The 72089-nt window shown below is 45.3% G+C and overlaps 3 protein-coding genes and 1 long non-coding RNA gene across 4 annotated transcripts; 2 read left to right on the top strand and 2 right to left on the bottom strand.

The window, feature by feature from the left end:
* The first annotated feature begins 9523 nt into the window (after positions 1-9523).
* On the top strand, positions 9524-14437 carry LOC135390203 (uncharacterized). Its single transcript, XR_010421769.1, has 3 exons — positions 9524-9697; positions 9795-10157; positions 14235-14437. It is a non-coding gene; the product is annotated as an uncharacterized LOC135390203 (long non-coding RNA).
* A 23644-nt stretch (positions 14438-38081) lies between these two features.
* Positions 38082-38681, bottom strand: LOC135389288 (uncharacterized protein K02A2.6-like). Its single transcript, XM_064619351.1, has one exon. It carries the CDS (start codon positions 38679-38681, stop codon positions 38082-38084), a length of 600 nt encoding a protein of 199 aa, XP_064475421.1.
* A 4780-nt stretch (positions 38682-43461) lies between these two features.
* On the bottom strand, positions 43462-44289 carry LOC135389287 (uncharacterized). Its single transcript, XM_064619350.1, has one exon. The coding sequence runs from the start codon at positions 44287-44289 to the stop codon at positions 43462-43464; it is 828 nt and encodes a 275-aa protein (XP_064475420.1).
* A 10869-nt stretch (positions 44290-55158) lies between these two features.
* Positions 55159-57215, top strand: LOC135389286 (putative nuclease HARBI1). The gene is made up of 4 exons (XM_064619349.1): positions 55159-55380; positions 55721-56056; positions 56177-56299; positions 57180-57215. Exons 1-4 carry the CDS (start codon positions 55159-55161, stop codon positions 57213-57215), a joined length of 717 nt encoding a protein of 238 aa, XP_064475419.1.
* Positions 57216-72089: the final 14874 nt, after the last annotated feature.

The raw sequence follows: 72089 nt of genomic DNA, 5'->3' as shown, positions 1-72089 counted from the left end.
GCAGCTAACACAAGGCGGGAACCACTAGGCACACATCGCTAAACATGCGTCAACAGGTTTGGACACCGCAAAACAAGTCTAAACATGCGAGAAAAGGCTTAACACGAGCGCGGTCAAATCACTCGTTGGTCACCGCTAAACACGGCAAACATACGAGGAAAAAGGCTTACGGGGGCGATCGCTTAGGCCTAACCTCAACACTACGCAGCTAACACAAGGCGGGAACCACTGGGCACACATCGCTAAACATGCGTCAACAGGCTTGGACACCGCAAAACAAGTCTAAACATGCGAGAAAAGGCTTAACACGAGCGCGGTCACCGCTAAACACGGCAAACAGACGAGAAAAGGAGCGCGTCAAATCACTCACCTTTTCCCCCGCGGCAACTTCCAGGCAGAGACTGAGCGAGCGCGGGGAACACACGTCTGCCCTGTACGACAGCCAGCCAGAAACTGAGCGAGCGCGCGGAGCGCACGTCCGTCTTCCACGACAGCCCGAGAGAAACTGAGTGAGGCGACACGCAGCGGCAGCTATGGATGCGCGCGCGCCCTCTGCGCCACCCGTCCGCGCATGCGCTCTGCGCCGCCCGCGGGTGTTTTCGGTTTCGACTCTCTGCTGCGCGCGCTCGCGCTCCTACCGGCGACAGGTGGCTTCTGAGTTTCAGTTTCACTTTCATTTCTTCGCGCGCGCGCGCGTTTATCTCTATAAAGGCAGCGCGCACCGCGCTCGCGTCATCATTCTGACCGATACGTGGAAAACGCCGTGTGTGGTTTATTCTCCTGCGTTTCTCGTCGTCGCAAGGAAAAGACAAAAAACGAAGAACTTCGCGAATTTATTCGCGGCATCGTGGAGGAAGCCTTTCAAGTCCACCGCCTGGAATGGTTGCAAGCGCGTCAAGAAATGTGTCAGGACAAGATGAAGACGCTCGACCGCATCTTAGCGGCGGACAGACTGGCGAAAAAGAAGTCCAACTTTAGCCTGGATAATCTGTATTGGGAACGCAGTTCCGATGTAGAGGACGACGACGACGACAACGTGTAAATAAAAGCGATGCATTTCTCCTCGAGTCTCAGTCTCTTCTTTCTCTTCGTGAAACGTGTACGCACACAACATGTCTTCCCCCGAACCTTTTCGTTTCCGTCATCCTTTTCGCTGTATCTTAAGCGGCCCCTCCATGTGCGGCAAATCTACGTTCGTTGCTAACGTGCTGAGGAACCTGAACGACGTGGTGGACAAGCCTCCGTCACAAATATTCTACGTGCAGAAATATGCTTCGCCGAGTTGTACGCCTACAGGAGTATTTTGGACGTCGTGCTTCATTCCACGCCCATGGCTCAAGAAACAGTGCACGCGGCTGGACTTTATGTCGAGGACGACGAACATTTACAGGACAATAACGACGTCTCGTCTCGCGGTCCGAAACAACGTTACGAAGCGACGAAGGGTGGAAAATACTTTAACCTGGTCGGTCAGATCAATACCGACCTGTTTCAACAGCCGCGCCTGATGGTACCTGCCGTCGAAATTCGCGTCGTTTTCCTGTTAAACAACGACGAATTTAAACTCGTATCGGTCCCCAAAGACAAGAAAACGTACAATTACGAGGTGGACATAAAAGAAATGACGTTACACTTGAAAAAGGTGACGCTGGCACCTTCCCTATTTTTGGAATACGAGCGGCGGCTTCAGACCACGCCGGCCATCTACGTGTTACGCGGATTGGAAACCAAGGTGCGGAGCTTGAGTGCCGGGAGCTTGGACGCTCACTTTGAAAACGTTTACCCCGAAAGGGTGCCTTCCAAATTATGCGTCGCCCTGCTTGCCACGTCCGACTTTCTCGGCGACATCCAATCGAACCCCTACAAATTCCGTCATTACGACCTGTCTCATTCGATGCTCTCCGTGGACGGCCAGCAAGTGCGAGCCGAGTACGACTTTCAGAAGGACCTCGTCAAAATTCCCTACTTTAACTTCTTGCAAGAACTGGGAGAGAAACATTTCAAGTATAGCTACGAGCGATTTAAAACGAACGGGTTCCTTCTCTACTTCAACTTGGACGTGGACAAGTGTTCTTCTCCTTCGCATTTGAACGAGTGGCGAAAAGGAAACGTTCGCCTGCAATTACGCTTCGCTAAAGCCCTTCCACACGCGGTCACCGTCCTCCTGATTTCCGAGTGTCCCAAGCTCATGTGCGTCGACAAGGACCGTACGGTCACCTTCTCATAAGAAAAGATGTACGAGAGCGACATCTTGGAACTCGTGTCCCTGAACCCCCTCGCTTCCTCCATGCTGAGAGGCATTTGCGCTTCCGACGCAGCCTTCGTTTTACGCAAGCCCGGCTATTTAATCATCAATACCGAAGAGCGAAGAAAGCGCGGGCAGCACTGGGTGCTCTACCTGAAAAACTACGACGGGTCTGCCGTGTTTTTCGACAGCTACGGACTTCCCCCCATCGAAGCAAACCTTCGAAGGACTTTACCTGTAGTGGACGAGTATAACGACAAGTGTATTCAATCACCCTTTTCGCCTTACTGCGGGCTTTTTTGTATCTACGTAGCCACGCGCCAGTCGAAACGCTACAGCTTGAAAAGTTGTGTATCCATGTTTTCCTGTAACCTCGAAGAGAATGACGAAACAATAAAACGTCTCCTCGTGAGCGAACTCGTTTCGTAAAAATAGTCTATTTATTCACGACATACACAAGACGCTTGCGAGACGATCTTCCAACGTGCTGACCCGACGCTCACCGTCGTCGCCGGTCTGCACCGTGACGTCGAGGGATGTGTGGAGAAGCCAGTAGCGACGGACGATAGGTCGGTTGAAACCCGCGTTGATGAGACAGGGGTCGACTGTCTCTCCTCGTCTATACTTTTCCAACAGCTCAAGCTTGTAATCTACGAAACGCTTCATTTTCTTTGCAATCTTCCCACTGACGGTGAACAGACGTAAGGGTATCGTCTTGAGAATCGAGCGAAAGTCTCCCTCGCAGCTATCGCCGTGAATATAATCGCGTAATCGCAGCAAGTCCCGATACATTCGCGTTTGCACAAAGGTGGCAAACCTCTGCTCGGGCGTCATCATAACTGAGACGGAATGAGAGTAGACAACCTTTTTTTATTTCTCGTTAGGCTCCAGCTTTGGTTTCGTAGCCGGGAAGGCAGCCCAAATACGGACGAAGGCTCGAGTCTAACCAATGGCTGGGGTTTCTCGACCAGAGTCCATCGCAACGACAGGTAGTCAGTTGATCGCCGATTCGCAAAAAGAAGGTCTTCGGAGGAGGCTTGGAGGTTAGGACCAGAGGTTGATCTCCCGTCAGTAGCCATTCGTAATCTGCAATGAAAAGAGCGTGAGAAACACGTGTTTTTTTTATCTCAAACACACACGTACAATCTTGTTCAGTCACAGAGTGACACTGATGGTCCATCTTCTCCATCTTCCTTCAATAGTCGAAGTCCTTCGCAACGGACGTCGAACGGCACCGTCCGACAGCCGAGAAACGGGCGAATCAATCGGTCCGTCCAATGCTTTTGCTCTGAAAAAATGTGAACGATTATAGAACGTATTAAAAAATAACGAGGAAGCGTACCTTTGGACCACAATCCACCGCAATTGGTGCAGAAGAAGCGGGCGCTGCCAATCTCCCGAAATATGTGAGGCGGGAAAAAACCGATTTCACGCGCAGCAAAAGTGTTGTACACTGGAAACGAAACTCTTCAAACATTTCGACGATGATGATGACGTCATGGGTATGACTTACGAGGATCTACCAAGCTGATCATGATGGAATGACGATCGAACGTTCACTTCGTCATTTATAGTAAAGCTTTTCCTCTCACTCTCTATGACGTCATTGAACATGTCTGAACATGTTTGGACGTGTTTGGACGTGTTTAGACACAGGCGGCGAACCGTCGAAGTCGTCCCTGGACACACTACTTTCTCTCTCCCTCTCTATGATGTCATTGAACGTGTTTGAACATGTTGTGACGTGTGTAGACACGAACCCTGCAATACGAAAAACGTCACGCAGTACGAATTAGACTGGTGGTTAGTGTGTCGCGCCCACTGTAGGAGGTTCCTGGGTTGGAATCCCACACTGGGACGGTTACACAGGATGTGACAGCGGGTCGTCTCTCTCTCTCTCTCTCTCTCCGTCTTTGTAGTCCTTGGACGTGTCTGGTCTCGAACCCCCTGTGTCTCCCCTCCTCCTCCTCCTCGCGCACGATATTGGAGGAACAAGAGCGGCATCTTGTCACAGAAGCAAAGTGGCGGATTTACGTAATCGATGGATATGACGTGAATGGGGTTAGTGCGAGCGTGAGAACCCTGTACTATAAGATGGTCATCCCCTGTACCCCCTCTTGTCCACTATTCTCGAATCAAGAGCGCCGAGACAATGCTCATACGTTCCAGACAATTTTGGACCTTCTGGTCCACATTCGTCCGCCATTTGGTAAGTTTTTCTCTATCTCTTCTTGTTTAGAAATAGTTATTTTCTAATACCTAACGTTCCTCTGTAGGTTTCACTGTGACACACATTGTACAGCTATTTTTCCAGCTGATCCCCGGTGCGGGGGGAGATGTGCCCCGCTTGGATATGGAGACGTTTTTGCAAATGTTCGCCATCGTAGACGAAGAGGACATTGAAACGGCTACCACAGAAGTGCTCATGGCGTGCTACACCAGGGAGTGGCGAGAAATCGCTGTGCAGCGGGGACTAGAGGGAGAGCTCTTTTTCAGAGTGCCCCGAAGCTTAGAGGAGCATACTTTACCGCAAGAAGGTACTGCTCCTTTAAGCTTCGGGGAAGCGGAGCACCTCCTCTACTCCCTGGTGCACCAGTGGAACAGAGCGAGTGCAGCGGGTTGGAGAGAACTCGCTGAACGCTGGATGGCGAGTCAAATACCGTGAGTGTTTTTCGATTGTGGTTTTTGTTCGTAGAATCCTTATTCTGGTCCTTTATTACTAGATTGGATCCCTGGGTTCTTATGGAAGACCATGAAGCACCCATGTAAACACGATAGACAGACAGACAGACAGCCAATAAATGCATATCGTCTTTCGCATCACGCGACTCTCTCTCTCTCTCTCTCTGCCCCAATACAATAGAAGAATAGGAAACCACAGATCCTGCGTATAAAAGCGAGCGTGGGATAGGCCGCAGTTAAAGATGATGATGTCGACGATGTCACCACAACGTTCGATCTGCTTGCGCAGGAGGTAAGTGCATTTGTATGTGTTTAGATCGATGTTTGATTAATGCCTCCTTTTCTCTATTTGCTAGGTGCACACGGGAGAATTATTTCAAATTGGGGGGGGACTTCATGCCTAACATGAGGTCCGATTAGGCTCCACTAAGTCCAAAATTAGGGGGAGCATCACCCATACTATTCAAAATTGGGGAGGGACGTGAATTCATGGCAAATATGAATTCTGATTGGGCTTAATGGGGCATTGCGGGGCGTCCCCCGCACCAGTCAAAATTGGGAGGGACGAGAATTCATGTTGGACATGAATTCTGATTAGGCTTAATGTGGTATTGCGGTGTACCTTCCCCACCACTCAAAATTGGGAATGGGTAAGAGAATTCTGATTAGGCGTAATGGGAAGATTTGGGGGAACATTTTAATCTGGCCTTATTCAAAATTGAACTCCTTCTTTCATTTTTCGTTAGATCATTCCAAAACGGGGGGAGAATTCGTGCATAACACGAATTTCATTAGAGACCATGTTGATTATACAAAATTAAGGAGTTCTTAAAGGGAGAATTATTTCAAATTGGGGTTAAATTAAACCTTCTTTCATTTTTCGTTTGGTTGACATCGTCGGCATCCTATGCGATATTGCAATGGCGTCGAATAAGACATGGCGCGGTGTCCAAAGTACAGACGCCATCAGCGCAATGAGAGGGGGAGGAGACGCCCTGGTTCTACGACGGTTGATCGAAAGCCCACGAGGGGCATTCATCCTCGACGCGAGGCGTTTCGTGGAGCAAAATGTAAGTCGAGTGGTTCTGCTGTGAGAGTGTATTCTATGTATGGCATTGTTTTTCAGGAAGCGATGGCCGCTGTCACCGCATATCATGCAGCACGGGAAAAGCCGTCCAGCAACCTCCACGATAGGCCAAACTACCTTCCTGTATAGCAGTAGGTCCCCTCCTTGTACAGCATTGGGCAAGGAAGACCGTGAGCGCCTTTGTGAATCGAGTGACCGTGGAACAAACCCTGGTAGCACATATTGTTGCCTCGATGTTGCAGCAATGTTGCCAATGTTGTCCAATGTGGGGCAACGTAAATCAACATTTGACAACGTTCCTGCAACATTATCAGACGTGGACCAACGTTACTAAACATTCAGCAATGTTCAAGCAACATGGCAGAGCAACGTTTGAGGAACGTTGCGGCCGAACGTTCCTGCAACGCTGCTTAGAGGTGGAGCAACCTTGCTAGACATTCGGCAGTGTTCATGCAACATAGCATAGCAACATTCGCGCAACGTTGCGGACCGTACGAAAAAGTGATACAGAGACACCTGCTGTTCGGAAAATAAAACGAAAGAAGGCGTCATATCAACACAGGAATTGCACCGACAAGATTTCTAAATTATGAGTTACAAAAATGAATTATCTACCAACAATTTGGCAGTATCGAAAGTTTTGAATTAGAAACCGAAACTTTCAACACAGCGTACCATCGGCATGGCTTTCAGGCTTCGTCACGTGCTCATTCCTCGTTTTATGGCGGCGTTTGGCGTTTGTGTAGTGCGTGACTGCGTCTTTCAATTTCCATAGATGACGTCTGTGAATGATGTGGGAGACGGTGGTGAGTATTTCAGTATCTTTTCTTTTCAACAACTTTGTTTTATGCGCAGAGAAACAAAGGGCCATTGAACGCCAGCTGCGTTCGCGTTTCACGAGCCTAGGCAGCAAACGCATTGTTTTCAAATTGTTGGGAACGCATAGCGTCGTCCCATTTTCTAGACCCGGGAATCTTGATTCTTAGTGGGAAATGAAACGCTCTAGAGTTAAAAGTTGTCTGCGCGTTTTGACTCCTCGGCAGAGACGACGGCGAATTGCGGATGAGGTTTCAGGCGAGTTGGAAAGTATTGCAGGAAAATAGTGAAGGCGACGCAACCGGGGAATGGGAAGTTGTGGAAGTTGCTACGAGGACATCACCATCCACTGATGATCCTTCACAGAAAAGTGTAGGAAGTAACCTCTTCGAATGCGACCGCGGTAACCCTATCAATTCTGGTGCAGAAGCAATACCCATGGACCTAGGCAGCGCGCCAGAACATTGCACTTTGCAGACACCGAGCAGCGATGAAGGTTCCACCGCGGTTACTGCCAGTTCTGTCGACCACCGAAGCTCCGAAATAGGCAGCGTTCGTCCCAAATTGCAGCAGTGGGCACTAGAAACGAAGATACCTGCCGCATATTTGAGCTCGCTTTTGAAGGTGCTGCAGCCTTATCATCCAGAGCTGCCAGGGGACGCAAGAACACTCTTGCAGACACCGCGATCCACCGAAGTGAAGTATATGAACGGCGGCGCATACCATTACTTTGGGTTACATGTCATGCTGCTCCACCACGTTATGAGTGATTTGCCAAGTGGCTGCTCCACGCTGTCATTAATTATCAATGTTGACGGTCTTCCCATCTCGCGGAGCTCAAGGAGGCAGTTCTGGCCGATACTTGTCAAAGTAAAAGAAATCCCAAGCTGCTCACCATTCATTGCCGCCTTTTATGAGGGTGACACTAAGCCGCAGGACCTAGACGCATACCTCAAGGACTTCCTTGAAGAAATTGCTGAGCTCCTTCAGGAGGGCATCTCTCACAATGGTCGTTCTTTAAGAGTGGTGCTGCACGCATTCATATGCGATGCACCAGCCAGAGCATTCCTTAAATGCATCAAAGGGCACACTGCATATTATGGGTGTGAGAAATGCACTCAGAAAGGCACCTACTCTACCAGTGGAAACAAGGTAATCTTTCCCCTGTGTGATTGCCCTTTGCGAACTGATGAAAGCTTTAGGCCGAAGCTCCAGTTTCCTCATCATCATGGTGATTCGCCTTTGCTTGCTTCAGGCGTTGGGCTTGTAAGTCAATTTCCTCTTGATTACATGCATTTGGTGTGTTTGGGAGCAATGAAGAAGCTTCTTGTTGAGTATTGGGTGTCTGGCAAGCCGTGCTCTTCAAGAATGAGCCAGATGTCGAAGGCAACACTCTCGGATCTCCTTGTTGCTTTTGAGGCGCATGTTCCTTCTGAGATGAAACGAAGACCAAGGGCACTTCTTTTTCTTCAACAATGGAAGGCTGTCGAGTATAGAAATTTCTTACTCTATTATGGCCCTGTTGCTCTGAAGGGTATACTGAACCGCCACGCCTTCAAACACTTCATGAAACTAAACGTGGCCATGACTATCTTGGTCAGCCCGAAGTTTTCTGCTACCCATGTGGACCTCGCTGAACAGCTTCTTCAAGAGTTTGTTGCCCAAGCAGGAGAGCACTATGGAAGCGGTATTTACGTGTACAATGTGCACTCCTTGCTCCACATAGCAAATGATGTGAGAAAATTTGGTCCCGTAGACACATTCTCTGCTTTTCCTTTTGAGAATTATCTACAAGAAATCAAGACTTTGCTAAAATCACATGCTCGTGCTCTTCAGCAAGTCGTCCGCCGGCTGAGTGAGAAAAACATCCTGCCCTTGACAAAGCCTGCTTCAGTGCAGCCAGTGCACCAGCTGTCAAGGCCGCACTCGAAGGGTCCAATCCCATCTGAATTTAACGGCACACAGTACCGTGCACTGCAGCTAAAGGATGCTCTCTTTACCATCGATAAGCGGAACAACTGTGCCTTGTTAAAAGATGGCAACATCGTGTGGATAATTAACTTCCTGGCCACCACGAATGGGATCAGCTTCTGCGCACGTTTTTTTAAGAAATTGGACAAACTCTATGACAAACCTATTCCATCACCTGACCTAAGCATCTTCATGGCTAGGGGGATTTCATCGGACTTTGCTGTGTGGAGTGTAGCCGATATTCAGTGCAAATGTGTGTGCCTCCCAAATGGGCCAAGCTGCTAAGCTGTGTTCCCTCTTCTACATACGAACAGTCAAGGAACTGTACAAAATTAGAACTCCTTCCACCGCACTTGCCCTACCACAAATCATCATCAGGTCAGAATTGTGTAATGTTGTCATTAAATTTATTTAAAATAACTTATATAAATAGGAAATGACTGATGTAACAAGATGCTTGTTTCATAATCATCCATCTAGATTCTAGACTGTACTACACTCCAGTACAGTCACGGGAGAATGTACTGCTGTGTGCTCGATAGCTGCGCTCAGAACGTTGCGTCCAGCACTCCCGTTTTTCATCTTTTAAACTGCGCTGGATTCAAAAAGCTCTACTGATTGGTCTTTTGTACCACATAAAGTATCTGATGCCGTGTCTCATGCTGTTTTCTTGTGGCGATGGAACTAATGGCATCCTATCTTTTTAGGAAGGAGGGTGTACAGTGTCGTGCATTTTGAAGAGAATGACGAAGTGTCCGTCGTGCCTTCTTCATGGCTAATCGGAAACCACAAGGTTATGTGGCCTCCTTACAAGAACACAAATAAAATCACAATTGCTATTGAAAAGCCATCACATCATTGGAAGGAGCACAGATCTCGTGTGCTTTGTGAATGTGGTAAGTTGTTTTCTAGCAGATTTTCTGTATTTTTGTATTTTAATTAGCACTTGGAAATTGCGCTTCATGGAGCTCATCACGTTCTGTTTTAATACAGACACATATGAGGTGGCGAGGATCAGAGAACAAAAAGCAGCTATGACGTCAGATGTTGCTACTGAGGAAGAGGCGTGCGAGCCAAAACGAAAGCGTTGGCGACCCCAACGGTACTCAACCTCTGAAGAGGACGATGCATCGAGCGTGGGCGACTGTGCCTTTGAGGACGAAGCAAACACACCTGCTCCAGATCCACAGCGCACTCCACATTGTGTTCCCCGCCCACGCCCTCAGTATATGTCTGGTCACCAAGAGCATCGGTCACCTTCCATTCAGCAAAGTGAAGCAGAACATATACCACAATTGCCTTCCTCTATTCATGACAGGATCCAAGCAGAGGGAGCAGACAAATCGCAATCGTGCCGTAAGTAGAAATTGAAAAATAGAGCTGTTGTGCGATCCGTCCATATTTTGTGACATTGTGATTTGTTTTTGCTATTATTTACCCACATTCATTAATGAACGTGGGTGAAGCAGAACAATTATTTTGCTGAGATGGTATATATATATGTGTGTGTGTGTGAGGTCGAGGTGAAGTTTGGTGTGGATACACTGGAGGAGAAAATGTACTACAGGCAATGAAGCGTGCGAAACGGGAGAGGAACGTCTCTCAGGATTTCTCTCACCCCACTAGGCATGTCTGAGCGGCATTCAAATGAACTCTGATGTGAGCTGTACAATGGACTTTAAATGATAGAGTTGTGAGTTGCGTTAATATCTCGTGCTTCCACCAACGTTCCAGGAACATCCTGTGGACGTTCGTTCTGGGACATCTGGACATCCTAGGGATGTCCACAGAAATCCCTATGACGTCTCGTGGACGTCAAATTTACTGCCAAAGTTGCATCCATAGATGTCCCAGGTCAGTCCAGTGGATGTCCTTACTGACGCTTCAAGGATGTTGTACGGTCATCCTAGCCCACCCTCACAAATGTGATTTACAGTGACTATCAACCTATGTATGTTGCCGAATTACATGCTGGCTCCACTGAACTACACCTAGGTTATTCGAGGAAGTATGCTCTAGTGTTACACTCCTTATATACACGACCTCACTTATCCTGAAACAATGCACAATTGCCGATCGGAATACTCCCAGACAATCATGTTTCTGTGTATAATGTTGTAATGTCTGCAATACATGATTCGCAATATAACTGGTAGTACAAGTCACACCAAAAGTCTTTAACGAATGTAGTCAAATTTATTCAGCAAACACATGACATCACATTCCTCGGAATGCCGCTATAGCCTTGTGACATACTTCTATAAACTTTATGGAAGTGAGTAAATATCACAGCTTGTGCTAACATGAAGAAATAAATAAAGTTCTTAGAGATTGTAATCATAAGGAACACTTCAATGAAGTAACTGTAACATAGTGCAGAATGAACTGTAGCTTGTTTATCACAGCTCGCTAAACAAAAAAGAAGTTGAAATTATGTGAGCATATAAGAACACATTTACAGATATACACTCTTAAAAAGGATCTTCGCCGCATAGCACGTTCCTAGTCAGCCATATTCTCACATGATATCGTTATCTGCCCTGATTTGTTGAAAATGGGAGGCGTACGCCTTTTTTGTGACACCAATGATGTTCATAATTGTCACAGAAAAGGCGTACGCTTCCCGTTTTCAACAAATCAGGGCAGATAACGATATCGTTCGAGATTATGGTTGGCTAGTAGCGTGCTATGCGGTGAAGTTCATTTCCAAGAGTGTAGGAAAATCACCACCCCATGACGGTACACTGCGTCATTTGCTTCTCTAAACCTCTACAGCCCAAGATAGCATTCTCTCTTTTATTGGTACGTGTAACAATACTCCAAATCAAAAATTTCACACAAAAAAGCACAGTAGAAAGGAACACAGGGTGGACACTGTTGAGTTTCATTTTATGTTTGCCACGTCTTGGTAGACATACTCCCTTCCGCTCTCGAAAAACATCTCTTCCCCGCGTAGCACGCTCTGCGCCAACCATTGCTACGAATGATAGGGTTGTAGCTTCTGATTCGAGGACAGAGCGGTACGTACGCCTTTTTGTGTCAATTTGGATATATGATAATTGACACAAAAAGGCGTACGCCCTCCTCTCTCTTGGAATTAGAGGCTAGCCCTATCGTTCGTGGCCATGGTTGGCGCAGAGCGTGTTATGTGGTGAAGTTCTGTCTTTAGAGTGTAACAAAGGAATTTTTCAAATCAACTTTTACGGTACAAACTTCACTTGATAGCACGCTCCCTTGCCTAGAGAGGCTCCAACTGAATTTTGTCAACAATTTCAATCCGCTATTCACAGAATATCTGCTCAAAACATGATTACAATATTACATCAACAATAATTTGTCTTGAGGAGACTGAAGTAAATCTGACACAAGATTGTTACCAGCACACTCTTAAAAACGAACTTTACCTCATAGCCTGCTAATCCCGAATGACAGCGTTCCCGCCCCTGATTTTGTTGAAAACCGGAGGCGTGACCTTTTTTGTATCAATTTGCAATTGATAAGTGGTACAAAAAAGGCGTACGCCTCCCGTTCCCACCAAGTCACGAGCGAGAACGATATCATTCGGGTTGATATGGCACTGATAGCATATGCTTAATGTAAAGCATGTATGCTATACACTCAACGGCCCACTTCCTCAAAGAAGTCAAAATATGCGGTTTTTCATTTACATTTGGCGTGAACGTACCATGTACAGCCGGGCTCGATTCTCTTCTGCCTTGGAAATCACATTGAGTACTTTGTGTTTCAAACTGTTGAACAGCAAACTGTTCGGACGGCATTCATCATCTCACAATCAAGTTGTTGTTCAGCACTCTCTGACGTCGACGAGTAAGTTTCCTCAATCTCCTCGGCGACTGGAGGGACTGCTGAGAACACAATTCTCATCACTTTCAATCACCATGTACACAAAGGTCTTGATCTTGATCCCGTGAACAAGACGCACGACACTCGTGTTGCTCGCGTAGCGTATTCAGGGCGTCAGCCGAAATCGCATGGAGCCTTTTTTTTTCAGCCCGTATAGTGCCTTCATGTACACACACCTTTTACCCTTAACTTTCGGCATCACGGCAACCTCGTGCACATTTAATAAGACCACCTTCAAACTTGGAACAGCACAACGGAAAGAGCTACTGGAGAAAGCACGCCGGCACAGGCGAGCGGATGATGATGATGAATGTCGGCGCTATTGTCGATATCCATGGCGCTTTCTGCCTTGGTCGCGGCGGTGCAGTTAGTATAGCAGACGACGCTCAGCAGTGGACAGCAGGCAACATTTCTTGCTCTTTGATTCCAGCGAACCTAGCGTGTATTCCGATTTGATACTGTCGCAGTTATATGCACATTCATTTATGGAGGTATTGAATAAATGAAGCTGCAGTAATATTTCTCACACGACGCCAATCCAAACTGAACATAGCTGCTAATATGGGCAACAAAATGTTACATTATGTAATCTCAGGCATGTAGTTAATATTAGCTGTGACCAGAATGCACCACTGTTAACTGTTAGCATACATAACATAAAACTGTTAGCCTCGTTGTCAATTTCAGGACACGTCCAAAATATATATCTACAGGACATCCAGGGGACGTCCCTCTTGCAACGTCACCCCTGGATGAATGTAGGAAATTTATGGATATTTTTGGATGTCCATGGAATGTCACATGGACATCCATCATGGATCTGGACATTATGACAAAACATGGATGTCCTCGGGACGTTGATGGTTGTCTGGGATAGTGCCTCAAGACAGAACATTTAAGATTTTGAGAAGGATCAAGAAGCAGCGTGCAGCGCAAGGAGCAGTGTTGGAGAGGTTGGAGAAGTTCATGTTGTCGAATAGCCGTACAGAGGCACCAGGCCCTGTCCAGAGTGAGATCTTAGATCTGCTGCCGCTGTCATCACAAGAACAGCTCGACAAACTAGAGGACAACTTGCATACTCCACAGAACAGAGCTGACCTTGTAAAGTATTCTCTCCATTGCATATGCTATCCTTGCTTTCTTTTCTTTGTTTAGTTTCCCTGCGGGCAATCGATTTTTCATCTACAGGTTGAACAGCACAATTTCAATAGCAATCCAAAAATGGAAAATTGTGCAACGTTTACAGAGTGATAGCCATTTCCCTAAGTTCTATTGCAGTTTTTCTCAAACATTATTTCACACAGAAACAGATTTTAATGACATATTCTCATTGCATGCATTTATACATGCACTATGGGCTGTACCACTTGAAACCTCCCTAGCAGTTTTCATTGTGTTTCCTATACAGTCTTTCTAACTGTGCTGTGCTAACTTAAACTGTGCAACTTGCCCGATGTGGCCCTTGTTCTTGTGTCGCGTCTTGTGGTCGCACTACATGTCCTTCATATGCCTGTGAATGTCTCAGTTCATCAACGAGTCAAGTCATGTATTCGCAATGTCTATTGCTAGGTGCACTACCTTTCAAGAATAGGGGGTGCTTCCCCGAAAGACTGTTTAAGGCATGTCATGCGGCGGTGCATGAAGGATGACCTTGCGCAGCACTTCTGCCTCACTGGAAGAAAAGGCAAGCTCCCATTTCTGGGGCTACGACTCCTGGAAGTGATCACTGGTATGTTTGATTCATGTGGTAACACTAGACTGCATGCAATACAATGCTCATTCCTCTGAGGTTCATACAGCAAGTGCACCTCAGACTATGCAAGCTGTTGCGGCCCCTTTTGTCGTATGCCAATTACGCTGAAACCTTAATGAAATTTAGGTAATTAGTCATCTTGTAGCTACATACTCTTTTTCAGAGGATGTCCATCTGGGCATATAACTCAATTACAAATTGATGGTGATTTCATGAAGAAAAAAATTGAAAAATGGCACATATCTGCTCTCATACTTTTTTATGTGAGTCGAAATGTCTGTTACTAAATGTTATTTTGTGTTGTGTCGAGCATCCTAACTAATATTATCATAAAGCAATAACAGATGGACTCCACTGCAAACACAGTTGTCGAACTCGAATGTCAAAGCAAATGAATGGTGTTAAGAATCGTATGTTTCTGATTATACCACCTCGTTCATTAGGATTACGGGGCTAACTTTTTATGTACTGCTTGGAGAGCCAGTGTGAGTCAAAAAGATTTGAAGATTTTGGAGAGTGCAATTTTCGAGGTTCGCTTCTGGAGAGACGATCTGGAGGAAGCGAAGCCGTGGCTTGACGTGTGGCCTTACTCCCGAACCGGCGGCAGACGACACACGCATATATGACTCTTTTGACTGCTTGACGTCCACGTATGATCCAAAACCTCTCACGCAGTTGAGCGAGGGTGCCTTGAACCCCGGTGTGCATCTGGTTTACGTGGGTGTACGTGATCATGAGCCACGTGAAATAACGCTTGCCGGGAAGAATTATAGGGTTGATCGTGGAGGAATTCAGCCCACTGAAAACTAGCCGAGTCGTAAGCCGGAGGATACCTTCGGTATCGATGAAGACTGAGAGGTCTCGCAGATTTTCGTGAACGGCAGGATTTGGTCCGAATACCTCTTGCTGTACAGTCTTGATCCAATATTGCTCGGCTCTGTGCAAGTCGTCGGCTGACAGATGAGCGTTGCCTTGCTGTGGAGCAGCATTAGTTGATCTTCTAGCACGTTGAATAAAGCGAAAAATCCATGCCGTTACTGCGAGTGGACGGGTAAAGGTACTGAAGTTGTTTATAGAGAGCACAGCCTCAGTCGGAGGTCCGGGAACAAGTAGTAGGGAGACATCTTCGTCAAGCTGTGCATTGAGTTCGATGGCATCTGGCGTTGATTCAACCGGGTTTGGTGTTGGGGGCCAGAATGTCGTTGCCTGCTGGAGCCAGGGAGGGCCGGATACCCATAGAGAGCTCTGTGTTTTCGTAAACATATTTTGCATTGAAAAAGAAAGCCAATAGAACACACAAGTCTACTAGGGGATATGTAGTAACCTCCGACAACAATAGGCTGAAACAACAGGTGAGCGACAAAATTGATGTTGGAAGAACAAAACCACATTAACTGCGCGAGCAGCGTCGATCTGAAACATGCATGCGAGGTCTGTCAAAGCCCTGAATATGCTTGCACCATGTGGCACATTTTACTTTTGCATGCTGTAGACTTTCGTTTCTTATCAGAAACAATGCATGCAATAATTATACGCACTACCAAAAATACCAGAAATGGGGATTTCGCTAGGCTCAACTAGTTTGTCATTTTGGCCCTGGGTTTTAGAGCTCCAGATAACACTAAGCCAGCGATACTAATTGATTAGCTCAGCAAGCACCGCAAAAATGTACTGTCCACAGAGACACATAACTGTCGATGGCATTCATTCATTTACGTATACACTTGCACAGCACTTTTTTCGAATTCTTTGTGAATTTTACTTCGCACGCTCTGCAAATCGTAGCATGTAGGACATATTTGTAACAAGCTTCCACGTGACATCATGTCTGCTATTAAATCAATCTAACGAAGTAAAGGTGCCAGGCTGAGTTGACTGCATATGTTTCTTGAACATTATCAGATGCCATGCTCAGAACTTTCCCAGACATCACAGAAGCGGCTTTCAAGTCCCAGGTGTCTGACTGGTTGAGGTATGCACCATCGAGGTTGAAGAAACGGTATGTTATCAAACATGTTTTGTACTTGTGTTGTGTGTTTAGCAGAGATGTGACACACAAAAAGATGCATTTTGTGCTACGTGTGGCTGGCCTTTTCTTTTGAATTCTTGGTTTTCCGATTTAAGAGGTTGTACTTTTTGCAGCATATCGTGTAAGGAATTCTCGCTTCAGGAGGCTAGAATTTACTTTCTAAGGGTATATGTGTTTGACATAAGTATTGAAAGAGAATGAGACATTTATTTTATTGCAAAAAATAAGCTTTCGGACGAAGTCAATCCTTCACCAGCTGATGAAGGACCCGACTCCGTCCGAACGCTTGTTTTTTCAGTAAAATAAATGTGTAAAAATTATAAAAAAATTTAAAAATTCAATGCTAGACTTCTTCCATTTTTTGTCCTGTATATGTTTGCACAGAAACTGGATTCTCAGAGTGGGTGTTTTTCGCCCAGGGTTCCGTGTGTAGTTACCCAGTGCTTGGGACTACACGTTTCAATCTGCGGTAAACCCATAGACCTACTTGACTGGCATTTGGTTTAATAACCATTTTGCTCGTGGAATTTTCCTAATACTTCTGTGTGGTCAGATGAGTTCGGCTGCACAGCATTCCCGCTGTGACCTCAGATAAGTTTGGTTACAACCGGTCAGGGGAGGAGGGGGTTCTGCGGTAATTTCTAGCGAACCCAGAAAGCTTGAGAACTTATGATACAGAAGATAAAAACATTGCATATATTAACAGTTCACATTTGCCTTGCAGCACTGCCACAACATGACCGCAACGACTGCCAGTGCCTCGCCCCTCATTACCTGCAGCTAACGACTGCCAGTGTAAATAAAGACGACTGCCAGTGTGCCAATAAAGGCTATTTGCTTATAATCAAGTGGTCTTGCATGTTCCTTTCTTGCATGTTTTAGTTCATGTTCCTGAATGTCATTGGGTAAGACCCGTGGGAAATGCCAGAAAAATAACAGCTGCGTACCACCTGAAAAGCGCCACAGGCGACCTTTTAACAACATTGCCTAAACGTTGCGTGAATGTGGAAACGTTACATTTGTAACATGGCGGCAACGTTGCAAAACGTTGTCTAGCAACGTTACCAGAATGTGGCCTAAAGAGGACATTAGCGACGTTTACGCAACGTTCCCAGAAAACATTGCGGCAACGTTTTGGCAACATAGTGTGCTACCAGGGAAGCGCAGGCATCTATCGACCAAATCTTTTGTTTGTATTCAATAAAGATGTTTCAGTGAAAGAACACACAGAGTCTCGTCAACGTTATTCGGACTGTTTAATGCGTTGCATGTCGATAACCAATCGGTATTTCAATAAATCAGTGACAAGGTTGGCGATGTAGACTGCTTGCAAATGTCGCTGCTTCCGCAGGGCGTGCTTAATATGAGCGATGGCACGAGCGAGAAGGTCCACGATGTCTGCAGCGATGTAGTTGAATTCTGCGTTGGACAAGCTCACAAATTCGCTCATCAGTCCCAGGGGTCCGTCTGGAACCGTTATGCAGACATTCTTGTAACGGGCGTAAATTCGACGCACCATCTCCTGCAGCGGCCCCGGCGAGATCTCTCCTATATTGCCAAAGCCTACCATGTCTATCACGTAGCGAAAAGCAGTGATGACGAGCTCGTTGCGGGGGCTTTCGCTGTCGAAACATTCCTTCTCCACTTCTTCCCAAGAAGCGTGGGTGCGGGAACAATTTTGTAAAGAGTGGTAGCTGAACATCTTCACGTAGTGATGACGCGAGCGCGGTGCGCGCTGCCTTTATACAGATAAGCGCGCGCGCGCAAAGAACGGAGAGTGAAACTGAAACTCAAAAGCCACCCGTCGCCGCTAGGAGCGCGCTCAGTTTCTGGCTGGCTCTCGTAGAGAGCAGACGTGTGTTCTCCGCGCTCGCTCAGTTTCCGCCTGGAAGTTGCCGTGGGGGAAAAGGTGAGTGATTTGACGTGCTCCTTTTCTCGTATGTTTGCCGTGTTTAGCGGTGATCAACGAGTGATTTGACCGCGCTCGTGTTAAGCCTTTTCTCGCATGTTTAGACTTGTTTTGTGGTGTCCAATCCTGTTGACGCATGTTTAGCGATGTGTGCCCGGTGGTTCCCGCCTTGTGTTAGGTGCGTAGTGTTGAGGTTAGGCCTAAGCGATCGCCCCCCCGTAAGCCTTCTTCCCCGATGTGTACTGTTTTCTCCGTGCTGTTTTAGCAGTAGCGGTTAGACCTTTTCTCTCGCATGCCTAGACTTGTTTAGCAGTGCTGCAATTTTTACCTGCCGCTAGTATCTTGTTCTCTGTCTTTCTCCTCTAGAGCTATGATGGTGGCGCCATCTGGTGTGATGCCTTGCAACTAAGTGGCCACCTGTCGTCAATCTCTGCAACTACCCGACTTCAACAAGCGCTGGTCACCCCGGAGCCGTTTCTTCGCCGCGGCATCGTTGATTTTCGAATAAATTGTTTCTCTCCACTCTATTTCTATTTTTTTATTTTATTTTCTACCTATTTTTTTATTTTTTATCAGCTCAAGTAGCCGGCAACTCACACAGTGGTCTGGACGTGTCTTAGATGGTCCCCAATTAGTGTAACGACTCTCTGGAGGGTGCTGATTAATGTGGGGGGTCCCAATTAGCTCTAATTGCTAATTAATGGCGTCCAGGCGACTGTGTGACTTGCCGGCTTCTTGAGGTGATCCCATACTACTGTCTGACTGATTCTTTCAACAATCTCGTCACAAATGCTCGATGAATGATAGTTCATGTAACCACTGCTCTGTTTGCATGGCACAGGATATGCACCTTGAAGATGATGATGTGCACAGGAACGACGTGTAACAGGACGAGGAAGTTTAGATCATGTGGTGAACCTATGAGTTTGTTATTGCCTTGAATGGGCAACCATTTCACGAAGGTAAAACTTATTTATGTTGACTACTGCCTTCAAAGTTAAACTACACATTTTTTCATGCCCTGCACTTGTCTTTGTATACCAGAGTTCACCCAAATTACTTTCTTAAGCCCGTTTGCAAGAGCAGCCATCTCGGAAGAAATAGGCCACAAAATCTCAAATTGGAACTCTGACCTTACCGAGCAGTGTTTGTTGGCTATTGGGGTTGTACAATGTACAGCTTGAGACAAAAGTTTAAATAACACCATGGTGTTACACTGCTCCATTGGAGTTACATCCTAGCATCAAACAAGAGCGGACACATATACTGAGAGATAGATAGTCACAAGTTTCTTATTCGATCTTTTGTTGGTAGTTGGCAGGGGACTGCTCCGATGAAGAAAAGCGCCAGTGCCGTGAACGTTTGTCTCAGACTCAGGGGTTGTAGTCATACAAATTCTGAACTGCATGCCACTTCTTGAAGAGTCTTTGGAAATTTTAAAATCTTATGCCTTAATTGTCGGCTCTGATCATGACCGAGGTGGTGGGGCCCCCGGAGCCCACGTCTCGTTATGTCCAATAACATTGTCAGTCTGGAACGTTGCAGACGAATCATCAATGCAGGTTGCCTCACGCGTGACGGAACCTTGTGAACCTTTCACCTTTGATGTTCTTCTCTGTAATAGCACCGGATCAGTTACAAATATAATAACACTTTAAACACCTACCTTTCAATATTTTTGCTCCTGTGCCTTTTGTAAAATGGCTCATTGCTGCCTTCTGCATTTCTTCTCTCCATGCATGAAGATCTGAAATCTGTAATAATAAAATCTCAATATTAACACAATTCTCATGTGTTTGATTTTTTTGTTCACATTTTAGAATACAGCATGGGAATTCTGAGTAAAAACGCAAGAATAACAAAGACGGTTAAGAGTATCAACTGTTTACTATATACATAAAAACAAGACTTTCGTGCAGTAGGCTGCACTTTTTCAGGTTTGAGGACCTGTTACAAGTTGTGAAGCATATATCAAAAACCAAGTCACATGGTACAAGAGAAAAGGGTAAGGGTGAAGAGAACTACAAACGCAATACAAATATCAACAAAAATGAAAAACAAAACGCAATCAATAGGATCTTCTGTCCCAAGCTGTACAAATATTGATGCACAGACAGTGTGAAGAAAGTAATAACAGCAGGGCAGTTTTAAGAAGCAGCTTTGCACCCAGGTTCTAAGTGCAGAAAACACAAGTACAGAATAATAGGAATAATTAAGCACAGCTAAAGATTACCGATAACTCTCGGAACTACGATATTTGTTACATATTTACCGACTTATGTGTTGACATAGAACAGGTGATACAATTAGACAGTCGGAACACGCCACTCGAATTAGTCGAAGATGATAGGAACTGACGTTCTGAGTCGGGGATACTGTGACTTCCTTCTTTCAGAATTAGTCGAACTCGACAGTATGGGTGTACATTACGTACCAGACTGCCGTTTTGTGCAAGGGCATCATTTGCTGCAACGCCTCCAAAATAAGTGCATTGAGCGCGAATGGCATGTGTGTGTTATAGTGTAACAGAGCATGAGATGTACCTACCAGCTTCAGAATTGCACCCGTGCTTCTTAATTCACTCGGAAGATGTGTACATTCATCTGGTGCTGCTGTTGCCTGGGCTGAGAGAGTGCAGCTTAGAAAAAGTGTACTTGTACTTGTTGCATATCTGTTCCGTGGGCCGCTTTGTTACTACAATTTTGTACAGACGCCCTCATCTTTTCAACCGACCATGCAACTCGCAGGCGTTACTGCGACGTTCCCTCACCTCGTGAACATCGACGGGCCTCTAGTGGGGAACTTGAACGGAATATTCAGCAAATTTGCTTCACCACTACCACAAATCGCATGCTCAAGCAAACCACTGCTGACTGCTAGCGCATGCGCACGCGAAGCGAGCAGACGGCAAGGCGGCGGCAGCGGGAGCAAAGAACTACACGTGACGTCACTGCTGGTGCATGCGCAGCGCAATTGATTGTCCTCTCCCAAAGGCCAAGTGACGAAGAGAACTAACTAACTAACCGTGCCGTGCTAATTTTGTGAGCTTTACCTCGACTACTTTCCCTCTTAGCATTTCTACATATTTTTCGTGCGCCGAAAAATGCTTCAAAGCTTTAAAATAAAAAACTGGATGGTTTTGACAACTGAAGCCCGCTAATAGCAAAGTCGCTATTGTGGGTCGTTTCTTGTAATGTGTTTTGCATGTAGCTGGTAAAATGCCAAATATGAAAGGATAGAAGCAGTATCGTTATGATGGTGTTTGTACTGTACCGATCCGAACAAAACACAGACTACAAACTCACGAAACAACTAAAGATTCGTTGTGAATGCCGACATACAAGACTTGCGAGAGTGACAGAAGTGTTGGCGAATCCGACAAAGATGAGGATATGTTCGAGCTTCCATGTTCGACGGAGAAACGAAGACTTACTTTCCTGCGACTTTTCTACGCGTCATGAGGCTTGTGACTTAGTTGGCAGTGACACTATGTTGTCGGATTACCCGAGGGCTCAGTGCCAGTCGAAGTTTGATAACGGCTGACTAATTTTAGTTCGGGTGAATGGTTAACGGAGCACTATGGAGGCCATTATTTTGTTTTTGACCGCAGTGAATTCTGCATCAAACAAGGGTTGCTATCTGCTAGATCCAAATGCGTATGGCGCGCACAGCTCGTGTACTCAGCTAAGAACAGAAAAGAAAAAGGTATTGCAGCAGCCCGTGAGCGTAGCTTCTATCTTAGACTGTTCTTACAAATTTTAGTAGCACAGTGAGCTAGCCAAGGTCGGACCCAGAGACTGGCTTCATATATCTTCTTTCTCATTTCTTTTTTTTAGGGGTATGTGGGATGGTTTCTTTGTCGGAGCACGTAGTGGGGAAGGGGACAGAGGAAAATCCCATGTATAAACTGACGTTATCGCCCCCCCCCCCGGTATCTACGACTGGTTTAAGACATGGTAAATGTCACTGCAATGCTCCGTTATTAGCATAAAAACATATCAACGGTTAGTTCAAGCATACATGCCATGAACAGCACGAGTGGTATGTCCTGATGATTTGATACATTAAAAGCTCTGCAGAAAAAAAAAAATGTGGAAATTTTCCATGAGAAAAATTAATGTCACAGCTCCATGGAGTTCCTGATAGGAACGTAATGTGGAATCACATTACACGTTGAGTTTCTGATGCGTTTCTGTTGACTCATTAAAAACACATCAAGATCATACCAGAAATTCAATATCGATTTTTGTAAGGCGCGCGCGCGTGACCGCTTTTTCCAACCCTGCTTTAGCTTTTACAGCCAAGTGCAACAAGTGCAATAGCCGTTGCTGATGGAAGCTTCTACAAACCTGGTGTAGAGGTCTACAACAACGCTCGTGTGTTCACCAGTAGAACACAACCACACCACGTTCAACCACAGGGTCTCGCACCTGTGGTTCACACCTGTAGTTAAATTGCAGTTAAAGCGTTGGAACTGCAAAGTAGTTTTAGCTACAGCTGAGAACAAGGGATTTGAACAATTTCGTTAAGTTTTTAATTAAACCAGAAAAGAAGTAGTTATTCATATTTCTGATTTGTAGAATGCAGATGGCAGTGTGATCAATCCTACTATTAGAAATCGCTAGTAATTTTCTCCCTGTTCCCTAGCAGTCCTGCGATCCTGGACTGACATTTCGGGTTTCGAATAAAACGCACGGTTCAGCTAAGTATTCTGCAGCAAGCAAGCGGTTGTTGATACCTGTCCACCATATATGTCCACCTAGCGCAAAATTCGAAATTCAAGTTGTTGAACTTGAGTGCCTGACAGTTCGAAAAGTAATCGTGAACTAAGTTACTAAGCTGAGGGTAACTTTATCTGTAACTTGGTTGCTTTCTTCGTGTAGTAATTAATGTTTTACAACATTTCCAAAGACTGCCTCGATCAGCGATCAGCAGCAACACAGCCTTCAAGCACTCCAAAGTTTCCAGTATCAGTTTTGTGTGCGTGTATGCCTTCTCGTCGCTCTGCTCTACACGTCAATAAAAAAACCATTCGTCATCAGTGAATGCTTTCAATTGTCTTTTAAGATGTGGCGCTTCTTATAGAGAAATCGACAGATGCTTTTAATGGTTTTCTCAAATAAGACGCTTAGTTAGCTCCGCATAGCCCACATCGATTGATTTCACATGACACCAATGCCGAAACCAGGCTGGCAAGTAACAAGAAGCGAATTCCCCGGGTTTCCTAGTGTCGGTGATGGGACTGTCCTACGACACTTTATATGGTATCTTTGAGAAACGAGTGGTTGATGTTGCGTTGAAGGAGGACATCACCTGTCTTCTGCGGGAAGTGGCTATACTATACGTTTGTCTGCTCATCGTAGAAATTAAACCGACCCCTCTGATTACCAGCCTTTCCTTCTTTCTCTTTGCGTTTTTTCTTCTTCCTGTTGTTTACGAGCACGGTGCCACACAGTTGGTTCGAAGATGTCGACACTACTTGAACTAGCAAATAAATCTCGGAGCTCCGGCGATTGCGTCATATAGGTGTCAACAATTGAAGCTGGCTCGCCGGTAACACTCAGGCATACCGGCAAGACTTGGCTTACATCTCCAAAAACCTATGGCAAACGAAACTAAGGAAATATATATCGCTAACGGATGGCTCCCTCACTCCCTAACTCCCACCACAAGTCATTCGTTTTGTTTTTACTTGTTTTTGCTATTTTTCACATGCACGGCCCTAGACGGTCGGTTCTACGCCGCAGAAACACATCAAAAGAGCATGGAGCTCCCGCGCTCACAGGCCCTCTAACTGGCAGAGTAGAAGGTAGGAAGTATGCGCACGATATCAGGGTGTTTGTCAGGCAGTTAATGACAAACCAGCGGCATGGCAGAGCGGGTTAAGGTGCCCCGCTCGTTTGTGGCAGCCAAGGTCGTGCTGAAGACTGGGAAGTGGTGGTTTCGAATCCTACCACCTCTCAAATACCTGTGGGCTCTCCGTGACTATCCATATACGCCACCACCATACAGCCAAATACAAGCTACGAAACTCCGAAAATATACGAGCGTTACAGTCTTTTCGTAGATGGGGCAGAAGACAAGCTTCCCATCCATGGTGGAGTCTCTATGTATATCTATGTACGTATATTTGTCGTCGATCTTTTCAAGAGACACACATTTGTAGGTTTTGGCCTCGGCATTCTAACAAACGCTGTACTCGTAGTGACGCCCAGACGCGACGCACTTGCAAAGCAGCCCAGGTGACGCAGACGGGGAGAAAGCGCACGTCCTAGCTTTTGCCCGATGTTTCTCACATTCTTTCCTCGCAATCATAGCGCGTGCCGAAATATCCATTTAGGTGTTGAATATGCATTCATGTGCGCTTAAAAATCATTCTAAATTTGTTTGAGATAGCGGCAAACGTGGTTTTACGATGTCTACACGCAAAGGCAAATATGCATTTGCATGTACAGGGTGTTACCCTATATAAGTCTACCCGCGCCGGCATGCCGTGCTCGCCACTTACTCAATGCAGGCGGTACAATGTATTGCCTACGTATAAAACTCTTAAGGACATCCCATCATGGTAAATATCGAAGTGATTGAGCACCGTATCGCGAAGTTATAGCGCAAAGCGTGAGGTTCCCGTAGTCAAAACAGCCAAGGTGGCGCCTCTCAGTAAGCAGACGACGTCCTTTTTGGGTGTCGCCTGCTGAGTATGTCTGCATTTTTCGTTCCTCACGTTACTTACTTCTGAGCAAAATACGACAGTTACACGAAAGCGAAATGAAAACTGCAGTTCCAATCGGCTGGCAGGATATGCGACACGTCGTCGTCTGGGGAGGAGCATGTCAAGTGGTCTTCTCAACGCCGGCATCTTGATTGTCTTGACTACAGGAATTGCACGTTTTGAGTTATAACTTCGTGCTGCGGCGTTCAATCGCTTTGAAATTTACCAAGATTAAATGTCCTTATGAGCTTTATACGAAGATCGCACAATGTGCCACCTGCATTGAGTAATTGGCGAGTACGGGTAGACTTTTATGGGGTAACACCCTGTATACTCGGACTCTAGTAGTCACACATTTAGTGAAAGCTGAGAGACGACCAACAAACAAACTTTCAGCTTACCCCTTACGGCGAGAAATCACATCCTCTTTGGTTCTTTTATTGGTGGGCGAGCCATCCGAGCGAGCACCGGTGGAAGGCCTGTTGCAACTTGCAACACGCATTGCATATCTTTCGGTTGATATCGGTGGCGATGGCTGTTTCGTGGCGAGGCACCGAATACCGAGTTTCCCGTCGTATGCGCCTGAAGCGTGGCTGAACTTTGAACCATATTTTCCAAACCCGTGAAAAATGTAGTTAGTTTGATATAGGTGCTATACTATATAGTGCGCATACCGAAAATGTGACAGTCTTTCTCAAATAACTAATTATATCATCGACAGTCATCACGCGTTCCTTGCGTGGGGAACCAAACCGACCCCGTTTTTAGTTCACACTTGCCCTATTCATAAAAATTATGTGTAAAAGTAATTAAGAAGTATGCACGAACTGGGTAATGCGGCACGGCATATACAGGATGTCCAAAATTAAGCTTTCACGAGCGCTACGCAAACACAGCGATGACAGGAAGCCGGATGATAACTTTACGCTACTTGTGTAAGAAACAGGTGCTGCTAATTATGTAGCACCTGTTTCTTACTCAAGGAACAGAAAAAGTAGCACCAGTTTTCTTTTGTTCGCCTATTTATAAAGTGCTAGTGAAAGCTTAATTTTGAACACCCAGTATACTTGAAGGTATGAGGTTCAAGCCGTGTTCATACGGCACAGCGTGCCGTTCCTGCTGTGTACCACACTAATCTCCAGCTCCTTCGTTCCGGAACGGTTGTGTACCCGCTGTCTAACGGCTTTCGCTTCGGTGTAACGCTTGTGTACCTCATTCCACGGATCCTCGCTTCGTCAGAGAGGTACACAAGAGTTACTCAACGGGCATCAGATTGAGAGTGTACACAGGAATGGTCTTGTTCCGCCCAACATGTATGACCCTTTTCACATCGGTACACCGGTACATCGGTAGTTCAGTCTATTACAAAACAGGAGTGGGTATGTACGAGGGGTGTTCAAGTCAAACCGGGACTTTTCATTTTTCGCAAAAGTAAAATGAACTTACAGGCGAGAAATTAGTTTTATTTTTCAACCTAATCTCCAGCTGCACTAATGCACTTGTCCCAGCGTTTCACGAGGGCTTCGATGCCAGCAGCGTAGAAATTCTTACCGACGCGTAGCAGCCATGATCGGACCGCATTCTTGACCTCGTCGTCGCAGCTCAAGTGGCGGCCCCCAACGAACGCCTTCAGTGGCCCGAAGAGATGGAAATCGCTGGGGGCGAGGTCTGGACTGTAAGGGGGATGTGGCAGCAACTCCCAGCCAAGTTCCTGTAAGGTGCGTGTCGTGAGATGCGCGGTATGCGGGCGTGCATTGTCCTGTAGGAGGAGGACTCATTTGGTGATGAGGCCCGGCCGCTTTTGCTTCAGCGCTTTATGAACATCCCTGAGAACCTGGCAGTAACATGCACTATTGATTGCACTATATGCACTATTCATATCGAGACATGTTATCTGTCGGTCCTTACGGATCAGGCGCTCCACAAGTTGGATGTTCTCAGGAACTCTGACACTGGGCTCTGAGCCGCCCGGGCCGGGATCGTCCTGTATTGATGTACGGCCGTCTCGGGACCGTTTGCACCACTCGAACGCTTCGCTGCGGCTAAGTGTATCGTGGCCATACCGAGCCTGAAGTCTTCTGTGAATTTCAGATGACGTTACGCCTTCATTCACGAGATACTTTATGACAATTCGCTGTTGGATGTGGCACTCACCTTGTTGTCGGCCATCTTGTCCAGCACGTGTCTTCTGTTTTGCACAAACTTTGGACCACCACGTGGTGAACGCGGAGGCCTGTCGCGTGTGAAAATGACGAAAAAGAAGTAGCGCGAGCCATTTGTACACTCATGAGACAGAAAGTCCCAGTTAGTTTGCTCGATATTATAATACATGCCGATTCCTGTTTTACTGTAGTACTTTTAGTGTAGTTTATATACTGTCATACGTTTTGTACTAGTATTACGTATTATAATACGAGCTTAAAAAGATTGGTATTACTATTATAATACAAAGAAAAGGTTGGTTGTTGCTTGGTACAAAAAAATGTGTATTACTGGTATTAGCGTATTACTCATACGGCAGTAATACTTCTTGGCCTTCACACTGACCATTACCCCTGTATGACTCGGCACTATGCCTTGATAAGATAGATAACCTGTGCCTTCAAACCACACCCATGCCATTACATATTTGTAGTGTTCCGATTTTTTTCAACTGGATTTGTCACTATTATACCTGGTGATCGACTAAGAAGTCACAAGGACTACTTTATTTAAATGATGATGAGTGGGAGTTTCATCGCCAGGAGCGATACCCTACCCCATTGCTAGAGGTAACGTGATGAAATGCAACAATTGAGTTACCTCACAGTCAGGATCGAAGTCCAATAATGTCCAAAAACTTTGGAAGTGCTTTGAGAACAGAGCGGGTGGGCTAGATTTGGCCATGGATCAAGCGATTTGGAAAATGCGAGAGGGCGAGAGTCCAGCGGATTTAGATACACTGAAAATGTGTATGGGAAAGGATGGTAGTGCATGCAATGAAGAAGGTTGTGTTCTAGGTTGAGTCCATTTTTAGGGCCGAAGAAGGCTGTATGTTTTTTCTGTGTTTGTTTTGTTGTTGTTGTAGTTGACGTGTATATCTAACCTGTAAGTATAAAAACATAAAATGGAGGCGGAAGGCTTCACTCCTCCCACTATACAAAGGTGCACTATCCTAAACAGTAAATGTTTCGTAGGTGTTGACAGTGTAATCTGTATATTTTAAGGTTAAACAGCAACTTGTGTTTACCTACTGTGGTGGAACTGGTTACCTTTGGAAACGAAGTGATCAGACCAAACAGACGAGCATTTGAAGACTCATTTTTGAAAAAAAGAAGAAAAAAACATGCTGTGAAAGACAAATTGTGTATAGACGCCTATTGTCTAACAGCAAAGGAAATTTACGTACCGAAAGAAATGTTCGATGAGCGTTGGTGTTTCACATTCACGCATTCACCGTATTACCAGTGTATTATAATACGCAGCTTCGAAAGTATTACTCCATTATGAAGGATGGAAGTCACGGAATAGGTTAGTAATGGTCATTACTCTATTGATATTATAATACGCGGTTTCGAAAGTATTACTGTATAATACGCATTTTTATCGAGTATTATTATTATTATACAAAATATAGTATTACTGCCCACCCTTGCTATGAAATCACAAATGCATCTTATGTATATACACAGGTACATAAACACACTTTACAGTGCTTTGCAGGTGCCTCGAGCGAGACACTAGTATACATGCCCTTCAGGAGTTACGGAAGGGACCCCTACTACGGCGACGAATGCTACAGATCACAAAAGTCAAACTCCTCAGGCGGCGTCGATACAACCTACCTCAAGAAAGGAAAGCTGTAAGTATAGCGTTTATGTAAGTGGAATATGCTGTACGGATCACAACATACAATGAAAACAAGGCCTATTATTTGAGTACGCCAAGCCGCCAGCTAGCGTCATCCTACTTTATTCATGAGTGCGCTCGCCAAGATGTTCCCGAGCAGCGGCCGCTGGACTATATTTCGAACCGATGATTTGACAAACCCCTGTGGACTCTACCAAAACTAAAAAGAAAGAAAGAAAGGAAACAAAATCCACTACACAAAGTGTTTTGGCGTGAAAGGAAACGCATTAAATTTTGCATATGGCAGGTACGCGAAATGAGGTGAATGACCTTAAATCTCAGGTGAACGTTACTTTCCCACTTTCAGTGACTTCAATTTAAGTTCACTTAATTCGTACCCAGCCGCGTCAATGCACTAAAACAGAGCAGATAAAATTATATAAATAAAACATACATATATAAAAATAAAAATGCATAGTGACGTTCTTGCGTAAATACAGGTAGTACCCATTCTCTCTACGCTATCTCATTGCGGCGATTGTCGCCGCCGCCGGCGAGCTTTTCCTTTCTTCTTTCATTGTTTTTCTTTTTTCTTTTTTTTTAAATTGGAATGTAGCGCCGTGAATTCCTGTATATAACGACAGTGGGCAAGCATGGCGGCCCTATAACATTCCCCACGTGATTAGGGTACTCGATCCGTGCAACTACGCCTACTCGGCACAGATGCTCTGTCCGTACTGCAGATCACCCATGCATCTCGGCCCATCAAGTATGCGGAATAGCTGCAGAACGTCTCTTAGTATTGAGTTTTAGTATAACGTATACGTTGTTGCCTTTCTGTACGTAAGGGATAGCGTGGTGGTTCTGTGCAATGCGCAAAGCTGTGCTCGTGTCTTGCGCGTGCGCTGATCCAGCAACGCTATCTTTTACTTACGCAAATGTGACAGCGTCGATATTCTAAGAGTTACTATTATGTACTGGAGTGTACGTAAACTCCTACGCTTCCACACGCAATGTCGGGTGTATTTTTGATGCGGACGCCATGGGGAGATCGATCACTCGATCATTTCTGCTTCTCTTGTCATATCACACTAGAGATATCACAAGCACAGCTTCTCCACCTGCCATTTCGAATTCAACTCCGGGGAAACCTTTGCGACGAACGCCACGTCACACGTTTCGAGGTGTTCAAAGGAAAGCACTGCAGGAAGCCTTTGCAGAACAAATGAGGAGCCAGTTGCGGTGCATTTAACACGCGGCCATGTCACCATTAATTAAATGTTGCATCCTTGCACCATATTCACTGCTGTGGCAGAAGAAAAAGAAAGAAAGAAGAAACAAAAATTTGTGAGCTGTCTGTTTCTTTGGTGATCAACCTGTTCAACGACAAAGACGCAACCATTCTGTAGGAGGCATTGCGTGGCACACAAACTGAACACACGTGTTGTATCGTTTTGATGATTGGTGACCAGGCTATCCCTCGAACAGTAGCGGGAAAATTGTTGGATTGCAGCGAGTGTTGCTGCGTGGCCCTCCGTTTTATTGTTATAGGGATAGTGCGACACCTAAAGGGGGCGCGCTGCTCCGTCGCGACAGCGTCGCCAGTGGGGGTCTTGGACGTATCCGACATGATACCACGCCGCCGGTTCTATGCATTCTCAAGTGGAGCCGTAGCTTGCGTGGCGACCGCCGTAATTAGAAGGGCTAAGTCTTTAGCCTCGAAGTGCAAATAATGTGGAACCTTTCTGGGGCGCGAACGAAGTGAATGGAGACAAACTGCACAGAAGCAACCACCGTATTTATAATGCATCTAACAGTACGGAAGGAGAACAGCCTCTCGCGTCTGTCCGGTCAAAACACCTGTAAGTGATACGTCGAGAGGATGGTTATTTGACTCCTCACAAAATCCTGGCTTGCTAGCGAAGGCTATATACGTGTATTCCTCTGACTCCAGCCATTTGTAATATCATGTTTTTGACTGAGTCTTGTTCTTGTATTCCTTTCGTCGTCTTTGCACACACATAGCTTCGTCACTGAAATTTACATCGTGCGTCCGTTTTATCCATACAAATAAACACGTGGGGTCACAACTTATTGCCTGAACTTGTACTGCAGTTTTTCCATTATCTTCAGATACAATAACGCTAAAGAGATCCTCAAAGAAGAAAGTATATGAGTTTTTACCTCGGCTACCGCCGTAGGCTTGCGGGACGACAGCTGTGAAATGGTCGGTCAGTAAATACTAAACTTTTTGGGCAACGTAGAACTTCTGTTCTCACTGTGAGACTCGTCATACAGGGAGCAATATCGGCTCTGGGCACCTGCGATGAAACACATCAATCATTATCTGGAAATAGGTTGCCGTTTGGTCGTTGCATTTGGCGGTGATATCCAGCGGCGTTTCACCGTCACGAAAGTGGCAACTGTAAATCATTTGATCATTTTGCAGGTCCTCATTCAGTTTCATTGAAACTAGAACACATCTCATGCAATGGCCGAACGCGCGTCAAAAACGCTATTCGCTGCGAGTCCTCGGTGGTATTGGAAGCGTAGAAATCACGATAAATTAAGCATCTGGTCCCTAATGAAGAGTTATTTTAGGTGCAGGCACAGTTAGCGATTCTGTGGCAAGAAAAGATGCCCGCACTTCGCATATAAACAAAGCTGGCTACCCGGCGGCTATCACGCAAGGTACTTTCTCCGGAGGCCGCATCGCGGCGCCACCAGTTTGTCGCACAGTCCTTATTGACTAAATGGTCGCTGCAGATGAGCGAATCCTTCGTTGGCTACCAGTCTCGTTTATCATCGGCACTTCAAAGCCACACAAAATTTACCTAGTAAGTTGCTCATTGCATAGTCAGAGCCCTGTGTAACGTTAAGCAGACTGACACTCATCCAGCTTTTCTTCCGGTGCTATCCACGAATTTCGCTTCACGCTCGCATGGTTTTTGTGTTTGCATGTGTTTTGTAGCACGCAGTGCTGGATTTAGAGTGCTTAGTGCAGCTTGCTTGGTGGGGGCCCCTCTGCCCTCTGCCTGCTAGAGACGAATCGTAGGCTTTATAAGTAAACGTGACAATGCCCACAGAAGTGCTTGTGGTCGCAGTTGAAGACTTAGGGCTCCAACCATGCAAACGCCCCGCTTTCGCCTTGCAGAAACACCGCGCTTCTTCTGTAGACAACGCGACGCTGCGTCTGGAGGCGGCGGTTACTCGGAATGCCGTAATCAGACGAGCGTCTAACTTGAACACCACAAGCATTGCTGTAATTTCAGCCTGTCGTCAGGATGGTCGGCGGAGGAGTGGAAATTGTGATAAAATACTCAAATCTGGTTTTATCAGGCCATGCTACAAAATGTTTGGCGCACGGCAGTTCTTACTGCAAGCGTAACATTGGCTATAACCTACACAGTGGCCTACCATTTACACAAAAAAGTAATAATTACACGACAAGAGCACTGGTGGGGGCCCCCTCTTGGTGGGGGCCCCTATTTACTATTCATCCATTATTATTAACTATTTATACCTACTTACATACATGTCCCGGACAGCACGTAAGAAACTCAACAGAATATAAATGTCATCATGACGTTGGTAGACAGACTGAAACCGAAACAAATCGGAAGGGGAGGGCTGGGTCCCACGAATGGGCACTTGTTCGCTGCCTCCGCCTGAAAGAAAAGTAGGACCGAAAGTCGCGTGCCCTTTCAGAGACCACTGTAATCCCCTCAAGACTGTGCCTTTTAGGCGCGACCTTGTCCGTCCCTAGATTTGAGCGTAGCTCAACTGCACCAAATTGGTGGCGCTGTTGAACAGTATGCCGTGATTTGTTTAAAAACCCGAAGAGATCTATTAATACAGCAGGATATAAAGTCCACATACTTCTGTGCAGTTCTGTCCGTTTTATTAAGCTCTCTGTGTTTCCTGTGCTACTTCTGCAGCTGTCCTGGGGGAGACTCAATCCACAATTTGGGAAACAGTACTCATTTCGCGCCCATTCACCATACCCAAACCACAATATGACAATATGTGTTGCCTGTTTGTTCAGCCTTTTACAAACTTATTTATACATACTGCACCCATTGGCTATGACAGGAACAAGCAGTCTGCAAAGGTTTGTTCAAAGTATGTTCCCTGTTTCCACCACCAATAGCATTCTGTTTGGCAATTGTAGAAGGCAAAAAGCTGTACTTAAAAACATTGATACCTGAACAGAGGGCACAATATTCAGATGATGTGCACAGCCTGGTGAAGAGGATCCTGGGAGGACAAAGTATGAATCCTCTAAGCCGATCCTCAGCATACTGTTTAGTGATAAACCTGACAGCTTTCAGCTGAACCATTTCCAAACCGTTTCCAAGGCACTTTGTACAAGGGTTTTGTATGCCAGCAGCGTAGTGTCTGCGAAAGGTAGTTTTCGTGTGCACTTCAAGAAGACGATTTTTTAAGAGCCTTAGAAGACACGTAACTAATGTGTGATTTCCACTAAAGATCGGAAGAGAGGTGCACACCTAAGTACCAGAAACCCTAACCTCAATTAATACTAGGGCCAAAATTACAAGGGAATATATTGAGGTTTGTCTTGTTCACAACAGAAATCACTGCACACTCTGCAAAGTTCATCTGTAGTTTCCATGGCCTACATCAATCATAAACACTGCAAACGACTCATTGAGCATAGCCGGTCCGCGGTACGCAAAGTGAAACGCATCATTGCCCATTGTGAACATGGTCATGCAACAGTGCTTGCGGCTTTGCATTTCTCACTAGTTTCTTTTATCACTTTGTTATGAGATGACTAATGCTTTGTCAATTCAACACGAACATAATTATACTTTAGTACAACTTGTTTGCCAAGCATATGTACTCGTATGCACTTCCTTTAATCGCTCCAGGAGTCTTTCTCTCCCGTAACATATCTCAGCAGGTGCAGCATATCATATAGGTAACACAATTTTGGCACGGTATTTGCTTGATATATCCAACAAGCAGAGGTCTCCAATCTTTGTGCCAAAATGGTGTGCCACGTGTCCGTGTAAAGACGAGTCGCTTAGATGGAATAGGTATAGCATCTTGATGTTGAATGCAAGAAGTTACAATGTTTGACAACATATATGTCATGGGTTAAATACAGAAGTACAGTATATCATACACATCAGAAGAATGCCAACACTTCAGTGCTTCACATTTACCTGTTATTCTAATGTTGACTCTCCCTTCTATTGGAATTATGTATTTCAGCCTAATTTTTGTATTATTAAATTTTAATTTGGCAATCCTTTCACATGTCTTGTGATAGACAGGTTAGCAATGTAAGCAGTGTTTATGTTCCTCTCACTTACTTTACTTGTTGCTCTTGGTTTTCTTCAGTTCCGCCATTTGATAATCAGAATTTGCACTGTATATCCACGAGAATAACAAAAATGCAAAAATTTCTGTGAGAAAATTTCATGGTTTTTAGACCTTGAAAACGGCATTCTTAGGTTCCAGGGTACTCAAAGACCAGTGAAAACAAAGCGTTTGAAGTATTATGTCTAGATACATCTCTTGCAGCTTTTGCATGGCAAATCGTTGTCTAGAAAGGTGCGCGAATCAATGTGGATGTTCCTGAAATTAGAATCTTATTTCGTTACACTTTGATATGACCGTATGCTGGTTACAAAAAATGAAGGCACCTCTGCTGACTTAAGTTATTCATCCGAGAGAAAATAGTTTTTACTTGCAAGCAAACAAACAGTTTCTTCACATTCATATGCAGCTTATTTGCAGAAAAGGCATTTCGAGTACCTGTTCCCTGCATTTATCAGAACGTAGGCTCACAAGGAAAACCACAGGCAAGAATGTACACAGGCAGGTTCCGATTTCACGATTCTGCGGTTCTGAGGCATCCACAAGGTATCGGGTTTTTTCGTCGATCGTGACTTTTCAACTCTACGATTTCACAACCAAGGCAGCCCTGCAGGACAATGGCGATGTTCGCGACAATGTTCATAATATAGCAGGTGTCCACCATAGCTGGAACCAACACGGGGAACTCATTTGGTGAGTTACGACGCGAATTCAGAGTTCGACATACTCAAATTTGACAGGCGAGCAGCAGAACAAAGCATTAACTGCAGTGTCAACAGAATCCTGATGGCCGACGAAAAATACAGTAAACGATTCGTCCAGACTCGGTACTCTCGTTCCCAGCCCACCGCAAAAAGCCACACCCGGCGGTGAACTATTTTGAGACGCAGGAGCCAAAAGCCTTCGCTGCTCTGAGGCTGTCGTGCCTGTCGACCAATCAGAGACGATTTATTTTGAAAGTTTGAATCTGAAGCGTTTGTATCGCAAAAGTTGATTTTTACGACTTTATCTTTACACCGTGGATTATTTCGTGATTTATTTTGGGGATTTTATTCTCGAAGTTTATTTTGCGAAGTGTAAACGAGAGTGATCCCAACCTGGCAAGTCGTTGCGACAATTATTGGCTGTTGCTTGGTGAGTGGTTTCGATGTCGACTAAATTCCGTGAGAAAACCTAGCTAGGCATGGGACAGTCCTACAGCTGGCTAACCTTTTCAGCGACTTCATCTCTCATTCCTAGCTAGGCGTTCCGATTGTTCTTGGTTGTTGCTTGCTGTCGGTTTCGGTGTCAACTGAATTCCGTGATAACACCTGGTGATAGACATCCCAAAGCGCGTACTCTTTTCAGGTGTTTCAGGCTGTGGACTGGCATTAAACAATGCCCCCTGCAACTGCTCAATCTCGATATATATATATAATAACGCTTAATCACAAAATTGATTAATTACTTTTATGTAATACTTCTTTCTAAGTTACATACTGTCTTGCATAGCATGTCCGCTCCGCCGTGTAACCCAATTTAAAAAATGGTGCTTCAAGACTCTGTATACCGAACACCCTTGTCAAGCAATACCATACGTATACACCCAAAAATGCCGTGTACGTGTACACCTACTTCGTGATTAATGCAAAAGTACAGTACTTTACAGCGACACCAGAACTGCGCGCCAGAAGATACCCTTCGAAAACCAACCAACTGCAGCAACATACGCTCGTGTCTAAGTTCCGCTGTCTCAGTCAGCATATCTTTTATATCTATGTATCTATTCTATCTTCTATAATAACTTCTTCCGTTATCAGCACAGCTTACGCAAAGGACTACTCTGCGAAACTCAGTTAGCATGATTTCTCTTCGATATGACATCTCACATGGATCATTCTATCCAAACTGACTTTTCCTGGACTTTAGAAAAGCATTGGATTCTGTGTCTCATCCGGGTCTTCTTCATGAGCTCTCTCTGCTTAATCTTCACCTTAATGTTCTCCGTTGGATCCTGAGTTTCCTTTCCGATCGAACGCAGGCTACACTCATTAACAACGTTCTTTCTCTACCATGTTTCTTCCGGTGTACGGCAAGGTTCCGTTTTCGGACCTCAGCTTTTCTTTATCTTCATTAACGATCTCCCTAGTTCTTTAACATCTGACCAGTTGGCCCTCCAGCAGGACCTCAACTCTATTTTTGCTTGGTGTTCTTTATGGCTGCTACCGCTGGACACTCCAAAGTGTCTGCACCTCCCCTTTTCCCGGTCCGGGTGTACCTTGGCGCATCAATACTACATTGGCCCTCCTCCCGTCTCTTTGTCCAACTCTTACAAATACTTTGGCCTTAACTTATCTTGTAGCCCCACTTGATCTGACCATATCCAAGCTATTGTTAATGACGCAAATCGGACCGTACGATTTCTTCGTCGCACTTTAAAATCAGCACCAGTCGCTGTCAGATGTCTTGCGTATCAGACATTGGTTCGGCCCAAACTAGAATACGTATCTTGTCTTGTGTCTTGTAGAATCTGTTCAACGCACCCCCACAGGGTTCATCCTTTCCAATTACTCTTACCCTTCTAGCATCACTTCGCTTAAGTCAACCCTTGGCCTCTCATCACGTAGGAAGTGTTCCCGCTTATGTCCCTTTCGCAAACTGTACTATGATTCTTCCATTCGCCGTCATTTCATACGTCCTGCTAAGTACACGTCATCGAGGCGAGATCATTCGTGTAAAGGAGAGCCCATCCGTTGTCACAACTTCTACTTCATGCGCTCGTTTTTTCCCAAAACTATATCTGACTGGATCGACCTGCCGCAGCCACTGGTATCTATCACTAATTTTGCCTCATTTCGTCGCAAACTTGTCGAATTGATTGAATGCTGGAGTAAGCATGCATTAAGTTTATATGTATATATATGCATCCCCCCTCATGTATCGCCCCAGGAGGGCATTTGAGGTGTTTCTCACATAGAAATAACTAAATAAATATATGCGTTCTTTATGCAACCATGCCACTACTTAATGTATGCGATGTTGTGCACTGATATTTTTTCTCGGACTCCCACAAAACTTGTAATTCATTATCGTGTCCGCGATCAAGAAGAATACATCTAATGTGCAGTTATCATGCGGCTTCCTGTTACAGCTCTGTCGTAAGTGTGTTGTGCTCTGTCATAAAAACACTTCATACTTCTCCCAGACATTTTCGATACATGGCATGGCATATGACAGCAACATGCCTCCAGTATTTGGAATATTAGCGACTGACCTAATTGGTTTCTCAAGATGAAAAGTGTCATTAGACCCCGTGTATTGTACTCAGATGCCTCCTTTAACATGCAGCGTCCATGTAGAGAAGCAGCTTATCTTCTCTCCACCTCCAGGGTCTAACACCAGGAGCCAGGTGCGGTCCAAAATTGGCGATGGTAAGAGCTTTTGTTGTATTCATATGGCTTAACAGAACATGACGCGATAAAACCCAGTACAGATAGAGGTGACGTCCCAGAAAACAAAACGTTTAATCAACCTAAGTATGTACATGCGTGGTTCCCAGAACGGCTCCAGTTTCCGAATGACGGTATTCGGGCTAATCAGCTGTCACGTGCCCTAGCATGGCTGCGTATCTTCAGCTGACGCCACTACACTCCTCCCGTCTACGTTGAGCCGAACCACTGGAGAGCACGACGATCCCTGACAGAGTATAGCTTCGGGGCTGAGGTACGTCGTCGGAATGAGCATCCTCATCAAGGGCGGAATTGTCAGGAAGCACACTGTCGGGTGACATACCGAAGTCTAGTAGATCCGGCAGGTGAATCTTGATATCATCCGCATGCACCTTGTGCTCCTTCTTCTCCTCAGTGGTAACACGATAGGTTGGGCCCCCTAACGAGCGGATGACAGTGCCCGAAGCCAGTGATTGCTTCGTGTCTTCTCCTTCGTGTCTCCTCCTCGTCACGATCTACAATGCTTCGGTCCCTGGTGTGAGCATCGTAATTACGCTTTTGCCGTTCCCTCGCTGTAGTTGAAGTATATTGATGGTTTGGGCGGAGGAGGTCGAGTTCTTTGCGGAAGTGTCTTTTGTTGAGCAGCTCGCATGGCGTTTGTTCCGTTGTGGCGTACGGTGTTACCCTGTACTTCAGTAAGAAGTGGTTAACTCCCGTTGCCTGGTTCCTCCCTCCCTTCTGCCGACGAAGAAGCTGCTTAAACGAACGCACAAGATTTTCTGCTTGCCCGTTAGATTTGGGGTGATAAGGCGGCGTTAGGATATGCTTGATGCCAAGGCGATTCAAGAATCCTGTGAAAACGGACGAGGTAAACTGCGGACCGTTGTCGGTGACGAGTTGAACCGCAAGTCCCTGGGCAGCGAAGATATCACTGAGTGCTTCCATAGTAGCAGCAGATTTGGTCGACGCCATAAGCTTCACCTCGTGCCGCTTGCTGTATCCACTACACATGATACTATGAACACATGATACTCGACACCCAGAGTAACTCTGTTTGACCCTATGACACATCAGTGACCGGATTGCTGCAAAATTATGATCAGTAAACTGTAGATTCTCTAGCAGATTCGTCGTCGAATTTGCCAAAAGTCCAGAACAGAAAATTTTAGAAAACAAACGAAACTGAATTTGAGTTCAACGTCCACAAAATGCGGTAGTGGTCTAGCTCAACGAAATTGGCTGCTAATTCGAAGAAGCTTATCCTAAGAGGCTGCAGGGGTCCTATCTCGCTGAGTCATAATAATAACTTGGAATATAGCTACAGGAAAAGTATTCATGAGTGGTCGCCCAGTCCAGACCCGCAGTGACTAGATACAGGCTAATGCTCACCGTTCCCCTCTACGGAGAGCGCAAGATGTCTACGGTGCATTACATATTTGAGCGAGGATGACCGGGGAGGGGACGCGTAAATAAGAACCAACACCGTTGTTAACTATGACGCCATGGACCGCTACTTTCCATCAACCCCTGTTGTGTTCCAGAAGCACGTGCAAAGTTTCGCTCATGCAATGTGCGTGTTTGCTTAGATACCTTTCTACTGCATTGAGGGATGACAGGCACGGCCGGCGAGAGAAATTACGGACCCCGGGGATGACTCCGGATGTGTCCTGCCCAGAGCTCGCGCCTCACTTTTGCTTGTGCTAGCAACTGTCGGCCCTTGAGTCGGGCGGGCCCCTGAAGAGGATCGGGCCCAGGGCTCCATCCCCGAGCTCACGTACACTCTCAGGAGACGCCCGCTAAATGAAATTTATCAGCTTTGTTTGATCCACGCAGTTTCGTCTGTAAGCGTGCACTTTTCCAAAATCATAGCCATGCGCGTTGCGCTCTTCATCCTATAAGTTCCTAAAACAGACGCACGTTCAGCATTCTATATAGCCTGTAGCCCTGTGTACAGGACGCCAGCACGTATTGGGGTACAAGAACGACGGGCACCCCCTTCTCCCACCCACACACGCACCCTTTCAGATATAAAAATGATGTATGAGGATATAGTAATATTGGTGTTGTGTCCTTGAAAGTACCACTAAGTACTGCTCATTACAATTAATGTGTTATCCGCTTTTATTGCAGCCTATGTGGAGCAACAAACTCTGTATGGCGAATGCGATCGCTGTATCATTGGCAAACCGCTTTACATCCCAGGTACGTTCTGAAATTCTGGGTTTTCCTGTATAGAATTGATTCAACCGCGTGTGAAAATACAAGAGGTTGCGAACTAGCGTTGCCGTTGCGTTGTTCGTTTATTTTTTCTTTCTTTCTTTTGTGCGGGTGGGAATATGAGGATATACTTGAACACTCGGGGTACTATCTAAATCTAAGACGTTCTTAAGAATGTCAGGCAGAACATTTTGACCTGTATGCACTCGGCCAAGCACGGAGTTGTGTCGCGTCATATAACAAAAACCACAACAGATAAATGGTTAAAATGATGGCAGTTGAAGAAAAGGCACTAGCAGTGAGATTCTAACCCACACCCTCTGATTGCCGCTCAGAGATGCTACCAGATACACAATGCTAGCTACCCTCTCTTCAACCTACCAAGCCACGCAACGAAGTAAGAGGACACGCACTCACCCACAACACATCCTCTCTCACAAGAGGCTTGCATTCATGCTAGCTACGACATGGGGAGCTGTACGCCAGGGATGGGCAGTATTTAAATACATTGTAATTAAAATACTATTTAAAATATAAATACATGTATTTATATTTTGTATTTAAATACAGACTTGAAAAATGTATTTATAATTATATTTAAATACCAATTTTCGGGTATTTATTCTTGTAAATACTTTATAAATACTCTTAAATACAGAATATACTGACTGATATCTTAAAGTTGCCCTGCATTTGACCTTTCGGGAAGAAGGGCGAGTTTGGGGCGCAATTATGCCGGGTTTGCGCTAGCATGCGCATGCGACAAACCATTTTAGATGGCGAGTTTTTCACTGTTGTTGCGGACAACGGTCGTGACTACCCGATTACATTGTTCTACGAAGCATCTTCGTCAAATTTAATACAAGCATTTGTTCATCGGCACCTGTGGAGATGCTGTTCTCCTTTGCGAATCTGATTGTACGGCCGAACAGAAGATGCCTAAAAGAAGCAGTCTTCGAGAAATTTCTAATATTAAAATCGCCATGATAATCTAACAAATAAATGCTATTCTTTCTTGCTGATTTGTCCTTATGATCATAATTATTTCTATAATTCCAGATGACATCTTCCTCACAGTATTTATGGTAGTAGTTACGGTATTTAAATACAGTATTTATATTTTGTATTTAAATACTCATGTTGAAAACTATTTATGAAGAGTATTTAAATACCCCTGTCAACAAAGTATTTTGTATTTATATTTAAATACTCAAAAAATGTATTTATGCCCATCCCTGCTGTACGCTCCCCATTATATGTGTTATGACACAGTGACATAAGACAAGTGGAAGTCGTTCACGAAAGATTAAGGCGTCCCCGTTTGGCTCTGCTATGGTGAAGGAATGGAGAATGGAAGAAAAACAGGAAACCGAAAGGAGCGCCGAAGAGGAATCGGAAAACCGCTAGTCACCAGTAATTCCCAACACAATTTCATAAGCATTCCAAGACCTCGACGGTGTTGCACAAGGTTCTGTCGAACACCTGTTACCGCACCCAGGTTGAATGGCTTCCTGCTTACACTAGACTGAGTGCGGAATAGCCGCCTCTGCGTTGCGTTGAGCTCCAATCATATGAGTACAGGCTCATTGTCCGCCACAATGGTTCTTGTTGTTGTTAGAGCACAAGCTGGTTTCAAAATATTACATCCGATAATTGAAATATACTTCGGCACGTGTCGACACTTACTACACTTAGTATCGTGGGGTTATTCCTATGGTTCATAGGTCATGGGTGATGGTTTATGCGTTAGAATTGTTTCCTCCTTCCATCAGCGTAATTTAGCGGTGAATTTTCAGAGAAAATTTCCAGTCCCTGTTTTTGATTGGAGCTTTGAAACTGTACAATGCGCGTGCTCGTCCAGTACCATTTCCTCTTCCCCAGTTTGCGCGCTGTCCGGTAACATTCTTTAAAGGGACTGTCAAGTGAAATGCAACCACCATATTCTGATGTATCACGACTTACAACTTAATTTTATGATGACGTACACACGTCATCACGTCTCGATCCTTCATATTTTTTATACGAACGAAATTCAGAGACTGATAATTTTGCGATCGCAGCGTCCGCCACGAGAAACATTGGAGGCCGCTTCGGGATTCGCGGGCAGGTATCACGTGATATTGAGTTACTACGTAGCGCATTTGAGGCAGGCTACTAATTCCTATTAGACCTGTTTTGTCTGTACATAGTCACAACACCAGAGGTACGTTGCCAACTTACCGTAGGTTCGAAGAGACAGCACTCCAGGTCACCGTTGTGACCGCACCCCAAGGTCCGTAATGAGCTCGATACTATACACACAGTACGTCGTATGGACCGCCGTCTTGTTCTCTGGGGTATCAGCACCAAATAACAGTCACCGTAAAGTCTCAGTACACGATAATCTTTCTAGCAATGCTTTAGTAGGGCAGCTAAGGTGGGTAGAGGTGGTGTAGATATACCGAGCGTCCAATTTTAGTTTACGATATATCTAAGGACTATGCCGCGCGAGTAGCGACCAACAGGTTTAGAAACCCCTCTGGCACGAATAGCCCGTCCGCTTAACGCGTTACTTGTACACTTGCCTCCTCGAAGAGCAGTTTAGGTGTTGCTTCAGTAGCCAGAACAGGCCCTGCCTTCGGAACTTCAGTGCCACTCTTCTGCATAGGGGGTGTACTCCTTGGAATGACAGCATAAGTCGCTGAGTTCTCAAAAGCAGGAAATTGAGGAAGGGGTTAATGACACATCAGATACAGCCACCACTTCGACTACCGCATCTACCCCTGTAACGGACTGTGAACTAGTCTTTAATCGATCACCAGTGGGGGGTAACCTTGCCCCCAGCTGGTTAGGGACAAATTCAGGCCCAACCGCAGTGCTCCAGTCTTATCCATGATCAGCATCAGCCAGATCATCATCAGATCAGCCAACAAATCAGCATGGAGCAATACCATTATTTGCTAGAGCATCAAAGCGAATTTGATACTAGAAGTTTCCCGAAGATTTCTTCACGTAGGCGTCTTCTGCCGGGCCGTAGAATTTGTTTCGCAAAGAACTGCCTCTCCGTAGGTGCCAATGAACAAAGGCTTGCATTAAATCTGATGAAGATGCTACGTTCAACTCGTTAAGCGGAGTAGTCATGTAGTACGGCTACATCTGTTCGGGGGCCTTCGAAAAACTTGAGCACACTCTAGGTGAACACTGTTGTCATTTCCAGTTGGCTTTGCGAGTGTGCTTTCGAAGTGCGAGAAATCATCATCGGCAGCCGTGGGCTTCTCCAACTTTCGTACCAGCCTATTGATGGAGGGGGGGGGGATATGTATAATAGAGTGAAAAAAAATGAAGAAAGACAAAGGACGCCTCCTGCTCTGCGGCTCGCAGTACCTTGGTTGACTGCTGGCCTTTGGTGGACTGCTTGCAAGTTGTGGTTGGATCTTCCGTGGCGCTTATCGATTGGAGTCGGTGGAATGACGCTGACGTCGGCGCCGGTGTCAACAAGGAAGCAACAACCTGACACGCGGTCGGTGATGCGGAAAAGTCGGCTGTTGGCACCCCAAGCCACTCCAGCCGTTAATGGGGGGAGGGGGGGTCCTGGTCAGGAGCAAGGAGCGTGGCAGTTACGCGCGGCTTTGCCGAACATGTGATGGTACAGGAACAGGATGGAACAGTGCGTATCCTGGGTTGACGACTGGAGACGATGCCTGCCTCGTGTAGGTGTGCGTTGTGGGCGAAGGTCACGTCGAGGGGACGGGGAGCCATGACGTGCCAAAGAAGCTACCTCGCCCACGAGGGCTGAGACCACATTTTGCAACTGGTGTAGTGATGCAATGACGGAGGAAATGTCCGTGTCAGTGGAAAGTGACGGAGTCTGACGAGAAACGAGTGTGGCGACGGCTCCCAGGGTAGGAATACCAGCGAAGTACAAAATTCTGTCAGCCATTTTGGCCAAGTCGTCTAGGCTGGTCTTTTCCGCGGCGGCAATCATCATTTGGACGTTGTGGGGTAACCGCTGACGAAACAGTTCACGCAGAATGGAATCATATGCTTGTCGGTTACCGACAAGGTCACGCATGCGGCGAAGAAGCTGTGTGGGTCGACGATCGCCGAGCTCTTCACTGGTACGCAGCTGCTGTAACTGACGTTCCTCAGATGGGGATGTTCGACGGATAAGTTCGTCTTTCAAAACGTCATACTGCTTTGTATCCGGGTGAATGATGAGGTCGCGCACTTCACCGGCTGCTTCAGGAGACAGGTTGGCGATAACGTAGCCGAACTTCGTTGTCTGGGATGTGATACGTTGTGTCGAGAAAAGCACTTCAGCTTGTGCGAACCAGAGCTGAGTGTCCGAAATACAGTACGGTGGCAAACGAAACGGTACCAGGGAAACCTCGACGGGCGGTGAAGTTTCCTGACCGGTTTTCATGCCGTGGGTTCCAGGTTTGCCGTTCGGGTCACCACTTTTGTACGTAAGTAGGAGTGAGACTCATTGAAACAGCTCTGTTTGAGACACGTTTTGGGGGAGATCGCCCCCCCCTCCCTCCCCACTGGTTCCACACTGGTGTCCCGCACTACCTACAAGTACACGGTACAAGTATGGGCACACCTGTTGCACCCACATACGCAAATATCTTCATGGGGTTCTTAGAAAACAAAGTTATCAGCGCCCTCTCATTGAAACCCACGGTGTACCTTCGATACATCGATGATATACTGATAATATGGGAACACGGGGAACATGAATTTCAAAAGTTCATAGATCTACTGAACACCGCGCATAGCAACATAAAGTTCACATCACAACAGTCAACTCACTTAATTAACTTCCTCGACACCACAATATCACTAGACAACGGCAACCTCATCACAACCCTGTACAAAAAGCCAACTGACAAACAACAGTACCTTCACTTCAAGAGTCACCACCCGCGTCACTGTAAGGTTGGAATTCCTAATGGGCAGAGTGTAAGACTACGCAGAATTTGTTCAAACGACACAGATTACGCTGATAAGCTTGACGAACTCTGCAGTACACTTGCCCAAAGGGACTATCCAGACTCCCTCCTAACCGAATTCCGTCGCAAGGCACTCACACTCGATCGAGACGAGGTTCTGGAAAACCGAAAAAATCCTGACGCGTGCCAAATAAGCTTCATCACAAGATATTCCAACGCACTTCCAAACATCAAAGCCATTCTACAGAAGCACGAGCCCCTCCTCCAAAGCAGTGACCGACTTAGCAATATATTCACAAATCCCATACAGGTGACATACCGACGCGCAAAAAACCTGGCAGACTCTTTGGTCAATGCCAAAATCAGCAAAACAAGCACCCCGTACACAGGAACACGACCCTGCAACCTCCCGCGCTGCAAAACATGCAAGCACGTTCAACACGCTAACTCCATCAAAAGCACTGCGAGCAATTACACCCACCCCGTTAACCACGCATTCACATGCACAAGTTCCAATGTGATATACTGCATTGAATGCGGCGACTGCTCTATGCAATACATTGGTGAAACCGGCCAACAAATGAACAACCGCCTTACCGGACACAGAACCGACACGTCCAACAAACTCCCCAAAGCAGTCGCCGAACACTTTAACGTTCCTGGTCACAATTTTGATAACATTAAACTATATATTCTAGAAACCGGGTTTAGATCCACACGTGACAGACGTGATAGGGAGTCTTATCTCATATACAAGTTCAACGCTCTTCACCCGTCCGGTATCAACAAATCACACGGCACCCTAGAAACACTTCACAAATAAAATATGCTTTTCCCTTCTACCTCCATTATCATCTGTTATGTTCTGCATGGCCACTGCTTTCTACTTTCTTTATTGCATGCCACAACTTTGCATTACAAATAAAAAAAAAAAAATCCTTTGCTGGTTCTGAAATTTTCCCTACGTAACCACTAACCTCCTTATCTTTCGCTATGCTTGCCAATTCTTGCCTTTTGTCCCGTTTCGTCCACGTGTTCGTGAACCTTCCATTTTTCTGTAACCGGTCTGTAGCCTAGATCACTACGTTCACATAATCCCCTCCACACTCTAACAAAGCAGCCATTCACTCCGGCCGTAAAAACCCGTACGGAACCTTTCTTCCCTCCGGGCTGTTGACCCACAATTCGCATGAACCTTTAAACACGTCACACCTAACCCTTTAAATACCATGCCAATGATGAGGACGGTGCCCAGAAGAAGAACAGTCTCTGTTCGAAATATCGGCGGCTTCTGTCCTGAGGCAACTCCCTTCCTGGTGTCCCGCAATGTTCGCCACTGTATTGTAACGTGGTACTGCTGCAATTGTTTAAAAAATGGAAACTTGTTACTGTCATGCCGGCTGTAGAGGAGATTGTCTTCCTCCAGACGGGTCCCGACCGGCGGTGATTGAATGTCCCAGACGGCAGATGTTCGTGGCCCCACGCTAGGACGGTGGCGATGGAACTGAAGCTTCATCTGTTGGCTCGTGTCCGTAGCTTCGTGACTTCGTCGGTCCTCCGCGGGCCGCCACGTCGGCTTCTCGAACAGTCCACCGCTGCTTCTATCTCTTCCCGCAGCATGACCTTCAAATGTACACTTTTGTAGTCAGAACGCCGCATGTCCCACAAAATGAATCTGTTCTGCATCTCAGAAATTGTTTTCTCGTTTACCCGCGTCTTCTGCAGCTTTTTCGTAAGTCGTGGTACTGCCAAAAAAGATTTGTGGACACCTCTTCTGCTTCTGTTTCTTCTAGGGCAGTAGACCGGAGGCAGAAATGTCTTTCTGAACTCTGATTGGTTGCTATGGGCGCCCGTGAACTGACCGCTGCGTGAAATATCAAATCTGCTCTCATGCATTGAATCACGCGCTATACGAGCAGCTGCGACGTAAAGAATTTTGCGCTGCGCGTAAAAACGTAGCTTTCGCGCAAGAAGGAAGCACCTTGCGGACCGGCCTCTAACGTAATTGAATAAAGCCTTCGGAGGGGAAAATGCACTCCTTCTCTGGTCAACGGCACGTGCAGCAGCGGACACTATAATGGCGGCGAGCAGTCTCTTTTGGGACAGCGATGCATTATAAAGTTGACAATGAAGGAAAACGACAAACCAGCTGAGATTTTGCAAATACTGCAGGCACAGTAGGGGGAACAAACGCTGTCAAGGGGAAGAGTGCACGCATGGTGCAGACAGTTTGCGGAAGGACGGGATATGGTGATAACTGAACCACATGGACATGTTCGTCCGACTGCCGTCACGCCAGTGAACATCGCAGTCATTGAGCAAGTCATCCTCGAGAACCGGCGTATAACAGTTCGGGATATTGCAGCCCAGCGTAATATTGATTAGTGATTAAGTGGGCCTGTTGGTACGTAGCTATACGAAGAAATTGGAGCTGCAAGGACAAGGGACATAACGAACACACGTACACGGGAACGGCTGCTCCACTACAACGAGTTCGTGCAGGTGTGTTCGCGATGTCCCTTTTCCTTACAGCTCCAATTTCTTCGTATAGCGTAATATTAGTGTCGGCAGTGTGGAGACAATCATTCACGAGCGCTTACTGTTCCGTATAGTGTGTACAAGATGGGTTTCCCGGCAGCTCAGTTGTGACCAGAAGGGGTACGCATGGGTGTTTCTAAGCAGCGGTTCAACCGCTTTCAGTACGAAAGGGACGAATTTTTGTAATCTATCATCACATGCGATGAACCCAGTGTTGTACATAGCGCCGCTACGAAAAGCGCCGCCACCGTATTCGCTAGTTTTTTTCAGTAGCGGAGCAGCGATTCCACTGAAATTTAAATTGCTAACCGAAGAGGTATTTCCACTACAAATACGGGTAGTGCCGGGGTCTTTCTCCGGCGACCACTATTTTTTATAATGTGGAGGACTACGAACCCAGAGGATCTTCCTCAATAGGAATATAATTCGTGTTATTCAATGTATATCTTTTTTATTCATCAGGCAGGTAGGTATGTAAGCGAAACACAAGCAGGTGTGTATAACATACTAAATAATGTGGGCTACAAATACGGAGGCAGTTTACGTTATACAATGCGTTGTAAAACGTAAAATTGTGAACGTGTTAATAGCAAACTGCAAACTGTGTTTTGAAACTATTATTCGGAACAGATAAACAATGCCCCGTGTATTTTGGAACACGAATACGAAAATATATCTGAAACCCAACGAGATATCGCTATATAGTCATTCACTCCAAGCGTACCACTGGTTTTGCTTTAAAGTGTTCGTGCCGCATGTAAATGATTTCTGGCAAGGTAGAATTAGCTTCGGTTACCCAGGTTGCCCAACAAGTTATTTCCTCACGTTAAATACGTTGCACTCTAGGCACTGCTTTCGACACGGTTGTCTGAAATCAGTACCCCGTGGTTTATCCACCTCAATCCTTGAGGAGTTGCAAGATGATTAATTTCGAGTAAGAAACACAAGCACCACATAGTCTACCTGTAAATACATTATTCAAAACGAAATGTTCGATGGCAACGAATGCAATATGGGGAGCAGAACTACTGACAGGCGATTTCAGACAACCGTGTCGCGAGCAGTACATGAGCCACACAAAATGAAGAAATAATATTATGATTAATATCATTCGGGCGTCACTGTACGCCAACATGTTCACTAATTCTCTTTGCACACTTGCTTGGTGACAGTGGAGCAATTGATTGTTTACAGCGTTTGACATGTTTGACATGTCGACGTTCACCGTGTTTTGTCTGTCTTTCTTTTTGCCTCACCATCGCTACGTTGCTTCAGTTATGCACCAACCGGCCCCTTTTGTTGACTTATTTAGAAGCCTTAGACATGTCTAGGGAAAAATTACATGATCATTTTTTGTTCTGCTAATACTTCAATAACTAGGTAATCTCACACGGGTGCAGTCTTCCTGAGGAACTCATAGTCCCAGGAAAAGCGTAGGGAAACGTAGTTTTTCGTATACGATCAAACGCTTTGTAAGAGAAGCCCTCGTGTGGCTGGAAGAATGGAAGCAGGGGGTAGGCAAGAACATTGATTCCAAATTCCAATGAGACCTAAGCCATGGTACAGGTATGCCAACAGCACTCAGAAGGTTGTCTATTTTTGTTAGGGATGTTGGCCCTGGCAAAAGCATGAGCAAACGTTATGCCACTCGGTTGATCTTTGTTACCGCCTGCTAGCTATTTACTGACGACTCGGTGAGCGGCCGTTTTTCATGGCAGTTGCACCACTTGACCCCAGGAAAAACTGTTCAATCCGTCTACAGTAAGCAGACGGAAAAGTTTGAGGTTGGAATTCGCGTATGTCCCAAGCAAAATCCTGTTATTGTATAAAAATTCGAAACAACCTGACTAAAAGTGGTGAAATGCAGATGCACATCGCTACGTACATTAAAATATATAATAAAATGCGCATCATCCCAATGTGAAGCTCGAAGTGGAATAGTACATATTGGCTTAATATAATGGGATATACTTTATGCTACATGCAATCTATATGTGAAGAAACATAAATATTACACCGAGTTTAGACACATTCGTCAACAAGAGGCATAAGATAAGGTAATGCCTAGAGGAAGTTACGGTAGCAGCAAGGTAGCGACATTTACGTTATTTACGTTACTTTTACTGGGTAACGGCAGCGGGAGCGTTACCTTTTAAAATTCGTAGTGACGTTAGCATTGCGCTACTTTTTTATGGAGTAGCGAGTAGTGGCATTACGTTACTTCGTTTTCGCAGCGGCTACAACACTGGATGAAACTCGGATGCATCATTTCACCCCAGAGACAAAAAGAAACAGCATGGAGTGGCGAAATAAGGCTTTCCCGCCGCCAAAGAAAAGCCAGATACAGCCGTCTGCTAGGAAGCACATGGGAACTGCCTTCTGCGACGTGTAGGACGTCGTCCGGGGTAACGGGAGCAACGGGCCACGATTTCTTTAAGGGTCACGATTAATGCCCAGTACTACTCCATGTCGATAAAGGGTACCGTGCGAAACGCAATTTGCAAGAAAAGACCTGGTGTATTGTCCAGATGGGTCATTCCCCTTCATGACCTCACACGGCTAATTCGACGGTAGCAAACCTCTGGCCGAAATGCGCTGGGAGGTTCCCTCATGCCTCTTACAGACGATATTTAGCCTAAGCCATTACCATTTGTTTGGACTCCTTAGAGAGCGCCTTGGAGGAAAGACGTTTCACGCAGATAGAGCCATCCAGAGAGATGTCCTGCAGTGGCTGCAGCAGCTCTGCAGCAACAATTCTTTCTATGCCCAAGGCATCAAAGAATTGTCATAGCAATGGCAGCGGTGTCTAGATGCGCGCGGTGAATGCTTTAAAATCTGATATATATATATATATATATATAGTTTGATGCTTCCCGAGTTATACATTGTATTTGCCGGTATGCCAGTCTCGGTCAACCTTAAACGACCCTTGTACTTAATTAATTATTGACCGAGCTGCGATAGCAGTGTCATGCATATTCTAGCATGTCATTTGGCAAGCAGCATGTCGTAAGCTTGGATTTCATTGCGTTTTGCCTTGCATTTCGCTGTCATTTATTGCGAATCTTTTATATATAGTAGGAAATTATTTTCAGGTAACGCATGTTTCCTGCTGGTGAAGGGTTCTCCACAAGTGCCTTCGTGCTGCGAGTATGTGTACACCTTATTATGCGGAGATAAGAAGTTCATCAACTACGACCCGGAGAAATGCGACGAAGCTTATGAAACATCAACAGAAACGTTTTGAATGTCAACCAACCACGGTGTTCCGTATAATCCCATGTCGTCAAATTTAGTAGCTTCACGTAGCTTTTGCGCAAGCCATGTATTATCTCTTTGTGACGTGCCAGAACCCTCCTCAACTACCATCATTCAATTGGAGTGTCAGAGTCCTCAAAAGTAGAATTTGTTGCACCTTCATTACGATGCTGGGATGAATGATTGTTGAATATGATAGGTTGGCATATCACCGTCATGAATTATACTGCAACAATATTTCAGTTACAGTAACCCACGTTCTGGTCAAATAGTTTACCGTACCCAAAGTAGGCGCGCACTGGTTGACGCAAAGCTCTACATGGAATTGTGTTTCATATAGTAGTTCCTAAATTTTGTGGACTTTCCTAGTCCTTGCTAGACCTTCCAAATCGCAGTGTATGGAAGCCTTCAATTGAACTCCTTGCGCATACCTAAAGTTAAGGTTCCGGGCAGTGAATTATTCAGACCTCCCCCTACCCTCCCCAAACAGTCCCTAAATGTTTAGCGACACACCCTGCCTTTCTTCCTTTCTTTCCTATCGATCCCTACAGCAAGATCCTAGCTCTCCCACCTGTGTTCTTAGATGCATGTCAGAAGCGACCCATTGAGCTGCTGCGATGCAGCAGCTACACTTTCGCAAGAGGTCCCCCGTCCCCACCGTGATTGCGACCAGGGTTGTTAACGTTACTTTTTAAAAGTAACTAAGTTACAGTTACAGATACTCAGCTTCAAAAGTAATTAAGTTACAGTTAGAATTACTGACAGGAAAAAAATACTGAGATACAGTTACAACTACACTCTAAATCGTTTTACACCTTAAAGGGTGTAAATCAAAATGTTCATGGCGCACACCTTTTAAGGTGTATTTTAACACCCTCATGACAATGGGGGTGTAAAGGGTGCAACGCCGAATAAAACTGCTGGGTTTGTGGAAATAAGCTGGTAACTGTGTATTCACAATTACCAGCATATTGCCTATAATCACATTGAGGTCCATATATGTGTGCACATCAAGGTGATTAAATATGTGTGTAAACATGCACAGCCGACATACAGACAATCATGTATGGCGTGGCAGCTGTGCATGGCAATGAAGCATGGCAGCTGTATATAGCTTTTCGTGAAACTGTAGACCTTCTCATGAGCAGGCACCTCCCCCATATGCATGTTCATTACTTCGAACGCTGCATTTATTCGTTTCTTCAAGGCTTTGCAGTGTTGTACCCACAAATATCTAACCACTGTAAAATGCATTACGTTGTTCATTATCCGCGACTCATCATGATGTTTGGTCCTTTCCTATCTGTATAGTTGTACGCGTTTTGGAGGGAAACACCGGCATTTTAAAGGTGTTGCTAGAAAAACTCGACATTTTAAGAACATAACCCTTTCATTAGCGAGAAGACATCATTTTTTTTTTTCAAATGTATGTGTGGTCGCAGCCCTTCATCAGAAATGCCACATCTACTGATGGTTCCAAGGAGATTCAAGCAGAATCTATAGTCTATGTGAAAAGTGCAGTTGATAATGATAACACATTTGCTGTTGACTGTTGTTGCCAAAGAATCTTCAGAGTAGGACTTACCCGTGTTTATTGAGATTGCAGGCATACATGTTATGAGCTCTGATACCATTTTTCTCATACAAACATTAACTACTGTTGAGTATGATGAGCACTATCATGTATTTGTTCTGTCTTGCAATGAGGAGCAAAGTGTTTTAAGAAATTTAAGCACTATCTCAACATACCTTCTAAATCCGCATGCATTACCAGATGGTAGACTTGTTGTAAATCCAGGCCATGCACTGTTGTAATGTAACTTCCTGTTCCCTGTTGTTGTATATATTTACTTTTGTTCATGTGAACGAAAACAAACATACTCCCTTTCTATACCCAGGCGACACACTATCACCATATTTCACCTGAGGGTGGAGTACACTGACGTTACACCCTCAGGAACTTCCAAAACAAAGTTGTAGGGTGTGAAAGGGGTGTGATCTTTGTTAATACACCTATTTTACACCTTTAAAGGCGTGAAACGATTTAGAGTGTACCTCGGAAAAGTATCCTAATATGGATGGAGTTACTTTTTGCAATTCTGTACGCAGACTATACCTTTCGCCTTTGGCTCATAATAGGTGTCACTCTAGAGCCACAGATACATCTCTTCTTGGGTAATCATACGTAATTGCAGGCAAAACATTGAAAGGAACGCCTAAACTGGGGGTAACCGAGACAGGTGAGGCGCTTAGAAACCCGGTTTTCGGCTCACAGCGGAGACATTTCAGCTCAAGATTCCCGTTCTCCTTCGTTCCGAGGACTTTTAAAGTGCTCTCGATATTGTGGCCACGGTACCTCTGACAGAACGGAGGCAACTTTGCTCGGGCTGCTCGTAGTTACAGCCTCACAGACGGCGTCCTCGCATGAGGTGGCGTCGACGCCTTCAAATTCGGCCATTCTCTTCGCTACAGCCAAGGCCGCCAAGAGAGTGGCGAGGAACAAGGAATGTCACGTGCGAGTGCGAGGACGTGAGCACTTCCAGTAAGTGCGAGGAGGAGTGGAGTTCGTGACTGGTGTCGGCTAGGGAGCCTCGACGGATTGCTGCAGCCAGGTCTCCCAAGGTCGCCATTTTCCCATGTATTAGTTCCTATCCCGATGCGTGCAATGCCGGAGGCCGCCCTTAGATACCCCATTGTTACCAGACGTTGGCTTGAGTTTGATTGTAGCGCGCTAAAGATCCAGTTGAAGCACAATCCAAGCCAGGCCAAGTCACCGAAGGAGAAATGGACGACTGCGCCTGCGGCGCCTGGTACGACAGGTACGTTATGTGATGCACGCAGCCGTGCACTAGATCCTTCCGATCGCTCAAAAAGTGAAACACGACACAGAAAGTTGTTATACGCGTTTTATTTGGACATATAAAGACTAGATTCATTCGCAGAAACAACAAAAACATTTTGCCGCTAAACTTAGCGCGCTGAAGTGGTCCGGAACGGCAACAGTGGGGTATCTAGTGGCGGCCTTCTTCGTTGCACGCTTTTCCGAGGTGAGTTTGGGGAACCTGGCTGCAGCTTCTCACGCGCATGGAGGATCCCTAGGGTCGGCGCACCCTTCGCGCCACCTCCTGCTCGGCGTCGGTGTTTCGTCGTTTTTACTAAAAAATACTCAAAAAGACAGATACAAGTTACTGCGAAAAGTAATTAAGTTGCAGTTAGAAGTGCGTGCTTGAAAATGTATCTGATATTTCCTCAAGATACACAAAAAGTAAGTACACGTGCTCAGATACTTTTACTAAGTTACTTAACAACCCTGATTACGACTAAATTTGCCGATGGATCAAACTGTGTTGTGACTGCAGTTTCATATTTTTTAGTAGGACTCAGGGCTTTCCGATATCCGGTTATCCGTGATAAAGTGATAATTTTCGGAAGCTGACTGCCCGGAGTTGAACGCGGATTCATCTCGCATGGTCTCCCATGTGGACACACCTGGTCCTTAGCAGATTCCTCGAACTCCTACAGTGTAGAGTATAGGGCGAGGGCCTGAAAGCCAAATCAAGTCGCGGGCCGCATTGACCTCAGTCATGGAGGGCCGCACACAGAGTCGAAACGACCGCAATTAACAATAGGTAATATAGACGGTGATGAATACATAGGACGGTACGCACTGGAAAACTGCACGTGACCCAGCAACGGAAAGCTGTGTTTCCAAACGGCTGGGATACGAGAAAAATGCGTACATCTCTGGACGGCATCATTTCCCTGAGCTTGAGGAGGCGGTACAGGGACAGAGGCACAAAGCACAAGTAGACAGGCTTGCATCCCTCTGTCCTTACCATCTCGATCCTCAAGCTGAAGGAAATGATACCATCCACATCGATGTACCAGCTTGCTAGCATTTTAATGCTCTGCTGATCACATAAATCCCCACAAACGATTATAACAATGCCCTTAGGACGATTTAAATAAATCATCTCCCGTTTACACACTGTGTTTATTTATTTATTTGAACATATTGCAGCCCCGTTCGAGGCTGCTGCAGGAGTGAATTTAAAAAAAAAAGTGCTGCTGTCGTTACTCATCGTTTCAGCTTGGGAAGAGGAAATCGAAGTAGTAGGAAGAAAAAGGACGATAATTTTTATTGGCACTGTATGGTTTCAGGCTTGCTACTTTGATGGGACCTATAACAAAGTGAAATACAATGACCCTTGCACATAATTGTTCGGTCGCAATATTTTCTTCTCTCTCTCTCTCTCTCTGTTCTTTTCTGTCTTGGGGACGACGTCCAGATAGCCTGCTGCTTATAGGCTTATAAGAGCTTATAATGGTAAGTTTACAAGGTTGTAAACTTACCCCTAGGGCCCGATGTTGAACTGAACATACCGTTCGTTATCGTTATTATTTGAAGCTCCCGCGCTTCTCGTCATCAAACTATAGCATCAAACCCCGCCCACTGCGGCGGGTTAGAGATAGCTTTCGGTATGGGCGTAACGATCGGTATACTTTATCGCACCGTGAAGTTTGAAACGCGGAGAACCAGAATCATGGCTCACGTGTGCAGCGTGCTAGCTGCTGTTGTTGCTGTGCGTAGTTTGGGGAAGCAGCTGGTGTTTCGCTCGCACGAGGATGCATTTTGTTATAGCGAGCAGCGGTTCCGCGTACTTTTCAGACTTCCCAAAGAGGGACCATATGCACTCTGCGAAGAGCTCAGGGACGTCCTCAGACCTCGAACGTCACGGCGAACAGCATTCACCGTCGAGACCAAGGTAATTGGCACTTTGCGTTATTGCTTTGCTTGCAGTGCTAATGCTGGTTAACGGCACGTGGTCAATACACGAAAATACTGCAGTTGAGGGAAGTTGGGGAGCAAAGGAAATCGCCCCCTCTGCACACACACACACGGTATATATGGTGTAACACTACACAGATAATGAAGCAACAATGTGGGAAAACCTGGGGTTCACCCCTCTTTGCCTTCTGCACACGAAAGACCAGACCACAGAAACATGAAACCTCCACCCTCCCAACCACATTTTCCCCAACCAACAGCAAATACAAAACATGCATTATAGATAAGAATTCTGATGGATATTTCATGCTACTTAGGTGCTTGCTGCCCTCCGGTTTTACGCCACTGGTATCTACCAGCGGAGCATTGCTCAGGATATGGCTGTTGCCATTTATCAGTCTGCAGTCAGCCGGTGCATATCAGCTGTCAGCAAGCCCATAGCTGCAAAGCTACTACAAGGATACTGCGCCTTTCCCCGGACAGAAGAGGAGCTGGTACACATAAAAAAGAGGTTTGCCGCAATGAGTGGAATGCCAGGCTGTATCGGGGCCATTGACTGCACACATATTGCAATCATTGCACCGTCTGCACCAACATATAGGGAAGCGGTGTATGTCAACCGTAAGGGGTACCACTCCCTGAATGTGCAGATGGTGAGAAAAAAGATAAACAGCTTATTGCATGAAAATAGCAATAATAAATATCAATTAGTTGTAACTGGTAATGAACACTGATCATATGTTAAAACATGGTGTTTCTTTATCTGCTCGTAGGTGTGTGATGCAGACCTTTTCATAACCATTGTCAATGCTAGGTACCCTGGTTCCACATATGACTCTTTCATCTGGCGCAAATCTACACTTCACGATCTACTCCAGGGGGACACGTGTCCCTTGGTGAAGGTGGATGGCTTGTTAAGTTTAATGACTCCATAGCGAAGAAGCGATAGCACGTGGAAAAAACAGAGAAGACACGAACAGAACAGCTCAAGAGAGTTCCTCCTCCAGCTGGCCTGTACCTACTTGATCTTATAAGTTTAACAACTCCAACAAGGGCAGTTTGCTTTAACAATGGCGGTAAGAATGCAGTTTGTTGCCTTTATACACATGAAATATTAACTTTATTACTGAGTGTGCTATACTACTTGAAATATTGCAGGTGACATAAATTTGTGAATGCAAAGTATGTACAGATATCTGCAAAAGACATGGACAAAAGTTTATCTATGGGATGTACATGATATTGGTTGTGTGCAGGGAGTTCACCTAAAGTGTGACAAAATTACATGGACAAATCTAGTTGCCCCAAAATTATAGGATCAATGGCATGTATCTTTGCGAAGCATTTCGCTTATGAACGTTTCGAGGTATGAACACTTGGAACGACAGGAATAATAATAATAATAATTCGTGGCTTTACATAAGGAGACATATGCGACCACGAGCGACGCCATATAGTGCCAAGAAAAGGAGGAGAATAAAGCTACATAAATCATTTCTTTAAGGGGCACAGATTGTTATTGCCCTTTCAGATTCTGACATAAAACAATGCTTTGACTAGGCTAACTAGGCTCAGAGTTAAATAAGAAAAATTAGTTTCTAGCAACTAAAAGTTGTCTAGAACATTTGTATGTGCTGGAAAAAGTCCCACAAACTTACATGCCGCTGACTCCATAAGCCTTGGAAAAGTTTTTTTTAATAGTCCTTTCTGACATATTAGGTGGAAAAGACTGCACATGTACACATGCTAATACACGTCATGCTGCTTGTATTTCAGGGGACAGTGGTTATCCTCTGGAACCTTGGATTTTGACACCAATCCTGGGTGATGAACCAGAACTGGAAGCAGAATGGGTCGACCTGTACAACAGAGTGCATGCACTAGCAAGAAGCACAATTGAAAGATGTTTTGGTGTCTTAAAATCAAGATTTCGGTGCCTTCTCCGCCTCCGAGTAACCCAACGGCAGCAGCGAATATTATATATGCGTGTGCTGTGCTACACAATATCTGCAAACTGTACAGCCTCCCAGATCCTGACGTATTATCATTAACAACAGAGGAAGACTCCTCAGAACTCTACAGGGCACCTAGCAGGCATCCCCAAGTGGCCAGAACGGATCCTAGAGCAAATGGTGCAATGATAAGGCAATCAATTCTTCTACATTTGGTTGAACAGCGTCTCCAATAATTGTCCAAACAAAATGCCACTCTCATTAAAAAAGAAAAATAGACAACTTTAACCAAGTATGGGCAATGTGCTTGGCATCATTGGTACTTTAAATATGCTATAAAATACTTCACTGCAAAAGTGATAGCTATGGAGTGCTCACCTTTATTGCATGTCCATGTTCTCATCTTGCCGAAGGAATGCAGAGACAATTATAAAGAGGCTGTTTGAGATATCTGTGAGGGCCCTTGCCATCTGCCACATAACGTTTACAGTTTCACCTTGTTCCTGGTGAATTGCTGCCACTAGTGCAGTCAACTCATCACGGGCTGGCGGCGGCGGATGTCTAGCACGGCGTCGAACTGCAAGATGAATCAAACTTGATTAATCATCAAACTTGCTACATTGGCTACAAATGGTAACAGAGAAATATGTCAGAGCAGCTTCTCGATTCTATATGTTTATGCTATGTAGCTTACCTTCACAATACTGATAAAAATAACATAACTGTACTTTTGCTGTGTGTTTTGTAACGTCACCACTAGCAGAACACTTTACTGCAAATGTAAAAACCCACATAGGTTTCAGTCTGATACATATCCTTTCCTTTTTTTTATCAGCGTTCAACATACCCCGCCCACCCCGCCCACCACCACCACCAGCACGCCCACCACTCATAAGTCAAAGTGCTTTCCTGCAATTTATAGATCGCTCTGGAGCACGAGACGTTTTAGTGTTCTGTTACATGTGTGAGAAAAAAAAAGACCTTGTTTTACCACCCTGTAAGTTTTCAGTGCACTGAAGTATGCATGAGGACCCCCCCCCCCCCCCCCACACACACACAAAGCAGCATACCTACCTCGCGGTAATCTCATCTGCATCACAGGGAGGGAGGTCCGCTGCTGGTGGTGTGCAACACCGGCTTCTTGTGCAGTGTCATCATGTTGTACATCCTGGATGCCTTCAAAACTTTCTGATGGTTGCGTGTGTGCCTCAAAACCGATATCTTCAGCTCTGTTGGGGACAGCCTGTGACTCGACTGATGTATCACAGAGTCCCTTCAGTTTAAAGGGGAGATTGTGTTACATTTCGTATTCAGTTAGAAATACAAAGCCACTTGCCACATCCAGTAAAATAGATCTTGCTTACGTCACTTTCCCCAACAAGAGGGTCGCCATGGATGACATGCGCACCCAACAGTGCAGCCACTCTGTTTTCAAGAGGCATCAACTGTGGTGACGCCTGTTCACCTCCCCCTGTCTTCTGCCTTTCTCGTCTATGTCCCGATGCCTTCTCTTTTACACTGCTCTTCCAGTCTGCCCACACCTAGTAAAGTAACTCTCTTTTGAAGGCATTCAACAACTACAACATGCTCATATCACAGGCGATACACCTACCTTCTTGCACTTGTCAATAGTTTTTTCAGGTCCAGCTGCATTCAAGGTGGCAGTTATTGTTTTCCAATGATAGTCCCTGTCAAGTTGTGTGAATTTTGGTGTAAGTTTGTTCTGATGAACTTCAGGGTTGTTTTGCATATAGGTAACAAGTATGTCATATTGCTCTTTGCTTGTTTTTCGCACTCTGATCCGATTTTCCATTTGCGAGGGTAGGGCTACATTAAGCAGACGGCATACAAGAGAAGAGGCGAGATTGAAGAGCAGACGAAATTTATTCCCGAAAGATAATTCAATACAGCTATTACACCATGCATTCAAACGTATAAAAAAAGGCGACCCTGCTGTCGTTGTGTTCATGATTGCATTGAAAGCCGAATATTATGTTACACAAAATGCGAGTACAACGCAGACGACACGCAGTACGCATGCAGTATGTGGTTATCGATGTCCGTACCTTGCTCCCGGCGGATTTTACATTACGGAATGCACAGTTATGCATCTGTCAATATCACAGGGCCGTCCATTGCTTCCTTGTGTCCTATTACGCCACAGTACGCAGTCATTGGAAAGGGAGTTCGTGGGTGCGGGTTCACCTTTGGAAGTTTGCGAAGCACACGGAAGTTGCGCCGGTGATGAACCTTCGCCGAAGTTCGGTTAACGTTGATCATCCTCGAACCATAAGTATAAGATAACCTTATCTAGGGACTCTACTTCTGCTGTATCACACAAGATCACTCACAGCACACGCAACGTAGTCCCATCTGCACACGTCAGCTGAAATGGAATTCACGACACACTGAAAGACACCAAATGCAAATACCGGCACTAGGTAGTATTCATCTTCCTAGATACAGTATAACAGCGAAAACAACCACAAATATGACACTGAGTTCTTCTTGCTCTCTGCTTCAAGCGGTCTTTATCAAGTCTGATCGAGCAATACGTCATCGCTGCCCTTAAGCCTTTTCGAAGCTGGAGCTACCGCCGCTTCCATTTTGGTCGGCTAGGGAATTAAACAAGTGCGGTCATTCGCCACGTTTGCTGCTACGCTCTTGGCGATGGGAGGCGCTACGGTTAAGGTAACTATCGGTATTGAGTAGCGTAACGAACTTTACGTATGTCATCAAAGGAAACAATAACGAACGATATATATGGGCGGAGCATCCATATAACGAAAAGTTCAGCATCGGGCTCCTGAATTCATAATGTGGCTTGACTAGGACATTCTACGGCCGCCAGCGCGTTTCAGAGATCCTCCTCCACTTGGAACGCTGACTCGCAATGAAGTGGACTTCATGAAGATCCTTCAAATTTCAAGTAGAGGCTGGGGCTACCTTGAACGCGACTTGAGAAGCATTTCAAGATGGCGGGTTCGACAACCGAGAGAATATCTGCGTTTTAATTTGCTTCTTGCGGGTGTGTCCTCGTCTTCGGTGTTGTGTACTGCACGCGGAGTGTTCCAGGGCGGTGGGTAGCTGACCACGAGAACCGAGTCGAGGCGTACAGCGCTCCGTACCGCTTTAGGAAACAGACCTTACGACAGCTATAGGTTACATTGTCCTTCCAAGAGAGCACCGATAACAGGGGCCTGCCGCTCACTCCGATATTAGAGCTACTTGTGACATTCATTTTTTACGGAGCAGGGACTTTTCAGGTCTTTGCCTGCGACCGGGTAAAAGTGTCCCACCCAGAGGTGAGCATCCTCTCGAGGGCAGATAAGTGTGAGTTCTTCCTCAACCTCACCTAACGCGTATTGACGTGAGGGGAGGAATGATTCCCGAAAAGTAGATCGCGATGAGGTGAAGAAAATTTTCCAAAAAGAAGATGCACATTGAGGTGAGGAATGACTTCGCAAAACAACGTCGAGGTCGTGTGAAGTGAGGAAAATTTTAACACTCGGAGGTGAGACGAGGAATGATTTTGCAAAAGAAGCTTGTTGTGAGGTGATGAGAGGAAAATTTTCAATAAGAAAACTGCGGTGAGGCATGATTCCCCAAAAGGTAGTTGAGCTAACGTCAGACAAGGTGACGGTGAGGGGCTGACGTATGATGTGTGGTGAGGTGGGAAAGAAGACAACGGCGAGGGCATCCCATGGGAGGGAAGGGAAGGGATATCACTTTCAACACTCTCAAGCTACACTAAAGTTATTCTTATGATATCATGACATGGTGTGTTAAATCACAACAGAAAGTGCAGTGCAGTGTGTAGCCTGCTAGATTTTGTGACGTTACTTGGTTGGAGAAGAATCGGTGGGATGGACACGGGACATCCAATGCACAAAGTGGCACGAGGACTATACCAAATTTCCTTTTGTTTCAGCTCATATGAAGTCGCCCTGATATAAACCGTGGTTAGCGCAAACCACTTTCGTCAACTTTGTTAGTGGAATAGCGAATGCACTTTTTTCCTGCAACATGACGTCTTGTACCAGGCCAGAAAGCGTATTGTCGTAGGACGTTGGAAGTCATTATAGCTTGTAATTTTAGAGAGCCGATTTTAACGCCACATGAATGAATCGTCAAGATGCATAAAAAATTCATTTTTCAAGCAGCAAGACATCCGATCTTTTCATCCTGTTCTCCTTCAGCAATCAATTTGTTTCAACTCAGATCTCCCAAAACTTCTGAATGACGAGTGAAGGTAGAGAAACGTTGGGTGCTTTACTCTCTGGGTTAGTTTGGCCAATTCTGGCTGCCAATTGGGAACCATGAACGCGGATGGGCGATCTTCGCGAGCGGGGTTTCTACCGGTGTCATTTAGGAGGGTCATTGCCGCAGCACGGACAGCGATGGTCCCTACCAGTTCCGTAGCCATGAAATTTCTTTTCTTTTCAACACCTGAACACTAAAAACTAAACAGAACACTGACACTCTGTGCTGACCCCTGGTGACTGATTATCACTCTCGTGAGTGATTGAGGGCAGGTTTCGGTAATGTGGAGAATCCTAGATATTCGTATACAATGCATTATTCGCAAATGTAAAAAGGCTGGTAATTCTGGTTTAAGTGAAGTTTTCAAGACCTGGTACTTTCTTTTTTTTCGTACGGAAGTAAATATTTACCCATATGAGAATCAAGTCAATAAAGGTGACATTTCTGGGACGCGTGATGAAAAGTAATTGTTCTGAGGCTGGAAAATAGAAATACAGTCGGACCTCGTTTTATGAACCCTCGATATACGAATTTCCTCAACTTACGAACGGCTCCACAGGGAACCAAACTTTTTCTGTGTATTTTGACCTCGTTTTACGAACCCTCAATATCCGAACTATGAACGGATTATTAGGGAACGGACCCAAAGTAGCCAAGCCATTCTGACCTCGATATACGAACGGGCGTTATGAACGTACAAAGGACAGGCCAATTGATCGGAGGATAATGAAAGTTCCTCAGTACATGCTGCCAAGGTCAAACATACAATGTCCCAACGCCACTAAGTTCCACAAACATGATTCACCATTTCCTGAAAGAATAATTCGAGCGTTTACAGCCGAAGGGTTGTGAGTTTGGACCAGGTCTCCAAGATGGAAACATCTTGCCGTTCCAAGAGAAGGCGTTCAGTCCTGACAGCCGGTGACAAGCGTGATATTTGCCGTTGGAAACAGTCTCATCTACGCGCGATACGGTACTTTGAGGACCGGGTGGATGAGTCAAGTGTCAGACTTCTGTCATCTAAACAGGATAGACCCTGCATAAAGTATGGTGCAAAGTACAATGACGCAGTATTTGCAAAAATAAAACTTATTCAAATCAATTTCCCGTGGTTTTGTGAGGTATTTGTGCACTGCACACCTCGGACCTCGATTTACGAATACCTCGATTTACGAACGATTTTCTGAGAAACGAAGGGTGTTCGTAAAGCGAGGTTTGACTGTAGACAAACACAACAGAAGCCTCAAGCTGCCTGGGAGCAGAACTGTTGAAAAATGGCAATCATCGAAAAAGCCAGACAACAGCGGGATTTGAACCACCCATCTCTCGATTGCCAGTCCAGCGCGATGATCAATTCGACCACGCTGGCAACGGCTTTCCGATGACTTCCCAAAGGGCAGCCGCCGGAAGCTCTTATAGCGCTCGTTTCGCGACGCCAGGGTGCGCCAACGCGCGACAGGTGGATGTGCGTCCCGTTGGTCTTCCGGTTACAGCTGTTGTTTGCAGAGACTCTTTTGACAGCTCCAGGCCGCCAGGTAGCGCCAGCGTACGTTAACCGGTTTTGTTCCCCGTATGTCTTCCGGTTTGCGCCGTTTGTTTGCAACAGTGAAATGGTCTATATACGCAACGGTCCAGGGAAAATGGCAGGCTCCCAAATCACGCGATGTCCGGACGCCACTCACAGTGCTCCCGAGTGACCACCGCGGGAACAAAAAAGCTTCGGCGAAGTGCGCATGAGCATACCTTACGTGATATGGTCCACCTTCTCTCCTCCAACGAGACAGAGAGGGAAATAGAGAGATAAACCGGCAGCCATATTTAAAGCCACTCTTGATGGCGCCACGTTGACCTCACCCTGCCTTGTTTGCAAATGGCGGACATTAGGGACTCATGCGGTTTTGCACGTGTACGCTTCGAAATTTTGTACGAACGGGTTCCCATTTGAACCCTACTGAAACCGGCCCCTTACAGTGATCACATGAAGATAGTGCATAATCCGCCATCTCTTTGTAGCGAAACAAAAGATAAGCAAGAATCCGCTACAGAGTGTACCTATTACCTCTAGACGTAGAAACGCATATGCATTTTTTACCTCTACTAGAAGCGACCGTTTTAACAGTGCTAGTGTGAGGCCTAGTAAAAACAGCGATCGCAAGCAAATAACAAGAAAATCGCTGCGGGTGCCTAAAAATTACATTGCATGGCGGACTCTTGTTGATATACACACAATTGCCCGTTCTTCATTGCATCTTCTCGCGTTACATAATTAAAATAGAATAGCGGCAGTTCGTTCCAACGAGCTCTTCTTCTGCTGGTTAATCCTCATCTAGCAATCAGTTCTGCTCTTATGCGTCTTCGTGATATGCCCTTTTCAATCCAGAGGGAGTCAATAAAAGTGGAAGTAAAATCCATTACATTGGTGGGCCGCCAGGGGATATCATATTCAATCCAATTCAGTTTCCCGAAAACGGCGGCATCCAGTCAATGCATGTGGAATGCTAAATATAACTTGCATAGCATCAGATTAAGAATGAACTAGACATTCGCACCTAACGCATTCTAGGCATGTGTCGTCGAGTTCCTCGTTCCTGTTAGTTTCTTGGAATTCAGTTCACTTCTATGGGATATGGGATGGGATGTGTGTCACGTACAGTCATGTGCACGTACAGTTCGGTCACTTGGAGGGGTGATGTATTTCTATTTTTACCTTTTCATCTTTGTAGTTATATTTCTTCTTTCATTCATTTCATTTCCAAAATGGAAGATATTGAATTCATCCGGTGACGAATTCAGTATCTTCTGTTTTTTTTTTCTATAATCAAACTCAAACTCAAGAACGAACTGTAATTGTCCAGAGAGATCAAAATGTGACCAGCCTTCCTTTTGATACACGGCTCTGCTCAATGGAGCATGAGACGGAGATGGCCTATGTATAGGTGACATCCAGCGTCTTCTGTGTCATCGAACAATATCGTATGCTAGACATGGTAGCGGCTAAAGCATACCTGGTTCTCGTTATGCCACTCCCATGATATGAGAAAAAATAACACGACGGATGTGACGCGTTTTCACAGAGGATCTGCATGTGAAGCATTATGGGATCAACTATATTCTCTTATGTTGCGGGTCCCATATAACCTCGTACAAATCAAATTTCATGTATGCCACGTACGGGCACAAATATTGATTGATATTTGATTTTGCAGTATGAACGACCAACCAATGCTGTTGGCAATATTGACAGCGCTCACGCTCTGCTGAGTAAGCTGGGTGACTAAAGGCATAATTCTGCCCCTTGTGTAAATCGTATGGTAAACAAGAGTATTATTGTGTTCAGCAGCTGTCACACGGCGATTCTTTTTGTTTTCTTCAGTGTTGTATATCGAACGGCTCTGAGTTGGACCTCAAGGCAGATTTCGTTGAAAGGGCTTTTGCTTTGTGGGCGTGATAGGGTTCTAGCGCCGTATTGATCTAACGCAGGTGTACGGAGGGCGTTACTGAACAGATTTGTTTTCCTCAGCAACTGCACATTCGACGCCATACCTGTTCAGATTCCAACTGACATCCTTATGGCACGCATCCTGTAATTTCGTAGAAAGCCAGTAAAGGTACGTTATTCGTTTTCTTACGAATACTTGTATTGCTGGATAGTACGTAATTCTTGAATTTGACGCCACTACAGACAACATTGCAACACTGCGAAATTCATATTGTTTTTGTTTATATTGTTGTTTAATGGACTATGTCGAAATTTTAGTAGATCAGTATTTCTTAATCGAAAGTCGCTTTATGTATACATACAGGGTGTCCACGCTAAGTGTGAACAGATTTTTTAAAAATATATATAACACTTTTTCCAAGATGAAATCAATTGCAATATAGCATATGCTGAAGAGCACTCCCTAGCAGGGCATTAGCAAAGTCCAAAGGCAATGTCTTAATTAACTTTCATTAATTAACTTTTTAATTATAAAAGCTACAATGTTGTCCCAATGAGAACATCTGTTCCTTTCGGGCACCTGATATCGTAGCCGTTTTCAGAACAAAAATCCGTTCGATAGATCGCCCGCAAAAAATTCGTGAAGGAAATCCTTTTTTTTCTTTATTTTGTTCATTGCGCTTCTTAGAAGACGGGTATTTCCTTCATCCCCAACGGGAGAGGGGAAAGGAGCACAGTGCCGCCTCATGCGTCGAAGATGAGCTTTAACTTGCGGAAACAAAACAAAAACAAATGTATCGGGTGACTCTATCGGAACTGGTCTTATCTTGGGTTGCATTTTCTGTTTCCTTTTAATCTTTTTCCAGGACGCGAGAGGCGATAGTGTGCTCTTTCTCCCTCTCACATTGGGGGTGAAAGAAAGACGCGTCTTCTAAGAAGCGCAATGAACAAAATAAAGAAAAAATGGCGTTCCTTCACGATTTTTTTGCGGGCGATCTATCGAACGGATTTTTGTTCTGAAAACGGCTACGATATCAGGGGACCGAAAGGAACAGATGTTCTCATTGGGACAACTTTGTAGCTTTTATAATTAAAAAGTTAATTAATGAAAGTTAATTAAGACATTGCCTTTGGACTTTGCTAATGCCCTGCTAGGGAGTGCCCTTTAGCATATGCTATATTGCAACTGATTTCATCTTGGAAAAGTGTTATATATATTTTTAAAAAATCTGTTCACACTTAGCGTGGACACCCTATATATGCGCAGGGCTAAGCAAAAGGGATACGGGTTCGATTGGTACGTAAAAGGTAGGACACTTGCAAATTTAGAACCCATCGACCCCTTCGAAAAGATCGTGCAGAACTATTTCCAGTCCGAAACATTTTTGGAAGATTTCTCTGGAAGCAGCAATTTGCTGTCACGTGGTTCATTTCAATCTCACGAATATTGTCATACCTTTTTCCATTTCAATTTCATTTTGATTTTTGGAAAATAGAGAACGTAACAAAGGCACAAAAACAAGACGGTCACAGTTGTTAATTTTGACCACCTCAGGGTTCTTTACCTTGCGTTGGAATGTCATGATACGGCACACCGTATTTAAAGTCTCTCGAGGTAGACGGCGTGCGTAAGCGAGTTGTACCCTAGCATTGTGGTGTCATTGTGGTGACGCAAAAAATTCCATTAAACATCAAAATGCACCTGAAACAAAAATATTTTGAGGATTTTCGCGAAACTGAAGCGAAATTGACCAAACCGCTCTTTCCTGTTTCTAAAGAAGGCAACCAAAACATTTCGAAGAGTGAAAACAGACCTAGGAAAAAAAAATGTGAAGAATGTGGTGGTGGTGGTGGTGGTGGTGATGGTGAAAGGGCTTGCCGTTGTCGGCCTCACGTATGTGGGCAACGTCACGACTGACGCCCTGGGGAAATGTGCGTCCTGGGAGAATGTGGAACGGTGCGGAAAGCGTGTAATATACGAATCTCGGTACTCGAATGTGATTAATTTAATTAATGGAATTTGATTATTTGAATGTGATGAAGCTTCAAATTTGTGGAGTAATTCATTTTTTAATAAATAATTCAATTGTGGAGTAATTCAATTCCACATTAAAAATGTGGGTAATTCATTTTTTAAATAAATCAATTTGTTATGCTGTTTGATCGGTGCTATGCACGCGACAGGCAGGCGTAAAGCTAAGAAATAAAAGAAACACTGCCGGGACGAAATACTGAAATGTAGCACTTCATGTAGCACGAAATCGACTGCTGAATTCTTGTACCAACACTCATCTATCGACAAGGGAGGAAAGGACAATGCGAAGGATTTAGAGTTCTTCGTTTTCGGGTTTTATTATTTTTCAAATTCGGGAGGGAAAAATCGGGTGCTATTTACACACAAGAATTCAGGGAGAAATCCGGCGCTACGATTTCTGTTTGATATGTCACCGGATAATTTTCGGGTGAAACGAAAGGCATATGAAACAAGCTACAGCTGTGACACTGGGACGAGGAACAATAAGCTTTATATTTCTGCTCGGAACTGGGATGATAGCGAATGACTGCGGTATTCAAACAACTAACCGAGCTCCACAAGGGCTCGTCTTTGGCTCCTACAAAGGGGGATCATAAACGGAGGGCAAATAGGTTGTCACAAATAGCCCTCTTAGCTGATATTATGATTTACTTTTCCTACGGCTTACCGAGAACGACAAGTAAACGGACCAGAAGGACTTCGGGTAGATGTCGGGTTTTACCCGAATTCTTGAAAATTTGTTCGCGGGGGAGCTATTCTGAAAAATCGGGTTCAACCCGAAAACTAAGAACCCTAATCAACGATGAAAGATGAAAGTCACTGAAAAGGTTAGCCAGCTGTAGGGATCGAACCCACATCTTCTGGATTGCCGGTCCAGGGATCTACCAATTGAGCTAAGCTAACACGCCTCTCCAGCGACTTTCGGGGTGCGTCATCTTGTATCTGTCCCCTCTATGTTGTTCCAGCCTCAGAACATCAGTTTATCTCTTGTTCAACAGGTGCCGCTTGCGTCGATTTCCGTCGTATGAATGTGTGTATGAGTGAGCAAAAATGTAAGAGTGAAAGGAGGGTGAGTGAGAGTGAGTGACTGGTTTGTCGTCCCTTCAGATGACGCACCCCGAAAGTCGCTGGAGAGGCGTGTTAGCTTAGCTCAATTGGTAGAGCCCTGGACCGGCAATCCAGAAGATGTGGGTTCGATCCCTACAGCTGGCTAACCTTTTCAGTGACTTTCATCTTTCATCGTTGATTTCTTAGGCAATTTGAGGCTTTGTTTGTATCTGTCCCCTCTATGTTGTTCCAGCCTCAGAACATCAGTTTATCTCTTGTAAGAACCCTAAGTCTGGATGCTTCATAACTCGTGCTTCACGTTGTGAGGCAACTATGATCATTAGCGAAGACACAGTGGTTAATTTTTGGCCACCTCAAGGTTTCTTAGCGTGCGTTGGACTCTCAGGGTACGGCACACCGTATTTAAAGTCTCTCGCGATAGACGGCGTGCGTATGCGGGTTGTACCCTAACACCAAGTTGCTGAAGAAGGCGGACACCCTAACAATTGATTGGTAGAGGCCGGTGAATGCGAAAGAAACGAGAAAGAAACATATCTTCGAGTTGGGGGGGGGGGGAGGGGGCATGAAGATTTATTATGGTGTAGAAATTATGAACAGGTGTAGGAATGGTAGGTAAGCGTAGATGGGAGAAAACGACAACAAACAACGCAGACGGCAGAGAAGAGAAATACGTCTTCAATGCAGTATTCGAAGACTAAAGGACATGATGCTGATCTTGCAGAGTTTAATAGAGAGGGCGAAAGTTTCTTATGTATTGAAGTGCTTGAAGATTGTGGGATGTGGGGGATACGATTGGAGGGGTTTTCCCGACTTTAGCGGTAACCCTTGAAAACGCTTTAAACTTCCCAACTCCAAAGGCGTGATAAACAGGTACGAGAAAAATTGTATTGATATCGAACTAGATATCTCCCCACTGAGGAGGCTGATAAGGAATTCTGTTTCTTGCCATCCTGCCCGAACAGCAATCAACCGTGCGCGTTAATCGAGCAACAGGTGCCATAGTGCAGTTCACTCATAGTTCGATTAGTCTGAATGTGACTTTGTTATTCATGTGGTCCATTCACCGCAAGCCACTGTCGTGCGAATCTCAGTGCTCAATTTCTGCCTGAACTAGTCATGCCAGTAACTTTTGCGAACACCAATTCCAACAAGACGAAAAAGTTGGAGGCTGTGTCATTTTAACGTGAAAAGCGAAACCTTCCAGGGAGCATACCAAAGTTTTCGTTGTTACGTTAGTCGCACGTACGTCACAGCCAAAAGCGTTGTACTCAGTTAAAGTGCATGTAGCAAAGTTGAGAAGAAAGATAGTGAGATCGAAGCGCTGGTTGTGTACTATTGGAAGGCCGCGTCAGAAAGCATCTTAAAGGAGTTCCGCCATGACCGAAAAAAAAAAAAAAAATCTGCTACTGTTGCATGCACCCGTTAAAGTCCCCGAAGGGGAACGATTCTGCAAAGTTCCGTCGCATTTAGTAGATGCAAACATATTTTAAGATCATTCCTACATATATAAAAACTCGCTGGCTCTCTGCCGTAGGCAACCTATACTGTGGCGTAACCATAGAGGAAGGAAACACTTGTGCGGCCCTTCCAACCTTTTCCCATTGGCTCGGGCGTACAGGTCCCGACAAAAGTTTACGGAACACGCGAGCGGTGTATTTTCTCCTCGGTACGACACCCTAGCGGCAAGCAGAAGCTGGCGAAATCAGGCCAGTTCACTGCCTCAGAGGGGTGGACGACTGCGCTCTTAGCGACACACAGCGGTAGTTTCGGTATGATTACTGTGCCCGCGAAGTGAGTTGGACTTAACTGTTGTGCTCGTCAACAACTCGTGACTCACGTCAGTTGTTTATCAAACAATCAATTATCAATGCCAGCGTCAATTGTTTATCAGCTCGTCACGCGTCGTCCATAATAAAGCAACTGTTTACCAGATACCATTCTTTGTCTTGTCTACATATCATGGCTTTCCAATAAAAGCAATACACCGTAAAGTGTTGCCACTATGATTCATCCTTGTTATCACGATGATAGCGGCGAGTTCCCTGTCTCAACAATCGGTGAATCACGTGTTCTTGGCGAGCACAACAGTAAAATCCAATTCACATACCGAAACTACCGCTGTGTGTCGCTAAGAGGACAGTCGTCCACCCCTCTGAGGCAGTGAACTGGCCTGATTTCGCCAGCTTCCGCTTGCCGCTAGGGTGTCGTACCGAGGAGAAAATACACCGCTCGCGTGTTCCATAAACTTTTGTCGGGACCTGTACCAGCCTTCGCATTGGATTCGGGGATGCTCCTGTCTACCATGTGACCGCTCACGTGACCCCGAGAGCATGTGCATATCAGGTCCCAAAGCAGACGACGGGAGTCTTTGTTGTCTTTCAGTTAATGTATCTGCATTGTGATGAACGCCGCGCGTTTTATTTTGTGTGTTCGGGGCTTTACTATTCTTATACAAGACTGGTCACAGTATGCCTGACAAGCACGCCGGACTAGAAGCATCATTCGTGGTAGCGACGTTTGTGTGACGACGTTGCCATGTTTTGTTGTTGTTGAAGTGGTAAAGCATGGCCGTAATCAAACTTGTACATCAATGTAGGAAATCAAAATCAAACCGCAGCTGTAGTACAGCTGCCAGCTTGCAAACGAACGATTCAAGATAACTCAAGGTAACTCACAGGTAGGGTACGAAACAAGGGATCAAGTACGTACTTACGAATGAAACGTTATTCCCGTGACAGAGCACGCCTTCTGTACAACAACAGCCGAACAGTGGTAGCAACACGTTAACAAAACGTTGTTTCCGCAATGGTGCTCACATTTTAAGAGTACATGACTTTGGAAAAGCATAAAACCACGGAAAGCAGCGCGAGCAACATAGCGTTGCTAAACCGAAACGTTACACAGGATCACGTGGTGGGCAGGAAGTAATGGCGGTTTTGACACGAGCGACCGCCAGAGGAGTCCCACATAATTCAGCATGATGATCAACAGCGGTAAAATGAATAATTTCTACTGAATAGTTTTCGTGCAAAAAAAATAATAAAATACAGAAAATCCGGCCTTAAACTCGAGTGTTTCAGTTTTGCCGTGTTTGCACGCGTATATCTCCCCAGTTTTAAAAGATAATGTAGTGATTTTTTTTTGCTTTCTTACGCCTACAGGTCAGCAGTCTGACCGCAAATTCTGGCACGCAGGTTCAACGCTTTTTGCTATAAAAAATGGGGAACATGCTTTCTCGCGCAATTTCGTTCCAACTTCGACGTGTGATTTCTCTGGCTGTATATGGCCCTCATTAACATACTCGGTGTCAGTTCACTCAGCCTTTACTGCTCTTTCATCTTCTATATCTATCGTTCGTATACCTCCAACAGGTCCTGGCAAAATATAAATGAAATCAAAAGGGGGCTTTTCAAGAAACGAACGCGCAATATTCTTTTTTTTTTTCGATATATCCCTAAACATTTGCCGGTTTCTGCAGATACCTGTTGGAGGTAGTCGCACGATGGATATATCAAATGAAAGAGCACTAAAAACTGAGTGAAATGATACCTAGTATGGCAATGAGAGACACGTACAGCCAGAGAAATCACAGGTCGAAGTTGGAACAAAAGTACGCGCGAGAGAATGTTACCCATCTTTTCTTTTTTTAGCACAAAGGGCGTTGCCCCTGCGCGCCAATATGTGCTCTCGGACTGTGCTGGCCTGTAGGCATACTAAAGCATAAAAATATCACTACAATATATTTTACAACTCAGGAGATATACGCGTGGCAAAAACGGCAAAGCTGAAATTCAGTGCCGGGTTTTCTCGATTTTTTTCCCACGAAAACCATTCGGTAGACGCTATTCATTTTACCGCCGATCATCATGTACGATTAGCTTATCCATATAAAAAATAATGTAAATCCAGGAGGGCGATGGCGCCACCGG

The sequence above is a fragment of the Ornithodoros turicata genome, chromosome 3 (assembly GCF_037126465.1).
Source record: "Ornithodoros turicata isolate Travis chromosome 3, ASM3712646v1, whole genome shotgun sequence".
Lineage (NCBI taxonomy): Eukaryota > Metazoa > Arthropoda > Arachnida > Ixodida > Argasidae > Ornithodoros > Ornithodoros turicata.
Note: the sequence above shows the minus strand (reverse complement) of the source record. Positions and strands in the feature narration are given on the sequence as shown.

Excerpts from the sequence above, each read along its gene's own strand:
- LOC135389288 (XM_064619351.1), bottom strand. The coding sequence starts at position 38,681 with ATGTGTAGTGGATACAGCAAGCGGCACGAGGTGAAGCTTATGGCGTCG.
- LOC135389287 (XM_064619350.1), bottom strand. The coding sequence starts at position 44,289 with ATGAAAACCGGTCAGGAAACTTCACCGCCCGTCGAGGTTTCCCTGGTA.
- LOC135389286 (XM_064619349.1), top strand. The coding sequence starts at position 55,159 with ATGGCTCACGTGTGCAGCGTGCTAGCTGCTGTTGTTGCTGTGCGTAGT. Across the intron at positions 55,381-55,720 it reads CATTCACCGTCGAGACCAAG|GTGCTTGCTGCCCTCCGGTT; the intron begins GTAATTGGCACT and ends CATGCTACTTAG. Across the intron at positions 56,300-57,179 it reads AGGGGGACACGTGTCCCTTG|GGGACAGTGGTTATCCTCTG; the intron begins GTGAAGGTGGAT and ends CTTGTATTTCAG.